A 72,089-nucleotide genomic window follows, 5' to 3' on the forward strand; every position below is an offset into this window, starting at 1 on the left:
CGGCAAGTCCTTGTGATAGGCTAGCACCAACCGAGTCCCCCGCGGGTTGTCTCGGGCGCAGGTGATGGCCTTGATATTGGAGCCCACCTCCATCTTGGTGAGATCTTCAGGATGCACCCGAGTGGAGTCACCCGGCCCCTCGTGCAGCCACATGGGGTGAGCCCTGGCCTGTAGTGGTTGGATGCGCCGACTGAAGAAAGTCTCTAGCAAGTCCATGCCATTCACCCTAGCATTCACAACTCCGATTAACGCGCTGGACAGGATGTCGATGCCCACCTTCTCCTCCTTCTCCATGGTGAGTGTCGAAGGAGCTCATACCCTCTCGGTCAAGTACGGCGGGAGGCCCGACTGGCCGTTTGCGCTGGGGATTTCTTTGCGGTAGAACCAGGTCCCCTTCCACCCCTTAATGGAGACGGGAAAGCTCATCTTGGGGAAAGACCCCCCCCCTCCCCCCCTCCCCGAACTTGGATGCCCAGACCCCCGCATAGCCGGGTGACATGGGTTTTCTCACCAGTCGGTGAGTCCTTCTTCACTGACATCGACCGACGGGTGAAGATGTATTTGAAGAGGCCCCAGTGGGGGTGGCAACCCAAGAAGTTCACACAGAGAGAGATAAAGACCGAAAGATAAATAATGGAGTTGGGAGGAAGGTGGTGGAGTTGAGCACCAAAGAAGTCGAGGAACACCTGGAAGAAAGAGTGGGGAGGCATTGAGAAACCTCGCTCAATGTGAGTGACGAGCAGGACGCGCTCGTCCGCCTCAGGCGCCGGCTCGATCTCCCCCGCGCCTGCGCGACGCCATCCTTCGTGTGGAATCAGTCCCTCCTCTGCCAACTCTTCCAGTCGCCGAGCGGAAACGCGCGACAGGAGCCAATCCCCCGACACGCCGCCGGCCGCCGCGCTCGAACCAGAAGAGGTGGCCTTCCACGCCTTCTTAACCCCCTCCGCCTTCGCCGTGGAACCTTTAGCCATCGCCGCACACTCGGGTGGAAGAGAGAAGCGGGGGAGTCGGGAGGAGAGAAAGGGGATCTAAGACCTAGAGCTCTGCCCTCGAACCTTTTATACCATCGGATAAAATCTCTGGCTGGATCACTCACCGCAAATCCTCGGATCGACGGCCCGCGCGGCAAGGCTTTGCATAGGACAGGCGCGACATGTGGCGGTGATCGTGCGCCCAAATCGAGGAGCCGCGCTCCCACTTTCCCACTAACGCACGACGTTGCCGCTTCAGCGCGCGAACACGCGAATTCAAATCCCAAGATTTCTGGGACTGATCAATCTGATTGATTACCATCGATTCCTTTCCTAAAGGACACACGTCAGTCCGACTAACCACCCTCTGCAGGGACCCATGCACTCGGCCATGTTAAACACCCGACTGAAGTCTTCTTCAGGATCGTTATGTGACGAGCTTGACGCCCCTCTGCGGGTTCACTTGGCCCTCTCGATAGGCTCCAAGGCGCATGACTCGTAAACCTAGACTCGTAGGAGGCCTGAGCTGGCGTTCCCCTGGGATAAGGAGTGGTATCTCCCTGGAGAGTCAGACCACGCGCCGGCGTCACCACTCGAGTTGTCATGGCATGCCCTCACTCGGGCCCCTAGTCCATCTCCTCTGGGAGAGAAAAGGAATGCCACCGGGTTTTTTCTCGACGATCAACAGCACCCGGTCATCTGGGTAGAATTAAGGTCCAGAATCCGTTGCATTTCTGTCCAAGGAACAACAAATCACGACTCGGAAACATATTTCGAGTGGCCCTGCAGCACCCGGACTTAACTGAAGGAACAATTTGTTTGTTCTACGAAATCCCAATCGATTCGGGGGCGAATGATGTGGTCACCTATTATAGGTAGGGTAAAGGACCCATCATTTGGGACCCATATAGGGCCCATCATGATCATTGGTAGGTCCCTTGACCATGTCAGCATTCAGATGCATACATCAGGAGGATCACTCGGACGGCTCTATAGCACTTGGGCAACCACACGTCACTCGGCGCCAGGAACAACCACTCGGACGTATAGGATAAGGAGGCGTCGTGGAGCTACAACGTTCGAGGGATCCTAAGTCATCCAGTAAATAGAATTAAGGCTACCATTACCTGTAACTACTGTAGTAGATGCTCACTACATTAGTAACTACGGCGTGGGAGACATGGGGCTGCGGCGCACTCTATATAAGACGCACTCCTCCCCATAGTCGGGCACATTCAACCCTTGTAACCATATTCATCAGATCAAACCAAGTCTCAGGACACGAGACGTAGGGCTTTGCCTCCACCGAGTGAGGGGCCTGAACTCGTTAAACACCGAGTGTTACACCTACACCGTAGCTAGTCTCTGCCCCTTATTCATACCCTAGTACTCATTGTCATAACCCCGACACCAGGCGCGCCCAGGGGGGTTGTGCCCCCCTCGATGACCTCCCGCACTGCCTCTTCGCCCTATAAATACCCAAATATTCCAGAAACCCTAGGGGAGTCGATGAAACACAATTCCAGCCGCCGCAAGTTCCAGAACCACGAGATCCAATCTAGACACCATCACAGAGGGGTTCATCATCCTCATTGGTGCCTCTCCAATGATGTGTGAGTAGTTCATCATATACCTACGGTTCCGTAGGCAGTAGCTATATGGCTTCCTCTCTCTCTTTTGATTCTCAATACATTGGTCTCTTGGAGATCTATTTGATGTAATTCTTTTTGCGCTGTGTCTGTTGGGATCCAATGAACTTTGAGTTTATGATCAGATCTATATCCATAAATATTATTTGAGTCTTCTTTTGATCTCTTATATGCATGATTATTTATAGTCTCGTATTTCTTCTTCAAATCTTTGGTTTAGTTAGGCTAACTAGATCGATTTTCCTGTCATGGGAAGAGGTGCTTTGTGATGGTTTGATCTTGCGGTGTTCTTTCCCAGTGACAGAAGGGGCAGCAAGATACGCATGTATCATTGCTATTAAGGATAACAAGATGGGGGTTATTCCTACATGAATAGATCTCGTCTACATTATGTCATCGTTCTTATTGCATTACTCCATTTTTCCATGAACTTAATACACTAGATGCATGCTGGCCGATAGCGGTCGATGCTGGAGTAATAGAAGTAGATGCAGGAAGGAGTCGGTCTACTAATCTTGGACGTGATGCCTATATATTGATCATTGCCTTAGATATCGTCATAACTATTTCATTTTCTATCAATTGCCCAACAGTAATTTGTTTACCCACCGTGTGCTATTTCTTGAGAGAAGGCACTAGTGAAATCTACGTCCCCGGGGTCTATTCTTTATCATATTTGCTTTCTGATCTATTATTTGCCTTTGAGATCTATTTTTGTTCGTTTTTATTTTCAGATCTATTATTCTAAAAACCCCAAAATACTTTGCTGCACTTTTTATTTGCATCTTTCATTTCGCGTTTTATCGAGATCTAGTTACCCAATCCACACAATTTCTATCCCGTCAACTTGACAATTTCTGGCGCCATTACCCGTAGAGGGATTGACAACCCCTCATAAGTGTCGGGTTGCAAGTATTTGTTCTTTGTGTGCAGGTACCATTACATAGTGTTGCTTGGTTCTCCTACTCGATTGATACCTTGGTTTCATAACTGAGGGAAATACCTACTGTAGTTGTGCTGCACCATCCCTTCCTCTTTGGGAAATACCGACGTAGTTCAAGCAACATCAAGGCGGCAGGGTTTTTTGGGTGGGTTAGGGATGCAGATGTGGCCGCGGTCTGGATGCAACCCCCCTCCCCCACCACCACTTTGTCTTGGTTTTGCGGGAAAACACGTCCAAACCGCTCAACAGACCGATACAAGCCCATGTTGGATGACAAAACACGTCTGGACACGGGCGGTTTGAGAGGCGACATTGGAGATGCCCATAAGATTACTGCAGGACTCCTACAAAGTTATCTTTTTAGGGGATCCTCCAAAGTTATCTGAAATGATGGAGTGCAGTGTTTCGGTGCCCAGGCTCATCTGCACCCGGTCAGTAAACAAATCAAAATAAATACTAGAAAATTTTAGAAAATTCCACATTTTTTTGCGTGGTAGATAATTTGATGCATGAGGTTCGATCCAATTTTTTGATTATTTGGGCATCTGAGCAGCTCTCAGCAAAAAAGATAAACCGGGTCAGAACAGTGCGTGAACAGTAAACATTTTTGCATACCCCGGATTTGTCTTTTTTGCCGAGAGCTGCTCAGATGTCCAAATAATTTGAAAATTGGGGTGAATCTCATGCATCAAAATATCTACCACACAAAAAACATTTGGAATTTTTTGAATTTTTCTAGTATTGTTTTTAAAAAAAAAATTGTCGGGGTGGGTGCAGCTGAGCCCGGGCTCATAAATGGATTACCGGAAATGATGCTCATATAGCGAAGAATAGCCGGATGGGCTTCCGTGATGCCGGACCCAGCCGAGTGATTTTTTTTTTGCGAAGTAAAGGGAGTTTATTAAAATGTCATAGTGTTACAGTCGAGAGGCCACAAACCCTCAATACAAGGTGGAACCGAACGCAACCACACCGCTGTAGCTCGCTCGGAGCGACTATAATTGGCAACTCTATTCTGAGAGCGACAGATCTTCAGAGGTACAAACTCCCTAATACTCATCAACTCCTTAATCTCTAGGACCAAGTGACCATAAGCCGAGCGAGTTGAAGCATTGCTCGAGAGGCTAGCTAAGGCTTCAGAAGAATCTGACTGGACGATGACTGGGAGATCCGAGTGTTGGATAGCCAAGGCCATACCTTCCATGAGCGCATGCATTTCACCTTCCAGGGCGTCGTTACAGTGGAATAGGACCCGGTATGCTGCAAAAATGATCTGTCCTTCATGATCTCGCAACACCATTCCGACGGCCGCCGAGCTATCTGCTGCTTGGAATGAACCATCGACAGTCAGTGCAACATAAACCGGACTCGGCGCCGGCCAAGGCAGGGGTATAGTCCTGGAAAGAACTATTGGAATCGCCGAAGATGGCATTTTTCCTTTAAGAATTTCATCCACCGAAAACTGACCAGCTAACTTAATGGACTTATAATAACTATCAAGGAAGTCCACCATAGCAGAAACTGGCGGTACCTCCTTGCAATGAGTTTGGTCGTTCCTTAGCTGCCAAATGTGCCATACTAACATGATAATCATGTCCCGTACCTCATCAGAGCATCTTCATAATAGGTACATAAGCCATTCCCTTCCATTATCAATTAGGAGATCATCCGGTGGGAGTGGCCATCTTGCATGCATATGCAGCCAGATTTCTCTCACATGCTCGCATGCGATCAGGGCGTGGAACATGCCTTCCTCCTCCAGCCCACATAGCCGACAAGTGGAGCTTGTGGGTATATGACGCAACACCTTACACTGCTGCGTGGGTAATACTCCCGAGATAATTTGCCACGCAGTTATCTTCATCTTCTGCGGAACCAAGGATTTCCACACACAATTCCAAAGAGAACAGGAGCCATTTGACACTGCACTTGATTCCCCTCCAGAGAAGGCTGTGTCGTGATCGCATGTGGCTAATTTGTATGCACTTTTAAGTGAAAAAACTCCACTCTTCTCTGGATACCATGAAAGAAAGTCGGAACGCTGCCTTGGAGAAGTGCGTATCTTGAGAATATGTTGAACATCCATCTCCCAAAAATATTCACGAAGACGATCAGCCCTCCATGCCCCATTAGCATCCAGAAACGCTGAAACACGGTTGAGCCGGCAGGTTCCCTTCGGGGTGATCGGACGGAAGGAGGATGCCGTGGGATCCAAGGGTCTCGCCACGTCCGGATGTGCTCCCTGTCCCCCACCCGCCATATAACACCTTGTTTCAATAGCTCCAACCCATGCAATATACCTTTCCACACTGCAGAACCAGTGATTGAAAACACTGTATCTAACAACTGACCTTGAGGGTAGTACTTTGCCTTCATTAGTCTCGCACATAGGATGTCCGGGGAGTCAAGAAGTCTCCAAGCTTGCTTGGCCAGCAACGCTTGGTTGAAAGCTCTCATATCCCTGAAGCCCATGCCCCCATTCATTTAGGGAGTCCAAGAGTTTTTTAACATAGGGCATATGCCGGAGGGTGTAAATGATACTTCTACTGTGTTAATTCCTAAAGTTCCCCATCCCAAGGAACTGAAGGATTTTCATCCAATAAGTTTGTGCAATGTGGTATACAAGATTGTGTCGAAGTGCATGGTGAACAGATTGCGCCAGCTGCTTACTGAACTTATTTCAGAGAACCAGAGTGCTTTCATTCTAGGGAGACTCATCTCTGATAACTCTATTATTGCGTTCGAGTGTATACACCCTATTCGATCCATGAAGGAGAATTCACCGGCCTTGTGCGCTTATAAGTTGGATCTCTCGAAGGCCTATGATTGTGTGGATTGGGATTTTCTAGAGAAGACCCTTTTGAAATGGGGATTCTCGCAGACCTAGACTTCGTGAGTAATGGCTTGTGTTACTTCTGTCAGATATTCAGTTAAGTTTAATGGCAAGTTACTGGAATCATTTTCCCCCTCGAGGGGGCTTCGACAAGGTGACCCATTGTCCCCCTTTCTTTTCTTATTTGTGGTTGATGCCCTCTCCGCTTTGATCAGTAAATCTATGAGGGAGGATGGACTGCAAGGGGTGAAAGTTTGCCGTGGGGCTCCTGAGATTTCTCATCTACTTTTTGCGGATGATTCACTCTTATTCTTCCATGCAACCGAGTAGCAAGCGGTACTGGTGAAAGGTTTGTTGAACACCTTCGCGGCGGCCATAGGCCAGTTGATAAACCCCTCGAAGTGTTCCATTCTTTTCTCAGACCATTGCTTGCCATCTATTGTGACTGCTATCAAGAGTGTGTTGGAGATTACTCGGGAAGTTTTTGAGCCAAAATACCTGGGCCTTCCAGTGCCGGAAGGAAGAATGCACAAAGGCAAGTTTGAAACAGTTCAAGAACGTCTAAGGAAGAGACTAATTGATTGGAGTGAGAAATATATGTCGTCAGGTAACAAAGAAGTCTTAATGAAATCCGTGGTTCAAGCTATTCCTGCATATGTTATGAGTGTGTTCAAGCTTCCTGCATCGGTTTGTGATGAGCTCACCCGTATGATGCGCCAATACTAGTGGGGAGTAGAGAATGGGAAGAAGAAAATAGCGTGGATGAGTTGGGACAAAATGAGACTCCCTAAATGAATGGGGGGCATGGGCTTCAGGGATATGAGAGCTTTCAACCAAGCGTTGCTGGCCAAGCAAGCTTGGAGACTTCTTGACTCCCCGGACAGCCTATGTGCGAGACTAATGAAGGCAAAGTACTACCCTCAAGGTCAGTTGTTAGATATAGTGTTTTCAATCACTGGTTCTGCAGTGTGGAAAGGTATATTGCATGGGTTGGAGCTGTTGAAACGAGGTGTTATATGGCGGGTGGGGGACGGGGAGCACATCCGGACGTGGCGAGACCCTTGGATCCCACGGCCATCCTCCTTCCGTCCGATCACCCCGAAGGGAACCTGCCGGCTCAATCGTGTTTCAGCATTTCTGGATGCTAATGGGGCATGGAGGGCTAATCGTCTTCGTGAATATTTTTGGGAGATGGATGTTCAACATATTCTCAAGATACGCACTTCTCCAAGGCAGCCTTCCGACTTTCTTTCATGGTATCCAGAGAAGAGTGGAGTTTTTTCAGTTAAAAGTGCATACAAATTAGCCACATGCGATCATGACACATCCTTTAGGAATTAAGCACAGACCAATTACGTTGATAAAAATGAGCAGAGAAGCCATCACATCCAGGAGCCTTCAAGGGGCCAATTTGGAAGAGGGCATCAGATATTTCTTGCTCGGAAAACGCCTTGCATAGAGCCTCATTCATCTCCAAAGTCACTTTTGGTGTTATGCAATCAAGAACCTCACCAGCCACCAAGGTAGGGTCCTTGGTATAAACCTCCTTAAAATAGGAGGACGCCATCCTCTCCATCTCCATGGGAACGGAGCACCAGGAGCCATCCGCTTTCATCAGGCGCTGGATATGGTTACGCCGAGCTCTCCACACAGCCCGGCGGTGTAAGTACTGGGTATTGTGTTCCCCCTCCTTCAACCATGTGATACATGATCGCTGCAGCCACAACATTTCCTCCCTGTATAACAGCTCATCTAGCTGATTCATTTTGGCCTGAAGTTGAACTCGATCCGCACCAGAAAGCTGCAGGTCTGCAAGCTGAGAACGGAGTAGCTCAATCTCCTCCAGTACATTACCGAAGTTTGCCACACTCCATTGCCTTAAATCTGTCATTAGTTTCTTTAGGGTTGCCGCCACCGAGTTCAGGTTCCCATTTGGTTTACTAGCAGCCCATGACTTTGCAATTACCTCCGGAAGCACATGATGCCTCTCCCACATGATCTCATACCTTGGGCTTGCACACCTCCTTCGGTTTCATGTACTCCTTCTAGCTGCACAGGAGCGGACTATGATCAGAACAAGACGAGGCAAGGTGCAACACCCTAGCCGCTGGAAACAACTCTCTCCACAATTCATCCGCACATGCACGGTCAAGGCGTACTTGCACATTGTGATTGCCATCCTGCCCATTATTGTATGTGTAGGGAATACCACTGAAGCCAAGGTCATCGAGCTCACAAAGCATTAGGCAGTCTCTAAAGGCTGCCATCTGAGGCTCTGATCGCATCGTCCTTGACAGGTGCTTGTGTTGCCACAACGCCTCATTGAAATCTCCGCATACAAACCAAGGTTCCGGGGATGTAGCATGTAATGTGGTTAGATGATCCCACATATCATGCCTGCTCTCAACTCGTGGTTCCCCGTAAACAAAAGTACTCCTCCACACTGTACCAGCCCCATTATCTGTCACTGAAACATCAATGTATCTCTGACATGAATCTAAGACGGTGACTGAGAGAGATTCGTCCCAAAAGAGCGCCAAAACTCCACTCCGACCATCACTGCACACACCATGGAAACCCTTCAAACCAAGTCTCCATCTCAACTTGATCTCCACTTTATTTGACGCTTGCCTGGTTTCACAGAGGAAAACAAGCTTGGGGTTATTGGCTTTTGAGAGGGCCACAACCTCACGAACTGTCTGGCGGTCCCCTCCCCCCCCCCCCGGCAGTTCCATGCTAGGATATTCATTGCGTCCGGTGGTCCTCCTCGAAGGAGGCCGCCGATTTCTCTTCAGACACATCTTGTGAACTAATTCTTGCTCTCTTACTGTTTGAGTTGTTTGTAGGAGAGGTATTCTCCCCACCATCCTCCCCTAGACCTTGAGTTAACGCCAGCGTTGCAGGCATGACACCCTTCTGTTTCTCCACAGCTTCCAGTTCCATAGCCAACCGTTTCTGTGCCACAGGATCCACCTGCATATCCCTGGACACATGCTTGGACGGTCTAGTGGCCGTGTCAGCGAGCTCAGGGTCCTAGGCTTTCCGCCCTTCCTTCTCCTTCGTTGGTGTATACTGTTGTGCTTCTGCTTGTCATTGCCACGACTGAAATCATCCGATCTTTCTTTGTTCGGCCCATCTGCATAAAGCCAGGGCCCGAACATCTTCTCCTTCTCCTCATGAACGCCGGAGCCGCACTCCTTATAATCATGTCCAATCAGGCCACATATGCTGCAGAATCGAGCTAGCTCTTCATAACGAACTAGAAACACTTGCCTTTCCTCTCCTCTGACAATGCTTACAAACTTTGTGAGGGGTTTTCGGATGTCATGGCGAACCCTAACCCTCACATAATCACCACGGGTATTCCCGTTTAACCTCATCTCCAGGATTTCACCGGATTTCCTCAACAAAGATTCTACTATATTCTTCTTGCCAAACCTATCGGGCCGCTTGTGAATTTGAATCCATATCGGCATAAACAGCATGGGCATGTCCTCCGCCTTCGTGAAACCATCGTACAGGGACATAAGCACCACCCAATTCCTGAAGATTTGTCACGACCGGTTTTCCAATAAAAATATTTATTGAGAGACCGATCCCTTTTACGGACCAGTAAAGAAGAATTCCTTCTTACTGGTAGACAAAATCTTGATCACAGAAGAAAAATACCAGGAGTACTGAATATAATACAAAGTTGAGCAGAGACTGCTCAACAATTTATTACAAATACGCCAATAATACATAGAGGCGGATAGGGTGGCAAATCTACTGACTCACGATAATAGCGGTGATGGAAATATCACAGCGAAGTGGGTGATATGACTCCTGAAAACTAACAGCTCTTCGAGCGTCGGAGTGAGGCTCGACGAGACTTATTGCGGGTGGCGGAAGCGTATATGATACAAGTGACCAATATCCAGGATCGCACGGGACTGACTGGGATTCCTCTAGGCGTCGGACTCACTATCAAACTCTTCATCCATGAGATCGCCTTCGTCAACATCTAGCCAAATCAACAAGCCAGGTGAGTACTATGAAAGTACTCGCAAGACAGTTCGGACATAAGATATAACAAATGTAGACATGATGCATATGAACAGAATAACAAGTGCACTCAGACAACGGAATAATCGTGCACGGGAAGAATAAAGAGAAGTCGGGCGGTAGTCCTCCCAAAATCCTAAAATAAATACTGAGGGCCAAACGAGTGTCTGAAAGACTCCTCGAGAGGAAAATACAAGAATAACAATGCCGCAGTCGGGCGTCAAGGCGACACCACATAAAGGGCTTATAATAGAATATAAAAGACAGTGCGTGCCACAGTCGGACGTCTGAGTGACATCACATAAAGGGCTTATATCAAAAGAATAAATAACAGTGCATGCCACAGTCGGACGTCGGAGCGACATCACATAAAGGGCTTATATCAAAAGAATAAATAACAGTGCATGCCACAATCGGACGTCTGAGCGACATCACATAAAGGGCTTATATCAAAAGAATAAATAACAGTGCATGCCACAGTCGGACGTCTGAGCGACATCACATAAAGGGCTTCATAACTTAATATCTCAGTAGCTCAAGATTTTAAATCATATCAAGGGAATAATCAGGCATGAGATAACAATAGGGGTTAGTCCATCCACAGGAATAACGTTCAACCAAGTCTACCACTAAAGTTTGTTCTCCGGGGATTTTACAACGAGGATTGACATAGATATGGGTATACTGGCCATGGTCCTTGACCATAGATACGATGACTCGGAAGGATTTGACTCTGCAGAGGTTGTACTTTAACCACAGCCAAGGGATTTCAGTAGTCACGGGGGACTAGTTCCGTTTACGGTGTTTTGGAAGAAACACATCTAACCAGTACACACCCATTCAACATTCTGAAACCAGGAATCACTCTCGGCAACGTTCAAGATAAACTTTGAGACGGGGAGGCTACAACCTCGCGTAGCATGGGATCAAATTTATATACGCGCGCTCTAAGGGGTGCCCCCTCTCGGTCCCAACCGGAAACACCCATGCCCCCTGACCGGATGACTGGCTTTAATCCAGGGCCATGGAACCCTCATCCCGGCCCCTCTATTTGGTGTGTACATGGAAAGAGGTTACCAACTTACTAAACCGTATTCTTGGCAGAAAACATGTGGCGGCACGGAAAAGGGAAGAACGATAACGTGACTCAGTCCACGTTAACGTCGGAGTTTATCGGATATCGTAAGGCTGGCATGCTACAACAATACCACCTTACTGCCTTTCATGTCACCACATGACTAGGCCATCTCTCATCAGAGATCACAGTAACTTTGGAGCACACGGATAGTTGCCTTACACGCAACGAGATACTCACCGATGCTCATATGCCATGCACAAACTATTCAAGCAAACATGCAAAACACCCGTCATATCAAAGATTCAAACATGCTTGCCTGGTTCGGAGAAGTCGGAGTCTAGCTCGGCGAAGTTCGCGGCTCCGTCACCTCTTCCGGAACCTACGGTATAGCGAAAACGTATACTAACGTGAAAATCAACGCGTGTATAAAATTTGTCCCAAAAATTTTCCAAATAAATCCTATAAAAAACTAGACAAAAATATAAGACTGTTAGAAAAATAATCACTCAAAAATCACTTTTTATTAAAAAGTTATAAGTGTTTTAGTCCAGGGACTAATCTGTGATGAAATAGAAAAGATCCAGGGACTTAACTGAGAAAACAGAAAACGCTTCGGAAAGAAACGCGCCAGCTCAAAGGGAAAATGTATTTGCCCGAAGGCGCCAACAGAAAACATTTCCAGGGAGAAAAGAATAGAGGCTGACAGGGGGGTCCACATGTCAGGTTTAAAAAAAGGTCGCCGGCGCCCGAAGACTGCGGTGGTCGCCGGCGTCGAACCACGGCGAGGCAGGGAGATCGGAGTGTACCAAGAGCTTCAGCGTGTCTTTCCGCGTCGGTGGGTGGTGGACTCGACCGACGGAGAGCACCACGTCGACGGCGACACTTTCTCCGGCGGACGGCGCCTTGGGCGATGGTGGAGAACTCTGGTGGGTGCTGCAAACTTCGAATTGAAGCGTGGGTTAGGAGAGTGGATGCAATAGAGAGCTACTGGCAGGAGTTGGGGGTTAGAGGTGCACGCACGGGAGCGAATCAAGTTGGATCCCGTGGCGGGTCGCGGCGGCCGGAGTTGGGGAAGGAAGCTCTCCCGTGGCTCTACCAGAGGCTTGGTGTGGTCTAGGTGGAGTGCAGAGATGGTGTGGGTTCGAGTTGAAGCTCGGGGCCTCTATTTATAGGCGGATCGAGGGGGTGGCCGTGAACGGGATCGCTCCGGCGAGCAATTACGGCGAGGCAGTGGCTTGGCAGGGAGCTTAAGTGGCCCGGCAGCATCAGTGAGGTGTACTGGTGCCGTTCCCCCGCTAATCTTGGTCGGTCTTGGCGTAATGGCGCTGGTCCTCGACGGGGTGGCCGTACGGGCACGGCGGCGGCAGAGAGCGTGCTCCGCGCCTAGCGGTTCACGACGAGGGTGGCAGCGCGCACTGGGGAGTGGGTGGCCACGCGGCGGCCTCCGGTGGCTTGGGCGGCGCTGGGTGGCGCCGTCTACACTGCGCTCCTCTCTGGCAGCCGCAAAGCCGCCGCTGCCGTCGCTCACGGGGAGGCGCACCACCTCCTGCTCGTCGCCGACGTCCGCAAGGCTCCAGGGGATCGTGCGGCGCAGGAACAAGGGGGAGGGGACGGGGAGCAAGGCGACGTCGGGGCACTGGCGAGATCGACAACGGACACTGAAGAAACGACAGTAGTTTCAGACACTGTTAACTGAAATTGACTGAACATTATAGAAACAGTGTCCAGCAAGTGCTCGATGAAATGATTTGGTAAGCAGAAAAAGTTTCTGGAGCTGGGACTTGGTGAGGTGACCTCTCAATGCACCCAGAGGCTGCCTGATTTTTCTTAGATTTTTAGGAGAAGGATTTGAATGAATTTCATCAAATTTGGCAAAACTGGTCCAAACTTGCAGCAAGTGTAGTTTGAAAAATTTGAACTGGAGACCAGTGGATCTTCATGGATCTTGGTTGAGGGTTCAAAAGACTAGCTAGGGAAATTGGTTTGGAGACAAAACTCAAAGCAAAAAGGGTAGCTCCTTTGTAAATCTCCAAGGATCAAGATAGAAGGCAGAAATTGTTTTTGATGGGAGTTAAATGGAAAAGAAAATTTGGGGAGGTTCAAACTGCTGGATTTGATGTGTATCATGATCCAAAGATGGGAAAGGGTTATGGTAGTGGATTTCCACTTGGGTCATGGCAAGAGGAATATTTGAAAAGAGGAGAAGATCACTTCAAAATGCCATAGGGCTATTTAAATTATTTTCCAAAAGGAAATTTTTTTCCAAGTGAAAGGCATTTGGTTTTGAGTCCAAATAAAAAGGAAAAACTTCCAAGACCAAGATCAAGCCTTGGGTGAATCCAAATAAAACACTTGCCATAAAAGAAAGTTTTTGAGAGGGTGTGTTCTTTAAAAGAAAGATTTTAAATACCCTCCTCAAATAAAAATAAAAGTTTGAAAAATCCAATTAAAATTTTCGGGTGTCACAACACCTACCCCCTTAGGAAAAATCCCGTCCTCGAGATTTCTGCTGATCCTCAAATAGATATGGGTACTCTGCCTGAAGAAAATCTTCCCTTTCCCATGTAGCTTCATCCTCGGTGTGGTTGCTCCACTGAACTTTGAAAAAATTAGTTGTTTTCTGTTGGGTCCTCCGTTCAGACTCTTCCAATAACTTTACTGGCCATTCTCTGTAGGTGAGATCTGGTTGCACATCAATGCTCTCATGAGACACATGCTTTTCCGGGTTACTCATGCATTTTCTCAATTGCGAGACGTGGAATACGTCATGGACGTCTGACAGTTCCTTGGGTAGGTCTAGTTGGTAGGCTACTGTGCCTCTTCGTGCAGTCACACAGAATGGTCCAATAAATCTCGGGGCTAGCTTCCCTTTAATTTTGAACCGTTGCAGGCCGCTCATAGGAGACACTCGCAGGTACACGAAATCACCGGGTTCAAAGCTGACCTCATGATGTTTCTGATCGTAATAGCTCTTCTGCCGGCTTTGGGCTGTCTTGAGTCTGTCCCTGATCTGCTTAACTTTCTCCTCGGCCTCCTTGAGCATGTCTGGGCCGAAGATACGATTGTCACCTGTCTCTGACCAATTCAGTGGGGTACGACACCTCCGCCCGTACAATGCTTCAAAGGGTGCCATTTGCAGGCTGGCCTGGTAACTGTTGTTGTAAGCAAACTCGGCATACGGCAAACTTTCTTCCCAACTGGATCCATAGGTGAGCACACAGGCTCTCAGCATGTCCTCTAAGATTTGGTTTACGCGTTCCGTTTGTCCATCAGTCTGAGGGTGGTACGCTGTACTGAATGCTAGTTGCGTGCCCAGAGCTTGTTGTAAGTGATCCCAAAATTTAGAGACAAATTGAGTGCCTCAGTCGGATATTATAGTCTTTGGGACTCCATGCAGACAAACTATACGAGAGAGGTAAAGCTTGGCTAGCCTTTGTGTGGAGTAGGTCGTCTTTACGGGAATGAAATGGGCTACCTTGGTTAGCCTATCTGTTATGACCCATATGGCATCATTTCCGCGTTGAGATCGAGGTAGTCCGACGATGAAGTCCATCCCAATCTCATCCCACTTCCACTCAGGTATCCTGTTTGGCTGGAGTAGCCCTGCTAGCTTTTGATGCTCGGCTTTGATGCGTTGACATGAATCGCAACAAGCAATAAATGCGGCTATATCCCTTTTCATACCGTGCCACCAAAATCTTTCCTGAATGTCTTTGTACATTTTGGTTCCTCCAGGGTGGATCGAGTATGGGGCGGTGTGGCTCTCGGTTAGGATTTGTTGCTTGATTTCCTCAATGTTCGGGACGCAAAGTCTGTCCCCGTACCATAATATTCCTTCACTGTCTGTGACGAACTCTGAAGCCTTGCCAAGGCTCATTTTCCTCTTTATTCCTTCGATGCTGGGGTGCCCTTGCTGAGCCTTCTTGATTTGTTCCATTAGGGTGGGATGTATCTCCAGATTCGATACAGTGCCTTCAGAGACCAACACCATGCTGAGTTTAACGAACTCCTGCTGAAACTCAGGCCTCAAGTTTTGCGGACTGCTGTTGTCTGGGCTGGGGTTCCGACTAAGGGCATCTGCCACTACATTTGCTTTTCCTGGATGGTAGTGAATGCCGACATCATAGTCCTTGACCAATTCCAACCAGCGTCGTTGGCGTAAATTTAGCTCTGGCTGCGAGAAAATATATTTAAGGCTCTTATGGTCCGTATATATTTCACAACGATTTCCCAACAGAAAGTGTCTCCACTCCTTGAGTGCATGAATGACTGCGGCTAGCTCCAAGTCATGAGTTGGATAATTTTACTCATGCTTCCGTAGTTGCCTGGAAGCATACGCGACAACTTTGCCATCCTGCATTAGCACACATCCGAGGCCTTTCCGAGATGCGTCACAATATACTTCAAAACTCTTGTGTATGTCTGGCACAGTTAAGACCGGTGCGGTCGTTAGTTTCTTCTTGAGTTCTTGGAAGCTTTTCTCACATGCTTCCGTCCATACAAACTTCTTGTCCTTCTTGAGCAATTGTGTTATTGGTTTTGCCACAGTGGAGAATCCTTCTATAAATCTTCTGTAATATCCGGCCATTCCAAGGAAACTTCGCACATCTGTCACGTTGGCTGGTGGTTTCCAGTCCAGTATGGCTTTGACTTTTTCTGGGTCTACGGCCACGCCTTCTTGGGTTAATATATGGCCTAGGAAACCAACTTGCCTTAGCCAAAATTCACACTTGCTAAATTTGGCGTACAATTGATGTTTCCTTAATTCTCCCAGAACAATTCTGAGATGCTCAGCATGCTCTTCTGGTGTCCTTGAGTAAACCAGAATATCGTCAATGAACACCACTACAAATTTGTCCATGAATTTCATAAACACTTTGTTCATGAGGTGGACAAAATAGGCGGGGGCGTTCGTCGGTCCAAAAGGCATCACGGTGAACTCATATAATCCATATCTGGAAGTGAATGCTGTCTTAGGGATATCTTCTGTCCGTACTTTCAATTGATGATATCCCGATCTTAAATCAATTTTTGAGAACACCTTGGCTTGAGCGAGCTGGTCAAACAAGTCATTTATCCGTGGCATCGGATATTTGTTTTTGATGGTGACCATATTGAGAGCTCGGTAGTCTATACACAATCTCAGTGTCCCATCCTTTTTCTTGGCGAACAGCACTGGTGAACCCCATGGTGAGGAGCTGGCTCGAATAAAACCTTTGTCTAATAATTCCTTTATCTGTTTCTTCAACTCTACCAATTCTGAGGGTGCCATTCTATAAGGTTTCTTATAGATGGGAGTGGTTCCAGGTGCTAGCTCAATGCAGAACTCTATCTCTCGGTCTGGTGGCATGCCTGGTAGTTCTTCAGGAAATACGTCAGGAAACTCGCACGCCACTGGAACTTTTCTCAGTTCTGAAATGTCCACTTTGTTCAATTTTGGTTGCCGTGACCATGGTATTTCTTGAGCTGTAACCTTAATCGTCTTGCCGTGATGGTGAGTGAGAATCACGGTCCGATTGAAACAGTTAATAAATCCTTTGTTGGTGGTCAACCAGTCCATCCCTAGGATGACATCCAGTCCTTTATTTTCCAACACGATGAGGTTAGCATGAAACTGTAGTCCTTCGAACTCGTGATTGCTCCTTTGCAGTAACTCTGAGCGATCTGCTTATTCCCGGGGGACTTTATGATCATAGATTTTTCCAAGGGAAGTATCGGAAAACCATGTCGCAAAACAAAATTCTTCGAAACGAACGAATGGGAAGCTCCAGAATCAAACAAAACCATGGCAGGTACTGTGTTGACAGGGAACGTACCGAGCACGATGTCTGGGGCATTCTGCGCTTCTTCCCTGGTCACATGGTTCAGGTGACCCTACCTGTGGTTGTTGCTGGGGTTGAAGTTGTTTCGCTTGGGGGCTGGATTGTTCCCACCATTGTTTGGCTTGGGGGCCGAGTTCCTTGGCTTTGGGCACTGTTTGGCATAGTGCCCCTCTTCACCACAAGCGTAGCAAGTGACCCCTGGACGGTACGTGAAGTCCTTGTCCCTTGAATGGAACTGCCTGGTTGGCTTTAGATCAGTAGCCGTGGATTTCCTTGCTTCAGTCCTCGGGACCTCAGTCCTGCTTCGGTTGTTGCGAGCAAGAGTCGTCTTGTCCCTCTTTCGCTTACGGATATCCTCCAGGCTGCGGCGCTCATTCTCCAAGGTAATGGCCTTGTCAACCAGCGTTTTAAAATCCGGGAAAGTGTGCACGACTAGTTGGAATCTTAACGCCGGTGCCAGGCCGTCCAAGAATTTCTCCATCCTCTTGTTCTCAGTCATATGCTCGTCGTAGGCATAACGAGATAGCTGGGTAAACTGACCATTGTATTCTGTCACTGACATGCCTCTCTGCTTGAGGTCATCAAATTCTCTCTTCTTGATTTTTATGATGCTCCTGGGGATGTGTGCCCCACGAAAGCCTTCCTTGAACTCCTCCCAGGTGATGTTGTGTTCACTGGGATGCATGTGTAGGAAGTTCTCCCATCATGCTGCAGCTGCTCCAGTAAGGTAGTGGGGTGCATAAAGCACCTTCTCATGATCTGAACACTGCACAATAATTAGCTTCCTTTCGATATCACGAAGCCAATCATCGGCTTCAAGTGGCCTATCGGTATGAGCAAATGTTGGAGGGCGAGTTTTCTGTAATTCAGACAACTTGGAGTGTGGTTGATACGGCTCACGGTGGTTCCCCATATTGATGACGTGATTCATCATCTCTTGGTGCTGTTGCTGGCTCTGTTCGAAAAGACGGCATACTTGAGATAAGGCCGCTTCGCTGTCCTGTTGACTAGACTGTCCCTGAGTGAAATTGTTGCTGGTTTGTGTTCCATAAACTCCTTCTGGCTGATTGGGCATGGAACGAGTCCACGGACGAGACATTTTCCACTCTGGGGTATTATTTAGCAAAACTCATAAGAAGAACTGTGTCGCACAAGGAAAATCTTGCAAAGGCAAAAAAATTAAAAGACCTCAAGATTTTTCAAGAAAACATAAACGATTTTGCTCGGAGAAATGACTGCTTGAACACAAATCTTACACGCGAAACGCAAACGTACGATACAGCACTCAGGATGTGCGTACACATTCCTGACATGTTATTAAAGCTAGCACAGCTCTCCGGAAAGCAGCGTACACAACTACTACAAGCATAAGCACATGAAACACAACACACATGCAGACATAACGCGCGGCTACTCGGCGCACTCAGTCGGAGATGGTGACGATGTCCTTTCCCTTGCCGAGGGCAAGACTCAGCGGTGCAGGATAATCAACCTCCACCTCCTCTCTAGCAGGCTCCAGGCGCGTAGCACTGCGCTGCGGTGATGGCATGGGAGCGACAGGCGGCAGTGCGGGTGCGGCAGGCGGTGCAGCTCTGACTGGAGTAGGAGCGATGACTCGGTCGAACTCCTCAGTGGTAGGCAGACGGCGAGCAGTGGCCAAAATGGCCGGTGCATAAGATGCTGAGGATGAGACGAATGTTAGAGGCGGTGTCGTGTGGAGAAGCTCCTTCCTGCTGGCAGGACCGCCCCGGACTAAGTCCATGCGGGCAGCCACAAGATCGTCCACGAGGTTGTCGAAAGATTCTTCCAGAGCCTTGAGGTACTCCACAACCATCGCGATGGCTTCATCTCGCTCTCCCCTATGGCAGGCGAATGCATAGTGACAAGTATATGGCACATGGCATGGGAGGTAGCGGTAGCGACGAGTCTTCATCATAGGAAGAATGTCCCGAAGGCGAGCTATCGCCTCACGGGCAGCCATCTTCATGGCATGCCTCTCCGTAGGCATGGCCCTTCCCACAAAACGGAAGTGGCGAGACGCAGAACGTCCTCCCTTGAATTGCACCACGGCCTGGTGCATAGACACGTCGTCGCTGAGCTTGTGCTGATAAAGCGTGAACTCCGGACGAGTTGCTAGCCCGATCGCGAGCTTGGTGATGGAGACGAGGAGTTTGACAAACCCCTCGGGCACGTTAGTGAACACCCGAGTCTCGCAGTTGCTGCCAGCCATCTACAAAAGTAGGCAAAAATTCTGAGTAGTCATGTCATAAATTTATGATGACCAACAGAAAATAGCTACATTTGCAAAATGCTGAAAAAGCACAAAAGACGCTAATAACCGATTAGCGATCGCACCTAATGGCTTCCTACAGTCAGCCTGGCTCTGGTACCAAGCTTGTCACGGCCGGTTTTCCAATAAAAATATTTATTGAGAGACCGATCCCTTTTACGGACCAGTAAAGAAGAATTCCTTCTTACTGGTAGACAAAATCTTGATCACAGAAGAAAAATACCAGGAGTACTGAATATAATACAAAGTTGAGCGGAGACTGCTCAACAATTTATTACAAATACGCCAATAATACATAGAGGCGGATAGGGTGGCAAATCTACTGACTCACGATAATAGCGGTGATGGAAATATCACAGCAAAGTGGGTGATATGACTCCTGAAAACTAACAGCTCTTCGAGCGTCGGAGTGAGGCTCGAGGAGACTTATTGCGGGTGGCGGAAGCGTATATGATACAAGTGACCAATATCCAGGATCGCACGGGACTGACTGGGATTCCTCTAGGCGTCGGACTCACTATCATACTCTTCATCCATGAGATCGCCTTCGTCAACATCTGGCCAAATCAACAAGCCAGGTGAGTACTATGAAAGTACTCGCAAGACAGTTCGGACATAAGATATAACAAATGTAGACATGATGCATATGAACAGAATAACAAGTGCACTCAGGCAACGGAATAATCATGCACGGGAAGAATAAAGAGAAGTCGGGCGGTAGTCCTCCCGAAATCCTAAAATAAATACTGAGGGCCAAACGAGTGTCTGAAAGACTCCTCGAGAGGAAAATACAAGAATAATAATGCCGCAGTCGGGCGTCAAGGCGACACCACATAAAGGGCTTATAATAGAATATAAAAGACAGTGCGTGCCACAGTCGGACGTCTGAGCGACATCACATAAAGGGCTTATATCAAAAGAATAAATAACAGTGCATGCCACAGTCGGACGTCTGAGCGACATCACATAAAGGGCTTATATCAAAAGAATAAATAACAGTGCATGCCACAGTCGGACGTCTGAGCGACATCACATAAAGGGCTTATATCAAAAGAATAAATAACAGTGCATGCCACAGTCGGACATCTGAGCGACATCACATAAAGGGCTTCATAACTTAATATCTCAGTAGCTCAAGAATTTAAATCATATCAAGGGAATAATCAGGCATGAGATAACAATAGGGGTTAGTCCATCCACAGGAATAACGTTCAACCAAGTCTACCACTCAAGTTTGTTCTCCGGGGATTTTACCACGAGGATTGACATAGATATGGGTATACTGGCCATGGTCCTTGACCATAGATACGATGACTCGGAAGGATTTGACTCTGCAGAGGTTGTACTTTAACCACAGCCAACGGATTTCAGTAGTCACGGGGGACTAGTTCCGTTTACGGTGTTTTGGAAGAAACACATCAAACCAGTACACACCCATTCAACATTCCGAAGCCAGGAATCACCCTCGGCAACGTTCAAGATAAACTTTAAGACGGGGAGGCTACAACCTCGCGTAGCATGGGATCAAATTTATATACGCACGCTCTAAGGGGTGCCCCCCTCTCGGTCCCAACCGGAAACACCCATGCCCCCTGACCGGATGACTGGCTTTAATCCAGGGCCATGGAACCCTCATCCCGGCCCCTCTATTTGGTGTGTACACGGAAAGAGGTTACCAACTTACTAAACCGTATTCTTGGCAGAAAACATGTGGCGGCACGGAAAAGGGAAGAACGATAACGTGACTCTGTCCACGTTAACGTCGGAGTTTATTGGATATCGTAAGGCTGGCATGCTACAACAATACCACCTTACTGCCTTTCATGTCACCACATGACTAGGCCATCTCTCATTAGAGATCACAGTAACTTTGGAGCACACGGATAGTTGCCTTACACGCAACGAGATACTCACCGATGCTCATATGCCATGCACAAACTATTCAAGCAAACATGCAAAACACCCGTCATATCAAAGGTTCAAACATGCTTGCCTGGTTCGGAGAAGTTGGAGTCTAGCTCGGCGAAGTTCGCGGCTCCGTCACCTCTTCCGGAACCTACGGTATAGCGAAAACGTATACTAACGTGAAAATCAACGCGTGTATAAAAGTTGTCCCAAATTTTTTCCAAATAAATCCTATAAAAAACTAGACAAAAATATAAGACTGTCAGAAAAAGAATCACTCAAAAATCACTTTTTATTAAAAAGTTATAAGTGTTTTAGTCCAGGGACTAATCTGTGATGAAACAGAAAAGATCCAGGGACTTAACTGAGAAAACAGAAAACGCTTCGGAAAGAAACGCGCCAGCTCAAAGGGAAAACGTATTTGCCCGAAGGCGCCAACAGAAAACGTTTCGAGGGAGAAAAGAATAGAGGCTGACAGGGGGGGTCCACATGTCAGGTTTAAAAAAAGGTCGCCGGCGCCCGAAGACTGCGGTGGCCGCCGGCGTCGAACCACGGCGAGGCAGGGAGATCGGAGTGTACCAAGAGCTTCAGCGTGTCTTTCCGCATCGGTGGGTGGTGGACTCGACCGACGGAGAGCACCGCGTCGACGGCGACACTTTCTCCGGCGGACGGCGGCTCGGGCGATGGTGGAGAACTCCGGTGGGTGCTGCAAACTTCGAATTGAAGCGCGGGTTAGGAGAGTGGATGCAATAGAGAGCTACTGGCAGGAGTTGGGGGTTAGAGGTGCACGCACGGGAGCGAATCGAGCTGGATCCCGTGGCGGGTCGCGGCGGCCGGAGTTGGGGAAGGAAGCTCTCCCGTGGCTCTACCAGAGGCTTGGTGTGGTCTAGGCGGAGTGCAGAGATGGTGTGGGTTCGAGTTGAAGCTCGGGGCCTCTATTTATAGGCGGATCAAGGGGGTGGCCGTGAACGGGATCGCTCCGGCGAGCAATTACGGCGAGGCAGTGGCTTGGCAGGGAGCATAAGTGGCCCGGCAGCATCAGTGAGGTGTACTGGTGCCGTTCCCCCGCTAATCTTCGTCGGTCTTGGCGTAATGGCGCCGGTCCTCGACGGGGTGACCGTACGGGCACGGCGGCGGCAGAGAGCGCGCTCCGTGCCTAGCGGTTCACGACGAGGGTGGCAGCGCGCACTGGGGAGTGGGTGGCCACGCGGCGGCCTCCGGTGGCTTGGGCGGCGCTGGGTGGCGCCGTCTACGCTGCGCTCCTCTCTGGCGGCCGCAAAGCCGCCGCTGTCGTCGCTCACGGGGAGGCGCACCACCTCCTGCTCGTCGCCGACGTCCGCAAGGCTCCAGGGGATCGTGCGGCGCAGGAACAAGGGGGAGGGGACGGGGAGCAAGGCGACGTCGGGGCACTGGCGAGATCGACAACGGACACTGAAGAAACGACAGTAGTTTCAGACACTGTTAACTGAAATTGACTGAACATTATAGAAACAATGTCCAGCAAGTGCTCGATGAAATGATTTGGTAAGCAGAAAAAAATTTCTGGAGCTGGGACTTGGTGAGGTGACCTCTCAATGCACCCAGAGGCTGCCTGATTTTTCTCAGATTTTTAGGAGAAGGATTTGAATGAATTTCATCAAATTTGGCAAAACTGGTCCAAATTTGCAGCAAGTGTAGTTTGAAAAATTTGAACTGGAGACCAGTGGATCTTCATGGATCTTGGTTGAGGGTTCAAAAGACTAGCTAGGGAAATTGGTTTGGAGACAAAACTCAAAGCAAAAAGGGTAGCTCCTTTGTAAATCTCCAAGGATCAAGATAGAAGGCAGAAATTGTTTTTGATGGGAGTTAAATGGAAAAGAAAATTTGGGGAGGTTCAAACTGCTGGATTTGATGTGTATCATGATCCAAAGATGGGGAATGGGTTATGGTAGTGGATTTCCACTTGGGTCATGGCAAGAGGAATATTTGAAAAGAGGAGAAGATCACTTCAAAATGCCATAGGGCTATTTAAATTATTTTCCAAAAGGAAATTTTTTTCCAAGTGAAAGGCATTTGGTTTTGAGTCCAAATAAAAAGGAAAAACCTCCAAGACCAAGATCAAGCCTTGGGTGAATCCAAATAAAACACTTGCCATAAAAGAAAGTTTTTGAGAGGGTGGGTTCTTTAAAAGAAAGATTTTAATACCCTCCTCAAATAAAAATAAAAGTTTGAAAAATCCAATTAAAATTTTTGGGTGTCACAACACCTACCCCCTTAGGAAAAATCTCGTCCTCGAGATTTCTGCTGATCCTCAAATAGATATGGGTACTCTGCCTGAAGAAAATCTTCCCTTTCCCATGTAGCTTCATCCTCGGTGTGGTTGCTCCACTGAACTTTGAAAAATCAAAGCCACTTCATTCATCCGGCTTTGATTCGATGGTTCACATCTTCATCAATACCCCCATCCCCCTGCAGCATTAACCCCAAATACCGAAAGTTGTCCTTCTAGGGAACCACCTGGCCATCAAGGCTAACCTCCTCCTCCTCACACCTAGTAGTACTGAAACCGCACATCATGTACTCGGTTTTAGTTCTACTAAGCCTAAGCCCTTTCGATTCCAAGGTTTGTCTCCATAACTCTAACTTCCTATTTACCCTTGTCCGACTATCGTCAACTTGCACCACATCATTCGCAAAGAGCATACACCATGGTATATCTCCTTGTATATCCCTTGTGACCTCATCCATCACCAATGCAAAGTTGTCGACACACCACTATATGCATGAAATTAAAGATGAACTGCAAAGTGAAAGTTAGCTCCCACACACCTGTTAATTTGTCACTAACATAGGGGGTGTTTGGTTCAGAAGTCCTAGGACTTTTTCTAGTCACAGGGACTAATCAAAAAAGACTCTCTAGTAGAGTCTTTTTCTAGTCCCTGTAGAAAAAGTCCCTCCCGTTTGGTTCCTAGGGACTTTTCAAGGACTTTTTCTAGTTTCTGGGACTAAAAAATCCCTGAACCAAACACCCCCATAATTTTCTACTGGTTCTATCATGTTCCATTCACTATAATTAATATCACAATGACAAACATGGTCGTCAACTAAACAACAACAACAACAACAACAACAACAACAAAGCCTTTAGTCCCAAACAAGTTGGGGTAGGCTAGAAGTGAAACCCATAAGATCTCGCAACCATGGTCGCCAACTGAATGTTATAATAATTTATATGAAGTCTACAGAAAAAGCACATGAAAAATACATTGCAGGTTCTTATGAATGATTTTCTACATATTTGCTGGATCAACTGTACAGAATAAATTATTTAATGAACCCAACGATCTCAAGTAGTATTTGATATTAATTTACGCTGATCTCTCAGTAATGTAGTCACACCCTTGTTTTCGTAAACAAATGCCCCAAAACAAGCTAGGTCATCACCCCACCAAAAAAATATCGCTGTTAACGGAGATTCCAACCCAACTAGGTCATCATGCCATTAATGGGGAGTGATTAGTTGACATCACCATCCAAACATGCTAATCAACACACCTCGATCGCACGCCGCGCGACCTGCTTCATGGAGATTGTCCTCACGGCTAAGCATCACACCATCTCTATAAATAAAAATAAATAAATCGCTTCATATAGTTAATCACACACCACGCGTGCCATCGCGAATTCCGCAAAACCGAATACAATATCGCCTAGTGCAGTACGAATATAATCTTACAAAATCGATTAAGAATTCCAGCTGGCACCGCGTGCGGTCGGTCGAGCTCCACCGCGCAGACAGCCGGGCCCACATGTCAGCTGAGAAACCGCTGCGGCTTTGACGAATTTAGTTTTGTTTGCACATATTCCCAAGCCTCTAAAAATATAAGGTGGTGCCTTTCAAACGGTCGGAACTGAAGTTCTTAGAAGCATGGTCACATATGGCCTCGTGTAATTTTTGTACTACTATTCTGCTCTTCACTGATCAGTTGATTATTAAGGAAAATACACCAGTTGCTGCTATCTAGGAGTATTTAACTAGTCACTGTGATTAGTAGCTTAATTTGACTTTACCAACTGATTCTATAATATCTAAGCACAATATTTTTTAGTTTGGGTAAGATGCACGAAGCTGCGTTATCAGTTTATTTAGAACCGCAAATCCGGCCGTGTCGGCGGCGAAACCGTACCATGAATTTCGGGAAAGAGCAAGAGGAACAAGATCACGATCATGGAGCCCTTTTAGCTTTGGGTGATTAGTGTGGAGCAAAGCCAATTAGTGCTGCCACCTTAACCTTAATAAAGCTAGCTAAAGCACGCTTTGAATGTAATCTAAGCAAGTAGGATTAGGAGTGGCTACACGGTCCATCCGGGGTAGGGTATGGTATGCCTGCGATGCGTGCCACGTGAGCACAGTACACACGTAACGGCAGGCTGGCTCGTTGTCCGTTTTCCCAAACCTGCGAAGCTTCGCGCCATGACGGCGTGCCATGGGCTCACGTGGGGACCATGTGTCAGCGATGGACAGTGCCAGTGGATGCGCTCACCTCGCCAGCGAGTAGTAGTAGGTGAAGCATTTTTCTCCTCCTCGCAAAGGAAAAAAAAAGCTTTCCCTTTTTCTTTCCTTGTTTTTCCTTTTAGGTTTTTTCAATTATGCATAGCATAAGAATTGTTGCTGTTGCTATATGAGGAAAAGGAAATGTGAATCCAATATTGCATCACTTTCTATGAATGAAAAGGAAGAGTGAGAGGTAATCTGTGTGTCCTTTGTATGGCACTGGCTCTTTGTACACACTATGGTCTATGGCGATGCACATTGAGAACCCAACCACATCTTCTGAATTAGGTGCTTACAATAAAAAACATTGTTCTTATCATATTATGATTTTTGTTTCCATTTACTTTTTATATGAAAAGAGACGTGACTCATACAACTTAAGTTGTGGTGTACGACCGGTTATTACGGCTTTAAGTTGCTACGAAAACGTATGCAGACAAACATGCGGAATAAACTCCAACTTGTAAAGCACGCTAATGGTCTAGCTTACACGACATGCATTCAATTAAACAAAGCAACAACATTTCAAAAGAAAAAAAAAAGCAACAGAGCGGCTCTTGCAAACACCATTACAGAAAACATCAAAATAAAATTAGATCTACTAAAGAAAAATCCTGATGTATCACTCAAAAATATTACAGTACAAAGAAAATCCCTGAAGTTTTACTTAAAAATCAGAATTTCTGAACATTCCAACATGGCACAGAGAGAGTAGCGGAGGGTAAGCTCACCATGGCGGTAACCCTAGCCAGCCGCCCAGTGTGATAACCGCCCCGCGCAGTCCAGTCCTAGTCGCTCAGGAGGTCACACACTCGGCGCTGCGCCTCCAGTCTGCTCCCAGCCTTTTTCCGGCCCAGCCCCCTCGCGTTCGTTTATATTCGCACCCCACCCCACTACTCCCTCTCTTTGTCGCCAACACAAGCTACACACTGGCCTGAGGCTTTGTCTCGCGAAGGCGCTCGTGGTCTCGGGTAATCGCGACAACGTCCCTGCCACCGGCCATGGACAAGAAGCAGGGCTTCTTCTCGGCGCTGCGGGAGGAGGTGGCCCGCGGGCTGTCGCCGGCGCGGGCGCGGCGGAGGGCCGAGGAGGTGGCGGCGGCGAAGGCGGCACTGCGGTACGCGGGGGGCGGCGGCGGGGAGGCGCTCGCGCCGCTCATGGAGGGCCCGGATCCGGAGGAGGCCGGCGGCGGCGAGGGCGCCGGGCGCGCGCGGAGGGACGGGTGGGGCCGCTGGGTCCGCGGCCAGCTCGCGCGCGCGCCGTCGTCCGGGCCGGTGGCCTCCGCAGGAGGCGCCGGCGCGGCGAGGCGGAACGACTTGAGGATGCTGCTCGGGGTCATGGGCGCGGCGCTCGCGCCCGTGCATGTCTGCGCCGCCGAGCCGCTCCCGCACCTCAGCATCAAGGACACCCCCATTGTAAGCGCTCGCTGGTGCTCCCTTCTCTCTGCTTGCTTCTTCTTGCTCTAGATTGAGTTCGCTCCAGTGCTCTCGTGAGTACAAATCTTTCTGTCCATTAGAAGATTTGATTTATTGATTGCTACAGCCAACTCCTTTTGGCTGGAATTAGTAGTACTTTTTTGTTCTCTTATATAAGTTCTTATTAAATTGGAGAAACTGTTCTTTGACGTTTTCCCTGAAATGTGTTCCAGAAACTTGTTGGTTTGTTAGGGGAAACACTGTATAAAAATGAGTTGCTGATGTGATGTGTTCAGCAAGGGTTCATATTATTTGCTCCAAAATTGGCATCTGAACATATTGCCACTCTAAAAGGGAAAAATGGCTTTCCTTGTATGATACAGTAGACCCCTTTAACAGATAATGTGTATTTGCTGTAAAAAGAAAGATTAACCTTAAAGCTGAATGAGCTACTTGCAGTGAAAAATGGCTCTTTACCATAGCTTTATAGCTGTTTAACAGCGAGGTATTGATCTGGTCTATGCAGGAGACTTCGTCGGCGCAGTACATTCTGCAGCAGTATCTGGCTGCCTCCGGCGGGCAGAAGCTCCTCTCCTCAATCCGCAACTCGTATGCCATGGGGAAGGTGCGCATGGTGGCTACTGAGTGCGAGACAGCAGGCCGTGTCGTGAGGAACCGCATGGCGGCGCGCTGTGCTGAGCCTGGCCGCTTCGTGCTGTGGCAGATGGCTCCCGAGATGTGGTACATTGAGCTGGCTGTTGGTGGGAGCAAGGTGCACGCCGGATGCAACGGCAAGCTCGTCTGGCGCCACACCCCATGGCTTGGTGCACATTCTGCCAAGGGGCCTGTCCGCCCTCTCCGCCGCTCGCTTCAGGTACAACGCCAGCACCATTTTCACCATCTTTAGGTGGTCTTTTCTCAGTTCGTCTACACACTACAGTGCACGAAAACGGAGTCTGAAGATTATTTTTCCTTTTCTCTCCAGGGTCTGGATCCTTTGACCACAGCAAGCATGTTTGCTGGTGCACGCTGCATTGGAGAGAGGAAGGTGAATGGGGACGATTGCTTCATTCTGAAGCTGTGTGCTGATCCTGAGACGCTAAGAGCACGCAGCGAGGGGCTCGCGGAGATCATCCGGCATGTCCTCTTTGGGTACTTCAGCCAGAAGACCGGGCTTCTTGTCCACCTCGAAGATTCCCACCTCACTCGAATTCAGTCCACAACCGGAGGTGATGCGGTTTACTGGGAGACTACCATCAATTCATTCATCGAGGACTACCGGCCAGTGGAGGGGATAATGATTGCACATGCTGGGCGCTCGGCCGTGACCCTCTTCCGTTTCGGAGAGGTTGCCATGAGCCACACCAAGACTCGCATGGAGGAGGCATGGAGCATCGAGGAGGTCGCGTTCAATGTTCCCGGTCTCTCCATGGACTGCTTCATCCCACCCACCGATATCAAGTCTGGATCCATCAGTGAGACCGTGGAGCTTCCGCAGAGTGGGAAGAGCAAGGCCGGTGGTCTTCTCCCGTGCCATGGTGCCAAGGTTGCTGCTCTAGAGAAGGCCGATGATAATGTTGCGTGGAGCGGAGCCCTGCAGCGAGATTGCAAGTGATTTCCTGGTCTGTTCATACTGCTGCTTGCAGTGCTACTGACTCATTTTGATGAATGTAGGGTAGAAAAAGAAGGGCTAAAGGAGGATTTGGATCTTTGAAATTCCAAATGTCCCCTGTAAATAGGGAAGGTCAAGCAGTCACATGGTCTCCCTCTTCCATATCCCTGACCCTGAGGAGAGGCCCTGTGTGAAGAATCCTTTCTGATCTCATTCAGAGATAATGGTGTAGTAGGTAGTCTTTCTTGGTTTTTTTTTGCCAGTGCCTGTGGAAGAAGAACCAGGGGTGTTCTCCTCCATCCATCCAACCACATGATTAACCATCATGGTGGTGGTGCTGCTCTTTCCGTGGTAGCAATACTAATTATCAGAGGCCAGCGAGGAAGAAGGACTTCTTCGTCGGCAGCCGAGAGTGATTTCGTCGTTCCTAATTAGCGGTCCAGTGTGCTTTGGTTTGTGATAGTCTCTGGTCAAACTAACTTTTAGGGGAGACTGGAAGGTCCAGAGTGGTTGTTGCTCTTATTTTAATAGTGTTCCATATCATGGGTCCGTCGGTCTAGCTGTTTTTTTTCCTCCCTTTCTCCTTCACACATCTCTCTTTATTTAGTATGAGATGGTGATTGTATTTTACAGGAGCTGCTGATGTATGCCAAAAACTTCTATGAATGGATTGAGGTGTTTTTCCGTTTGTGCACCCCTTCAACCCCACTTTTACTATACATGCTGAAGTGCTGGTGACATTTAGCTTTGTGATGTGCCATATTGTTAGTACCATAATGCAGCATCAGTGTGGCTTTTGCCCCCTTCCTGCACTCCGCTTTAGCTTGCAGCATGTTGGGGGCCATGATTCGTTAACATGATGGTATTGGTGCCCATGTGCTTCGCCTCAGCTTCTGTACTGTATACAAGTATTATTTCTTTCTTTTTAAGGTGGAATTAGCTTTGCCTCTTGTGTTATCTCTTGCTTTCTCCTCCACTCCATAGATGCTTCAGCATCATGCTACTACGCCTCATCATGGCATGGCCATTGATTATTTGGTCGTCCTCCATCGTCTTGCTTCCTGTACAATAGGGCTATCGGGGCTTTGTTTTCTCCTTGGGAAGATGGGACCAATACTCTAGCCAAGACCAAAGGACAAAGGAAGAGGTTAAATTGCTCATGTGGTGTATATTCCAACGTGTATGGCCCACTTGTCAACCTCACATGCAACGGCATTCTCCGATTCGTAAATCTTGCGGTGGTCCCGAGCTAATTTTCTTGAGAGAGAAGGTTGAAAACTTGACCCGTTGCTCTCTATTCTATAGCATCCCCAACGGCTCGTCTGGAGGGTTGTCTGCATGAGGCAAAAAACACGCTCCAACAGATTGTCTATAAAAAAATACAGCTTGATGTTCTCTCAATATCAGTTGTCATTCTTTAAAAGCATCTCCAACAGATGATGTAAAATTGCTAACATGCCCAAAAGACTGCAATTTAGGACACTATGAGCAGAAAACTTTGTTCCAACAGATGTCTTATTTACAAACGGTGATGAAATTTTTTGGGCGGTCCAAATTTTTTAGCCTAAAGTGCTATAAATTGCAGCACTTCTTGCGGCTAGGAACCCAACTGCCACGCTAAAACTTCCACCCACCCGATTCCGGCTGATTCTCGCCGTCGGTCGCCACCGCCACACTTTGGCGACGCCTCCTAGCCACCCTGCAACTCGTTCCCGTCAGCCGTGACAACCGCCGCGACCCCCTCCGCCGAAGCGGAAGCTCGAAACACTACCACCGATTTCGGTCGTTCCTCTGCCCCTCCAATGCCCGAGAGGGTCGCCCCACCCACCATCGTCAACCCCGTTCGGAACTCTTGGCAGGGCTGGCGTGCCGCAACGCCTCTGTCGAAGTAGGTCGCACCCTCAGCTCTTGGTCCCTTTTGACTCCTGCCCTAGGCGGCCCAGCGACCGTCTCAGCCCCGACAACCCCTGTCGGCTGAATCGAGCTTGGCTCCCAGATCCGCCTCCTAACCTTCCCACTGTTGGATCTCATGTTTCAATTACTTTCTAATTTTTTAGGCACTAGTTTCTGGGTATCTGAAAAAGCCAACAAATCTTGATTCCCAAAAACCTCTCTCCTACCCTATAATCACTCTTACGTCACCAAATATATAACTGCCGGAAAATTGAAAGATTTTAAGAGGAAAAGAGACCACTGTCTATATGAAAATTTAGACAACCAGATTTAGACCATCTGCTGCTGGAGATGCTCTTAACCATCGGCTCAAATTGTTTGCAAAAACCAGTTGCATCCTGTTCAGACCCGAAGAAAAAACAATTATATCTCCCAATCTGAAGTGATGCAGGCATGACGGAAGAGGATCAAAGACGCATGGATCCAGCAGCTTTTGGCGTGTTGTTGCGGTCGAAGGACCACACACCCCCGTCCGTCCGTAGGAGCACTCGAAGGTTAGTTGGTTGGTTGTTTGGGACAGAGACCGCTTTTAGACTTGACTTTGAACAGCGAACCCCAATCACTCACACAATGGGTGGCGGTAGGGCACCCCAAACGCATTACACATGCAAATGCAAACGCAAATGCAGTGCACTGCTCTACCACCTCTCTCTCTTTTTTGACCTGGTGGATAAAGCCTAAAGGCATGCCATGCAGGGTTGTTTTGATCAGGAAAGACTAGGAGAAAAAGTTGTTGCCACCTTTACCCCTCTAGTGCAATTGCAGGGTGCTTTGTTCAGTAACATATTCCGTTCCATTCCATCCGTCCATGGCATCTTTCTTCCTCACCGTACTGCATGCACATGCATGCTGCATTGCGCATTGCTGGTGAGAGGATAGAGAGAGATAAAGAGGGGATAGAAATTACCCTGTGGTACTTGAACCGGTTGGTCAGAGAACTTAGGCCCAGATCAAGAAATGCCCTGAGGTTAAAGGGCATTGATGGTTAAAATTAATTTTTAACTGGTAAAGCTGAATTATGCAGGCGTTTTGCTGTAAAGCGCAGGGGATGGCTGAATGAGTGACGAGCCCACGCAGAAAGTTGGGCCTGATCTTTGCAGGCCTGGGAGCGCCTCAGAGATATCATCGGAGACCGTGAGAGAAGACGTTGAATGAAGAAAAAAAGATTAGCTTGAGCGCTTGTATGATCTGGTCATGCATGAAACTCAACGTTGTGTAAGTGTCGATGTATCAGTACAAGAGAAGTCTGAGGGTTTGGAATCGGTACCAACTTTTTAGGGGGGATGATTGGTGAGTGGTGCGTGCATGAAGATCAACCGGCGGATCAAAACACGAATGAATTCGGTGCAAAACGAGGACCCGGAGGCTCTTTTGCAAACTGGATAGCACTAGCGTTGTGGAGGAGTAGCAAGCAGTATCCTATGCAAATGCAATGCAACCACCACTGTTGTAGGCATTGGATACTGCTAGGCCAGATCAACAGAATCCTTTTCGCCAATGCTCTTGCGCAAGGTACTTGTTTGGAATTGGATCCTCTTTAGGTTCGTATATGAGCGATAGCACTGGTCTACCATGCATCTCCTTTGCTGTGGTCGTATGTACAGGAGAAGATCATGGCGATGAGAAGATGAAACAGACAGGAGCGTTTGTTTTTTCTTGGGTGCGGTTTGGACAATGAAGCCATAAAGATTTAGCTTAGTGAAACTGGGCCGGCTAAAATGTAAGATCTTTGTCCGGCAGACGGTACAACACCGCATATGGACGTCTGACAGGAAAGCGAAACACGGTCTGCAAGATCTTCCCTCGCCTTGCTACACTTGCCTCCAAGATGAAGACAACGTCAAACACATCTTGGTCCAGTGTGTGTACGCGCGGGAAGTGTGGCACAACATCTTTAACATCCTCGGTTTGGATGTGAGAATTCCGGAGACGTACGATATCTTTTTGGACTGGTGGTTGCATGCGAGGGCACCCTTTACCAGGGCGAGTAAGCGTGGTCTTGACACTCTTGTCATCGTGGTCAGCTGGGCTTTATGGAAGCAGCGAAACGCGCGGGTGTTCTACAGGACTAGTCAGCAAAAACAACGCTCTTGAGCTGGTGCAGGCCATCCTAGGTGATATGAGGGAGTGGAGGTTGGCAGGTCTTGGAGCTAGAGGTTTTAGCGCGTTTTGTGAGAGTGTAGGCATAGGGTAGTGTGTGGGTTGTTTTTGGGGGTGTGCCTCCGGTGCATGTTCACATTCACCGTTAGGCGTCTTATACAATGTCTTTGCTCCCTTCTATAAAAATATGGTACGCCGTTGACGTATTCTCAAAAATAAAAAAACTGGGCCGGCTAACAGAGGTACATGAGCCGTCGTAAGATCAAACGACACCGTCTCTTGGGCCCATAAAGGCCTGCTTGTTGATTTTGTTTTGTTAAGACACCTAACCACTCATTCCGATCGGTTAAAAGAATGCTTCATCATTTTTTGCATGGTATATGTGTCTCGTTTATATCATAAAGGTCATAGTGTAAGCCACGTAAACACTGACCTGACAAAACTGAAAAGACAGTAGAACGTTAGCCTTTGACAAAGAAAAACCAGCCAAGAAGGAAATTTAAAATTAAGACCAAAGAATCCTCTAAGCTTGACACCAACGCCCGACACGTGCCTCTAGCATCACCACAGTAGCCACCAAAGGAGAAAAAAATGACGGATCAAACTCCTCACTCGAGCTCGACGCAACTCCATCACTGATATCCAGCTTTGCGGACCTACAAGGTGGCTCATCAAAAGTGAAACCATTACCGTTGAATGAATCAGGTTGATGCAACACCCCAGACACGTCATCGAACTCTAAATCTGGCACCCCGCATGACTAATGTGATTGAGTACGAAAGCATACCTTCCATCCATGAACCACGAATCTAGAACATGATACACCATCTTTCAGATGCCGCCAATACAGACCACATTCTGCATCCGCTCCTGGTCTACCCCCCAAGCTCTACGCCGGCGCCGGAGCAAACGTTGTTGCAACAACAGAATCCGAGGATACAATTCCACCACGAGGATGACGTACGCCGCCCCTACGCCATCCTTATTTGAACAGAGTGGTTTTTAAATCCATCCCCAACCATAGGACCAATCGCCTCGTCGGGGAAGGATTTGGAAATTCTTTATTCAGCGCCGCCATCACCGTCGGCAAAGTCAGAACGATGAACAGACTGAAAACCTAAACTACTAGGGTCTAAAAAATGATCCACACACGTGGATCCGGCGATCCCCTCATCACCGACGGCTCCCCCGGAGGCCGGCAACAGAGGAGACTCTCCGGACGAGAAGTTGAGATCGCCTTTCCTTTCTTCGAGAGCAAGAAAGAAAAGTATCGGTTCATGTATGCATGTTCCATCTTCCATGTCATCTTTGCACCGTGGCTTCATCTACACCTTGGTTTCCTTTTCTTTAAAAAATTTTTGCGGGACCTTTTCTTTAAAAATAGATCATCTGCATCTTAGTATTCCTTCCTTGCCACTTAAGACAAGCAAAGATTTGGGGAAACGCCAAAGGCGTAGTTCGCTCTTTTTAGATAAATAAAACCACAAGGCCATCTTGCGCTAATCATACGTCACCATCATGCATGCGTACCGCACATATCTATAGCTCTGCGAATAGCAAGATTGAGAAATACAAAAATAAGATAGACACAATAATCTAAGGTCCGTGTTTGGAATAAAGGAAAATATGTTTGGTTGAGAGCCCGAGAGACCCAAGCGGAACTCCTCTTCTCTTCTCCCCGTGAAATGTTGTGTTGCTGCTGGTGTGCTTCTTGCGAGCCTTATAAGTTGTTCTCCTCTTCTCCATGCAAAAGATGCAAAATTGTGGATATTTGTTATAAAAAGCCCTATAGAAAATTTTCATTTCATACCGTTTAGAATGAAGAACTAGTCGCTCTACGTTTGGTATTAAGCTTTCCACAGAAATTCGGAAGGAATGGCTATTACATGCCCCACAAAAAAGAGAGGCTGTCAGATAAGATTTTTCGGAGGAAACCAAACATGAGATCCTCTTGTGTTTTCTTCTCTCTATATGAATGATAGCGCTAGTCTACATGGCATCTTCTTTGCTGTGGTCTTATGTTACAGAGTGCTGGCCTGATGGATACACGTGTATATAGTAAGTACATTTTTGTAACGAAAATATGCATACATGAGTGATGGGCCGGCTGGGGAAAAAGAAAGTATAAGCGAGTGGTGATGCTATGCACAATAAGTTGATCTGCAAAAAGTTGTACTGGCATGCTTACATGGTCTTTTTCATATTATTGAAGCCGTGTCATAGCTAAGTACTTCCACCGTTCCTAAATATAAGTCTTTTTAGAGATTTCAATATGGACTACATACGGATGTACATAGACATATTTTAGAGTGCAGATTCACTCACTTTGCTTCGTATGTAGCTCATATTAAAATCTCTAAAAAAGACTTATATTTAAGAAGGATCTGACTATGCATAACAAATGTCTACTCATGAAATATCTCCACAAATTCTACAATTCACATGATTTGCCATGGGTAAAACTTATCTCGGAAACTTACTTCCAAGACAAGCCACTGACCAAAAGCAAGGTTGGCTCGTTTTGGTGGAGAGATATTGCAAAATCAATTCCCCTTTATAAAGGCATTACCAGATGCACTATTGGCAAGGGTAATACCATCATGTTGTGGGGTGATCTTTGGTCTGAAAACATGTTGAGAGATCAGTTTCCCCATCTTTTCTCTTTTGCAAGACAACCAGGCATCGCTCTTAATGCCTCACTTCAGGAAAGCAATTTGGTGAATCTTTTCCACACACCCCTCGCAAATCAAGCATTTGATCGGCTGATACAACTCCAAACACTGTTACAAGCTACACACTGCAATGATCAGAATGATACTTGGACTTATAAATGGAATTCCTCCACTTTTTCATCGATAAAAACATATAATTTCATCAGGCAAGCCCCGTCTGCGCACCACATCTTCAAGGACATACTCCCTCCATCCTTGAAGAGTGCACTTCCAACTTTGTTGGAAAGTCAAACCTTTTTATGATTGACCATAGTTATACAATAATACACCAACATTTATGCCATCAAATTAATAGCATTAGATTCATGATACAATAAATTTTCATCATATACCTATTTGGTTTCTCAAGCATTGATATATTTTTGCATAAACTCGGCCAAACTTTGAGATCCAACAAAGTTGGAAGTACACTCTTCTAAGGACGGAGGGAGTATGGAGCAGTACTGTCATGCCAAGATATACGATCTTCTTCTGGCTTTTATTACATGACAAAATCCACACAAGAAGTTTGTTGCACTCAAAGGTTCTTCATCTGCAATGTTATAGCTGTGCAATCTGCACTACTCCATCGGATGAGACAATCTTACATCTCTTCTGGGATTGCCCTTTTGCACAAGACTGTTGAAGCTCAACTCACCTAATTCATAACAGAGGAATATCTGTCATAGATGAAATCACCCAAAGTGCACAAGCTCCTGAAGGAAATATGCCCTAGAGGCAATAATAAAGTTGTTATTTATATTTCCTTATATCATGATAAATGTTTATTATTCATGCTAGAATTGTATTAACCAGAAACTTAGTACATGTGTGAATACATAGACAAACAGAGTGTCACTAGTATGCCTCTACTTGACTAGCTCGTTAATCAAAGATGGTTAAGTTTCCTAGCCATAGACATGAGTTGTCATTTGATTAACGGGATCACATCATTAGTGAATGATGTGATTGACAAGACCCATCCGTTAGCTTAGCACGATGATCGTTTAGTTTGTTGCTATTGCTTTCTTCATGACTTATACATGTTCCTATGACTATCAGATTATGCAACTCCCGAATACCGGAGGAACACTTAGTGTGCTATCAAACGTCACAACGTAATTGGGTGATTATAAAGATGCTCTACAGGTGTCTCCGATGGTGTTTGTTGAGTTGGCATAGATCAAGATTAGGATCTATCACTCTAATTGTCGGAGAGGTATCTCTGGGCCCTCTCGGTGCACATCACTATAAGCCTTGCAAGCAATGTGACTAATGAATTAGTTATGGGATGATGCATTACGGAATGAGTAAAGAGACTTGCGGGTAACGAGATTGAACTAGGTATTGAGATACCGACGATCGAATCTCGGGCAAGTAACATACCGATGACAAAGGGAACAACGTATGTTGTTATGCGGTTTGACCGATAAAGATCTTTGTAGAATATGTGGGAGCCAATATGAGCATCCAGGTTCCGCTATTGGTTATTGACCGGAGATGAGTCTCGGTCATGCCTACATAGTTCTCGAACCCGTAGGGTCCGCACGCTTAACGTTCGATGACGATCGGTATTATGAGTTTATGTGTTTTGATGTACCGAAGGTTGTTCGGAGTCCCGGATGTGATCACAGACATGATGAGGAGTCTCGAAATGGTCGAGACATAAAGATTGATATATTGGATGATGTTATTCGGACACCCGATGAGTTCCGGGGGTCACCGGATAAATATCAGAGTGCCGGAAGGGTTACCGGAACCACCGGAGAAGTAATGGCCCTTATTGGGCCTAAGGGAGAGAGAGAGGGGCTGCCAAGGCCTGGCCGCGCGCCCCCCATGGGCCTAGTCCGAATTGGACTAGGGGGAGGGGCAGCGCCCCCTCCTTCCTTCTCTTTCCCCTCCTTCCTTCTTCTCCTAGTAGGACTAGGAAAGGGGGGAGTCCTACTCCTACTAGGAGGAGGATTCCTCCCCCCTTGGCGCGCCTATGAGGGCCGGCCGGCCTCCCCCTTGCTCCTTTATATACGGGGGCAGGGGGCACCCTAGGACACAAGTTGACAGTTGTCTTAGCTGTGTGCGGTGCCCCCCTCCACAGATTTCCACCTCGGTCATATCATTGTAGTGCTTAGGTGAAGCCCTGCGTCAGTAACTTCATCAACACCGTCACCACGCCGTCGTGCTGACGAAACTCTCCCTCGGCCTCAGCTGGATCAAGAGTACGAGGGACGTCACCGAGCTGAACGTGTGCAGATCGCGGAGGTGCCGTGCGTTCGGTACTTGATCGGTTGGATCGCGAAGATGTTCGACTACATCAACCGCGTTACTTAACGCTTCCGCTTTCGGTCTACGAGGGTACATGGACACACTCTCCCGCTCGTTGTTGTGCACCACGTAGATAGATCTTGCATGTTCGTAGGTAAATTTTTTGAAATACTGCGTTCCCCAACATCTCCGCCCACGAAGTTTGCTCTCACCATTATAATCATGGGATGCTGGCACATTTGGATGCAACGAAATGCATCGATCTTTCAACATCGGGTGCCAACTATTCTATCCTGGAGATTTGCAATGAGAAAAGACCTTCTGCTTCTGACACACAAGATCAAGGCGCAACATGCACACAGTTTCAAAAATTGGTCAGACACTCATCTTAGCTAAACCCCATTAGTTTCATGATGCTGGATAGAACTGGATTTGGATAGACGGTGAGCCATATTTTTTTATTTATGCTTGTACATATTTACTTTATTTTTATAAAATTCATACCGTAGAACAATTGTTCTATGATCTTTGGTTCAAAAGAACTTATATTTAGGAAAGGAAGGAGTAGAAAATTGATTCCTCTCACAAAAAACTAGAAAATTGATTCCCAAGAAATAACTAAGTAATAAATTTGTGTTTATTTAAGGACCGTATGACTCAGAACTGAGAAGATCATGGTGATTTTTTTTGAATGAGCACATCGGGTTGATCACAAGATGAAACAGACAGGAGTAAAATTTTGTTTTCCCGGGAACAGTTTGGACGATTATCGGGGGTGTCGTGCGACATATGCCAAAGGATGGCTTATCATGGAGGGGGCTAATAATACGTCACCGGTGCCTGGAAACGGGATAAGGAGCAAACATGCCCGCCCGCGGATCTTACCCAGGTTCGGGGCTCTCCTAGGAGATAACACCCCTAGTCCTGCTCTGCGGGGTCTCCGCATGATCACTCAAGCAACAATGGTGGCTACAAGCTTGCTCCTTGAGCTGTTTCTCTAGAGGGGGAAGAAAAGAAAGGCTAGCCCTAGTTTCCTCTCTCTCTATACGTGGGTGTAGATGGACTAAAGTCTGAACCCTTTGCATGGGTGCCCTGGGGGTTTTATATAGGCCTACCCCCAAGGGTACAAAGGTAATCTGGCCGGGTGTAGGACCCAGCTGTCAGTGTCTCTGGTCGCTGGCTTCTCCGCTGGCTGATGGGGCCTGCCGCCTGGTGGGCCCCGCCGGCTGTCTCGTACTTGGCCGACAGGCCGTGCCCGCCGCTTGTGGGTCTTGCCGGCTGCTCGGTACTGTAGCCGTGCTGCTAATGATGCATGCTTTGTCGGGGGAGGCGTGTCTACAGTACCGCCACCTGGTGGGCGTTCACTATAGCCACTCCCCGTCTCTTCTGGTTAATGACACACAAATCCCAAGGAGGGGGTGGTCCGCCTGGTCATCAGCCGGCCCCCCTTGAGCCAACTGGCCAGGGATGGCCGCTCTCTAGCTTCTCACAGACAGGTGGGGCCCGCCGCCTGCGGGCCGTACCGACAGCCCGTCGTGGGAGCATGGCTCCCTTTGACAGGGGTGATGTCATGGCAGCGTGGCAACAGTGCCGCACCGGGCGGGGGATCTCCGTCAGGTACGGCGCACTGTGGCCACACCTGACCCTAGATTTGGGGGTGGCAGGGCGTGTTGTAGCCACGCCCCGTCTCATCGTATTTATGTGGGTGCAGACTTTGAGGACGCCTAGGGCCGCCTGCTAGGAGCCGGCCTCACTGGAGGCCGCCTGCTAGGAGCTGGCCCCCCTCGTGGCCGCCTGCTGGGTTTTGCCGTCTCCTGGCAGCCGGCCGCTTGGACCAGCCGGCCGCAAGGAGGCGGCGCTTGGCTCTTTGAATCTTGAGGGGAGCAGCCGGCCCCGATGTCTTGAAGCGCCATGGGGGGCCGATTAGGCTACCCGTGGCCGATTACTCCGACAGTAGTCCCCAAAGTTGGTGTGGCTCCGTGGCTGAAGAAAGGAAGGAGCCTCGGCAGCTTCATATTCCGAGTGCTTCATTGATCTTGCTCCGTCCGTCTTCTGAAGTGCCGACTGCTTGGAGTCGGATACGACTAGGCAGGCCGCCTGGTAGTTTTTGAAACGTCTCGGCAGGAGCTGGGTGGCGCGCCAGCCTGGCGCCAGTCTTGTCGCCTGTCAGCTGCACGCCACCTGTCGCCAGTCGGCCTGGCCGCTTGCCAACCCACGCGCGTGACGGGACGTCGCCGCAGGCTGGGGCCCACCACTACCGGGCCTCGGCACGCGCGCAGATCCGTTGCGGCCGAGGCGAACGGTTGGGATTCCGTGGCATGATTGCTCTGTGTCGTTACTGCGCGGTTAATGCGGGGTCGTGGGGTCGTGGGCACAGTTAATCCCACGATCCCCACGCCCCGTCCCCTTGGCTTCGCAGCCCAGGGCTATAAGTAGGGGGAGGAGGGGGCGGCTCTAGCACACGCGCCCTCCTCTCCCTTTGCTTTACTCTTCCTCTTCTCTCTTTCTGCCGCCGCCGCACTCCCGCAACTTGCCAAAGTGCTACCGCGGCCCATCGTCACCAAGCCCAGTCTCTTCGTCGCGCCATCGCCCCGTCGAGCATGAGCTTCCATGGCGCGAGAGCGAGCCGACGACTGGGATGGCTCGAATGTCATCGAAGAACACATCACCTTCCTCCGCAACACGCGGCGGCTGCCCGACGAGGGCTACGTCCAGACGCGCGTCATGCCTGCGAAGGAGATCTCGCCGGCGCCGGAGGAAGGCGAGCGCGTCATCGTCCGCTCGCACTTCCTCCGGGGCTTCGGCCTGCCGGCGAGCGGCTTCCTCTGCTCCTTCCTCCAGTTTTACCACCTCCAGCCGCACCACCTCACACCAAACACGGTGGTGCTGTTGTCGGCCTCCGTCATGCTGTGCGAGGGCTACCTCGGCATTCTTCCCACTCTCGAACTGTGGCGAGTGTTCTTCTACACAAAACTCGGTGTCTCCGCCAAGAACGAGGCGGCTCAGTGCGGCGCCCGGGAGCCGGGAACCCCTTCCCGTCCATCAGCTTGACGCAGTCGGTCAAGCTGTGGCAAAAGTCATATTTCTACGTCAAGAACGTCAATCCGGCGCTGGACTTCGTCAACCTGCCGGCTTACGAAGCCGGCCCACCGGCTGAGCCGCGCACCAACTGGACCTTCAAGCCGAAGCATCTTTCGGCCGCCTCCACCGCCGCCGTCGCCAGGCTTAAGGTGATGACGGACTCGGAGGGCCTCAAGGCCTCCGACTTGTCGACCGCCTTCGTGGAGCGCCGGGTTCTCCATCTCCAGGGTCGGCCTCATTTGATCAGTCAGATGAGTGGGCACCGAGACCTGTGTCGGCTGTCCACCCGAGAGATGCCAGCCACGGAGGCGGCCCGCCTGGTGAACGAGATCTCGAACTGCAAACTCTCGGAGTCAGAGTGGCAGTTCGGCAAGTGGCCATATTCACGCGCACTCCCGCCGCCTGCGGTGAGCTTCTTAACTCTCTTTTCTTGTCTTGTCTGTTGTGCTATGCTTCGCCGACTGATCAGTCGGACGTGTCGCAGCTCCTCACGACCCAGCCGGCAGCCGACGCCCTGGCGCAAGGCCAGGAGTACCTGCCGGACCGAGCAGTGAGCGACGCGGACGACCCCGACTTGGGGGAGGCCGCTTTGGAGGAAGACGACGCCACAGGCGGTGGCGACGGGGCAGGCGGCTCCGGTGGAGGAGGCGGCCTCGAGACGTGGCCGGATGACGACGAGGAGGAGGCCGAGCCGCGCCGCCCGCCAGTCGCCAACAAGGCGGGGGAGAGCTCCTTAGCGGCGCCACCCGCACCAGGCGGCGCACCGAAGTGTCGAGCCGGCACGCAGCTGCAAGGCGGCCGACCAAAGAAGCCCAAGGGCTCGGCCGCAGCGACCAGGCGGGAGGAGGCCGCCGCGAAGGCAGCCCGGTTCCAGAGGGCCCCGAAGTAGCCGCCGACGGTGTCCGCGTAAGAGCATATCTTTTCTTGTGTCTTCCTTTGTCCTTTCTATGTCTTTTTCGCAAACCCTTTCTGAATTCTTCTTGTCTTGCGTGAGCAGAGCTTCGCTCTCACTTGAGCGGTCGGCCTCCGCCTCCATCATCGGGGGGATGGAGGGCTCCACCAACACCCGCCGCATAGACCCACTCGCCGACCTCCGGGAGGCGACGGAGAAGAACGCGCAGGAGGCGCGCGAGGAGAAGGAGAGGGCGGAGCAGGCGAAGGCGGACGCGACCAAGGCGGCGCAGGAGGCGGACGTGGCGGCCAAGGCCCGTGAGGAGGAGGCGATCAAGGCCCAGGCAGACATGGCCACCAAGGCACAAGCAGGGGCAGCCGAGGGTGGCCAGGCTCCACAGCTGGTCGTCTCACTGCGCTCCATGCCACCGGCGCCAGAGATCCTGGCGCCGATTGGAGCAGCTGGCAACGACCAGCCAGTCATGGAGAGGGAGGGGGGCGACACCGTCATCCCAAGGACGGAGGTGCCCCAGCAGACGCCGGTTGTCGAGACCCAGGGCAGTCGGCCTAACGCGCCGCCGGCGCCTCAAGTCGGTGGCGAGCTGGTGGTGGGGGCGACCCCCGTGGCCCGCACTCCATCGCGTCGGCGTGCGGCGAAGGCGACTTCGGCGCCGCGGCCTCAGGAGATCGGTGCCTCGAGCTCGTCGGCCCCGGAGGCGGAGGCCACTAGTGTCGTCCGGCGGGAGTGGACGTCTGGGGGCGGGACAGGCGTCCTGAACAAGGCTGCATAGGAAGTCCGGTCCCGGCTTCAAGCCCAGGGTGACGCCCTCCAGAACTACACGCAGATGTCCCTGGCGTCGCGAGCCGCCGTCCGGGTATGCTCCTTATGCTTTTGCTTTCAATCTTTGCAATCTTCCGTGGGGGTGCGCCAGCGCACCCACTGGGTGTAGCCCCCGAGTTCCGGGCCGGCTGCTGAGCAGGCGGCTCGGAACTTAAAGGTAAGTTCCAAGTGCTGACCCTTTCTTTTCTTCTGGTGATTCTGTTGTAGGATTACCACAACATTCGTGCGGCCGCCTACAACTCCCAAGTCCAGGAGCTAGCCAAGCGGACCGCCGAGCTGACCGACAGCCGGAGTAAGCACTCCGCTCTTCGTTCCTGCGGGGGCGCGCCAGCACACCCGCGGGGTGTAGCCCCCAAGATTCGGGCCGACTGCTGAGCAGTCGGGTCGGATCTTCCGGCAACTACTTCTTTCCTTGTTAATTTGATGATCGTCTTTTCTCTTTTTTCTTCTGCAGGAGCAAATGCTACCTTGCGGCAAGAGTTGGGCGAAGCTCAAACCACGCTGCGCACCAAGGAGGAGGAGCGCAGCAGGGTGGAACAGGAGCGCGACCGCCTGGCCAAGCAACTGGCTGACCAGGCGGACAAGTGTTGGAGAACGTAGCAGAAATTCAAAATTTTCTACGCATCACCAAGATCAATCTATGGAGTTTACTAGCAACGAGAGGGAAGGAGTGCATCTACATACCCTTGTAGATCGCGAGCGGAAGCGTTCAAGAGAACGGGGTTGATGGAGTCGTACTCGTCGTGATCCAAATCACCGATGATCCTAGCGCCGAACGGACGGCACCTCCGCGTTCAACACACGTACGGAGCAGCGACGTCTCCTCCTTCTTGATCCAGCAAGGGGGGAGGAGAGGTTGATGGAGATCCAGCAGCACGACGGCGTGGTGGTGGAAGTAGCGGGATCCCGGCAGGGCTTCGCCAAGCGCAAGCGGGGAGGAAGAGGTGTCACGGGAGGGAGAGGGAGGCGCCAGGGCTTGGATTGCTGCTGCCCTCCCTCCCCCCCACTATATATAGGGCCAAGGGAGAGGGGGGGCGCAGCCTTGGCCCTTCCTCCAAGGAAGGGTGCGGCCAGGGAGGAGTCCATCCTCCCCAAGGCACCTCGGAGGTGCCTTCCCCCTTTAGGACTCTCCCTTTATCTTATCTCTTGGCGCATGGGCCTCTTGGGGCTGGTTCCCTTGGCCCATATAGGCCAAGGCGCACCCCCCACAGCCCATGTGGCCCCCCCGGGGCTGGTGGACCCCTTGGTGGACCCCCGGACCCCTTTCGGCACTCCCGGTACAATATGGATAAAGTGCGAAACTTTTCCGGCGACCAAAATAAGACTTCTCATATATAAATCTTTACCTCCGGACCATTCCGGAACTCCTCGTGACGTCCGGGATCTCATCCGGGACTCCGAACAACTTTCGGGTTACCGCATACTAATATCTCTACAACCCTAGCGTCACCGAACCTTAAGTGTGTAGACCCTACGGGTTCGGGAACCATGCAGACATGACCGAGACGTTCTCCGGTCAATAACCAACAGCGGGATCTGGATACCCATGTTGGCTCCCATATGTTCCACGATGATCTCATCGGATGAACCACGATGTCGGGGATTCAATCAATCCCGTATATAATTCCCTTTGTCTACCGGTATGTTACTTGCCCGAGATTCAATCGTCGGTATCCCTATACCTTGTTCAATCTCGTTACCGGCAAGTCTCTTTACTCGTTCCGTAACTCACATCATCCCGTGATCAACTCCTTGGTCACATTGTGCACATTATGATGATGTCCTACCGAGTGGGCCCAGAGATACCTCTCCGTTTACACGGAGTGACAAATCCCAGTCTCGATTCGTGCCAACCCAACAGACACTTTCGGAGATACCTGTAGTGCACCTTTATAGCCACCCAGTTACGTTGTGACGTTTGGTACACCCAAAGCATTCCTACGGTATCCGGGAGTTGCACAATCTCATGGTCTAAGGAAATGATACTTGACATTAGAAAAGCTCTTAGCAAACGAACTACACGATCTTGTGCTAGGCTTAGGATTGGGTCTTGTCCATCACATCATTCTCCTAATGATGTGATCCCATTATCAACGACATCCAATGTCCATGGTCAGGAAACCATAACCATCTATTGATCAACGAGCTAGTCAACTAGAGGCTTACTAGGGACATGGTGTTGTCTATGTATCCACACATGTATCTGAGTTTCCTATCAATACAATTCTAGCATGGATAATAAACGATTATCATGAACAAGGAAATATAATAATAACCAATTTATTATTGCCTCTAGGGCATATTTCCAACAGTCTCCCACTTGCACTAGAGTCAATAATCTAGTTCACATCACCATGTGATTAACACTCACCGGTCACATCACCATGTGACCAACATCCAAAGAGTTTACTAGAGTCAACAATCTAGTTCACATCTCTATGTGATTAACACTCAATGAGTTCTGATTTGATCATGTTATGCTTGTGAGAGAGGTTATTAGTCAACGGGTCTGAACCTTTCAGATCCGTGTGTGCTTTACGAATATCTATGTCATCTTGTGGATGCTACCACGCGCTATTTGGAGCCATTTCAAATGATTGCTCTACTATACGAATCCGGTTTACTACTCAGAGTCATCCGGATTAGTGTCAAAGTTCGCATCGACGTAACCCTTTACGACGAACTCCTTTTCACCTCCATCATCGAGAAAATTCCTTAGTCCACTACATACTAAGGATAAATTCGACTGCTGTCATGTGATCCATTCCCGGATCACTATTGTACCCCTTGACCAACTCATGGCAAGGCACACTTCATGTGCGGTACACAGCATAGCATACTGTAGAGCCTACGTCTGAAGCATAGGGGACGACCTTCGTCCTTTCTCTCTTTTTTGCTGTGGTCAGGTCTTGAGTCTTACTCAATACTCACACCTTGTAACACAGCCAAGAACTCCTTCTTTGCTGATCCATTTTGAACTCTTTCAAAATCATGTCAAGGTGTGCGTTCTTTGAAAGTATCATCAGGCGTCTTGATCTATCTCTATAGATCTTGATGCCCTATATGTAAGCAGCTTTATCCAGGTCTTCCTTTGAAAAACTCCTTTCAAACAACCCTTTATGCTTTTCAGAAATTTTACATCATTTCGGATCAACAATATGTCATTCACATATACTTATCAGAAATGTTGCAGCGCTCCCACTCACTTTATTGTAAATACAAGTTTCTAACAAACTTTGTATAAACCCAAAAACTTTGATCACTCAATCAAAGTGTATATTCTAACTCCGAGATGCTTGCTCTAGTCCATGGAAGGATCGCTGGAGCTAGCATACCTTTTAGCATCCTTAGGATCAACAAAACCTTTCTGATTGTATCACATACAACCTTTCCTTACGAAAACTGGTAAGGAAACTTGTTTTGACATCCATCTGCCAGATTGCAGCTAATGCTAACATGATTCCGACGGACTTAAGCATCGCTACGGATGGGAAAATCTCATCGTAGTCAACTCCTTGAACTTGTGGAAATACTCTTTGCCACAAGTCGAGCTTCATAGACGGTAACATTACCGTCCACGTCCGTCTTCTTCTCAAAGATCCATTTATCTCGGATTTCATGGCTTCTAACCATTTGTCGGAATATGGGCCCACCATCGCTTCTCCATAGCTCGTAGGTTCAGTATTGTCCAACAACATGATATCCCAGACAGGATCACGTACCACTCTGAAGTAGCACGCATCCTCGTCGTCCTACGAGGTTTGGTGGTGACTTGATCCGAAGTTTCATGATCACTATCATAAGCTTCCACTTCAATTGGTATAGGTGCCACAGGAACAACTTCCTGTGCCTTGCTACACACTAGTTGAAGTGACAGTTCAATAACCTTATCAAGTCTCCACCATCCTCCCACTCAATTCTTTCGAGAGAAACTTTTCCTCGAGAAAGGACCTGTTTCTAGAAGCAATTACTTTTGCTTCCAGATCTGAAATAGGAGGTATACCCAACTGTTTTGGGTATTCTATGAAGACGCATTTATCCGCTTTGGGTTCGAGCTTATCAGCCTGAAACTTTTTCACATAAGCATCGTAGCCCCAAACTTTTAAGAAACGACAACTTAGGTTTCTCTAAACGGTGTCGTCTCAACGGAATTGCGTGGTGCCCCTTTTAAAGTGAATGCGGTTGTCTCTAATGCCTAACCCATAAACGATAGTGGTAATTCGATAAGAGACATCATGGTATGCACCATATCCAATAGGGTGCAGTTATGATGTTCGGACACACCATTACACTATGATGTTCCGGGCGGTATTAATTGTGAAACACTTTCCACAATGTCTTAATTGTGGGCCAAACTCGTAACTCAGATACTCATCTCTATGATCATATCACAGACATTTTATCCTCTTGTCACGACGATCTTCAACTTCACTCTGAAATTACTTGAACATTTCAATAATTCAGACTTGTGTTTCATCAAGTAAATACACTCAGCATCCACTCAAATCATCTGTGAAGTAAGAACATAACGATATCCACTGCATGCCTCAGCACTCATTGGACTGCATACATTAAAATGTATTACTTCCAATAAGTTGCTTTCTTGTTCCATCTTACTGAAAACGAGGCCTTTCAGTCATCTTGCCCATGTGGTATGATTTGCATGTCTCAAGTGATTCAAAATCAAGCGAGTCCAAACGATCCATCTGCATGGAGTTTCTTCATGCATATATACCAATAGACATGGTTCGCATGTCTCAATCTTTTCAAAAACGACTGAGTCCAAAGATCCATCTACATGGAGCTTCTTCATGCGTTCTATACCAATATGACTCAAATGTCAGTGCCACAAGTATGTGGAACTATCATTACTATTTTATATCTTTTGGCATGAACATGTGTATCACTACGATCGAGATTCATTTTAGGTGCAAGACCATTGAAGGTATTATTCAAATAAACAGAGTAACCATTATTCTCCTTAGATGAATAACCGTATTGCGATAAACATAATCCAATCATGCTCAACACAAACACCAAATCTCGATGGTAGAGGGAGCATGCGATGCTTGATCACATCAACCTTGGAAACACTTCCAACACATATCGTCATCTCACCTTTAGCTAGTCTCCGTTTATTCCGCAGCTTTTATTTCGAGTTACTAACACTTAGCAACCGAACCGGTATCTAATACCCTAGTGCTGCTAGGAGTACTAGTAAAGTACACATTCATATAACGTATATCCAATATACTTCTGTCGACCTTGCCCGCCTTCTCATCTACCAAGTATCTAGGGTAGTACTGCTTCAGTGATCGTTCCCCTCATTACAGAAGCACTCAGTGTCGGGTTTGGGTTCAACCTTGGGATTCTTCACTAGAGCAGCAAACGATTTGCTATTTCATGAAGTATCCCTTTTGCCTTTTCCCTTCTAGAAACTAGTGGTTTTACTAACCATCAACAATTGATGCTCCTTCTTGATTTCTACTTTCGCGGTGTCAAACATCGCGAATAGCTCAAGGATCATCATAACTATCCCTGATATGTTATAGTTCATCACGAAGCTCTACTAGCTTGGTGGCAGTGACTATGGAGAACTATCACTATCTCATTTGGGAGATTAACTCCCACTCGATTCAAGCGATTTGTGGTACTCAGACAATCTGAGCACATGCTCAACGATTGAGCTTTTTCTCCCTTAGTTTGCAGGCTTAAGAAACTTGTCAGAGGTCTCATACCTCTTGACGTGGGCACTAGTCTGAAATCCCAATTTCAGTCTTCGGAACATCTCATATGTTCTGCGACGTTTCAAAAACGTCTCTTGTGCCACAATTCTAAACCTTTAGCATTACGCACTGAACTATCACGTAGTCATCAAAACGTGTATGTCAGATGTTCCGCAACATCTACAGACGACGCTGAGGTTCAGCACACCGAGCGGTGCATTAAGGACATAAGCCTTCCGTGCAGCAATGAGGACAATCCTCAGTTTACGGACCCAGTCCGCATAATTGCTACTACCAACTTTCAACTAAATTTTCTCTAGGAACATATCTTAAACAGTAGAACTAAAGCGTATGACATAATTTGCAAAGACCTTTTGACTATGTTCATGATAATGAAGTTCATCTGATTAATGAACTCCCACTCAGATAGACATCCCTCTAGTCATCTAAGTGATACATGATCCGAGTCAAACTAGGCCGTGTCCGATCATCACGTGAGACGGACTAGTCATCATCGGTGAACATCTCCATGTTGATCGTATCTGCTATACGACTCATGTTCGACCTTTCGGTCTCTTGTGTTCCAAGGCCATGTCTGTACATGCTAGGCTCGTCAAGTCAACCTAAGTGTTTTGCATGTGTTCCGAGGCCATGTCTGTACATGCTAGCCTCGTCAACACCCGTTGTATTCGAACGTTAGAATCTATCACACCCGATCATCACGTGGTGCTTCGAAACAACGAACCTTCGCAACGGTGCACAGTTAGGGGGAACACGTCTCTTGAAATTTTAGTGAGGGATCATCTTATTTAAGCTACCGTCGTTCTAAGCAAATAAGATGCATAACATGATAAACATCACATGCAATCAAATAGTGACATGATATGGCCAATATCATTTTGCTCCTTTGATCTCCATCTTCGGGGCACCATGATCATCTTTGTCACCGGCATGACACCATGATCTCCATCATCATGATCTCCATCATTGTGTCTTCATGAAGTTGTCACGCCAACGATTACTTCTACTTCTATGGCTAACGCGCTTAGCAATAAAGTAAAGTAATTTACATGGCGTTATTCAATGACACGCAGGTCATACAAAAAATAAAGACAACTCCTATGGCTCCTGCCGGTTGTCATACTCATCGACATGCAAGTCGTGATTCCTATTACAAGAATATGATCAATCTCATACATCACATATATCATTCATCACATCTTCTGGCCATATCACATCACATAGCACATGCTGCAAAAACAAGTTAGACGTCCTCTAATTGTTGTTGCAAGTTTTTACGTGGCTTGTATAGGTTTCTAGCAAGAACGTTTCTTACCTACGTAAAACCACAACGTGATATGCCAATTTCTATTTACCCTTCATAAGGACCCTTTTCATCGAATCCGTTCCGAATAAACTGGGAGACACAGACACCCGCTAGCCACCTTATGCAACTAGTGCATGTCAGTCAGTGGAACCTGTCTCACGTAAGCGTACGTGTAAGGTCGGTCCGGGCCGCTTCATCCCACAATGCCGCCGAAACAAGATAAGACTAGTAGCGGCAAGAAGAATTGACAAAATCGACGCCCACAACTACTTTGTGTTCTACTCGTGCATAGAAACTACGCATAGACCTAGCTCATGATGCCACTGTTGGAGAACGTAGCAGAAATTCAAAATTTTCTACGCATCACCAAGATCAATCTATGGAGTTTACTAGCAACGAGAGGGAAGGAGTGCATCTACATACCCTTGTAGATCGCGAGCGGAAGCGTTCAAGAGAACGGGGTTGATGGAGTCGTACTCGTCGTGATCCAAATCACCGATGATCCTAGCGCCGAACGGACGGCACCTCCGCGTTCAACACACGTACGGAGCAGCGATGTCTCCTCCTTCTTGATCCAGCAAGGGGGGAGGAGAGGTTGATGGAGATCCAGCAGCACGACGGCGTGGTGGTGGAAGTAGCGGGATCCCGACAGGGCTTCGCCAAGCGCAAGCGGGGAGGAAGAGGTGTCACGGGAGGGAGAGGGAGGCGCCAGGGCTTGGATTGCTGCTGCCCTCCCTCCCCCCACTATATATAGGGCCAAGGGAGAGGGGGGGCGCAGCCTTGGCCCTTCCTCCAAGGAAGGGTGCGGCCAGGGAGGAGTCCATCCTCCCCAAGGCACCTCGGAGGTGCCTTCCCCCTTTAGGACTCTCCCTTTATCTTATCTCTTGGCGCATGGGCCTCTTGGGGCTGGTTCCCTTGGCCCATATAGGCCAAGGCGCACCCCCCACAGCCCATGTGCCCCCCCGGGGCTGGTGGACCCCTTGGTGGACCCCCGGACCCCTTTCGGCACTCCCGGTACAATACCGATAAAGTGCGAAACTTTTCCGGCGACCAAAATAAGACTTCCCATATATAAATCTTTACCTCCGGACCATTCCGGAACTCCTCGTGACGTCCGGGATCTCATCCGGGACTCCGAACAACTTTCGGGTTACCGCATACTAATATCTCTACAACCCTAGCGTCACCGAACCTTAAGTGTGTAGACCCTACGGGTTCGGGAACCATGCAGACATGACCGAGACGTTCTCCGGTCAATAACCAACAGCGGGATCTGGATACCCATGTTGGCTCCCACATGTTCCACGATGATCTCATCAGATGAACCATGATGTCGAGGATTCAATCAATCCCGTATACAATTCCCTTTGTATACCGGTATGTTACTTGCCCGAGATTCGATCGTCGGTATCCCTATACCTTGTTCAATCTCGTTACCGGCAAGTCTCTTTACTCGTTCCATAACTCACATCATCCCGTGATCAACTCCTTGGTCACATTGTGCACATTATGATGATGTCCTACCGAGTGGGCCCAGAGATACCTCTCCGTTTACACGGAGTGACAAATCCCAGTCTCGATTCGTGCCAACCCAACAGACACTTTCGGAGATACCTGTAGTGCACCTTTATAGCCACCCAGTTACGTTGTGACGTTTGGTACACCCAAAGCATTCCTACGGTATCCGGGAGTTGCACAATCTCATGGTCTAAGGAAATGATACTTGACATTAGAACAACTCTTAGCAAACGAACTACACGATCTTGTGCTAGGCTTAGGATTGGGTCTTGTCCATCACATCATTCTCCTAATGATGTGATCCCGTTATCAACGACATCCAATGTCCATGGTCAGGAAACCATAACCATCTATTGATCAACGAGCTAGTCAACTAGAGGCTTACTAGGGACATGGTGTTGTCTATGTATCCACACATGTATCTGAGTTTCCTATCAATACAATTCTAGCATGGATAATAAACGATTATCATGAACAAGGAAATATAATAATAACCAATTTATTATTGCATCTAGGGCATATTTCCAACAATAAGCACCAGGCGGAGCTGCAGAAGTTCAAGGACGCGGAGGAGGCCCTTCAGGCCGAGTTCGAGACTCAGCGCTCGAACTGGATCGAGAAGGAGAAGGCCTTGTCAGACGGCTATGGCGAGATCGAGGACCTGCTCGATGGTGAGTTGTCCTTCTCTTTCTTTTGCCTGCCGGTTGGTCATATGAGTCGGCTTCCGGCTTCATACTTCTTTTTTCTTCTTATGCAGAGTATTTCCCTGGTTACTCGTGCGCCGCCAGCCAAGCCGTCGAGGCTCGCCGTGAAGAGTGGAGGCTGGCTGGTGCCACGATCGCGCCCAACGCCCCACGGACCCTCGCCGAGCAGATGCTCGCCATCCAGGCTCATCTCCAGCCGGCGCATCGGGCTCTCCGCCGTCTTCAGCGTGCCGGAGCCCAGGTGGTCTCCGCCCTCTGGCCAGGTACTCCCATTTTGCGCACTGTCAATCGGACCTCCGACTGGTTGGAGGTGGCCATCAGCCGCATCGAGGCATGGAAGGGCTCCTCCGCCCGGGCGGGTGATAACCCACAAGTATAGGGGATCAATTGTAGCCTCTTTCGATAAGTAAGAGTGTCGAACCCAACGAGGTGCTAAAGGTAGAACAAATATTCCCTCAAGTTCTGTCGACCACCGATACAACTCTACGCACGCTTAACGTTCGCTTTACCTAGAACAACTATGAAACTAGAAGTACTTTGTAGGTGTTTTTGGATAGGTTTGCAAGGTAATCAAGAGCACGTAAATAAATTCTAGGGGCTGAATTTTGGACACAATCTCTATCCGGAAATTAGCTTTCTTGCGGCGAAAGAAGGGCTCCAACCGCCTTACAGGGTGGCCACGAGGGTCCAGGGTGCGCCTGACCCCCTGGGGCGCGCCCCCTTGCCTCGTGGCCCCCTCAGGCATCGTATCGCGTTGATTCTTCTTCCCAAAAATCACAAATATTCCAAAAAAATCTCCGTCAGTTTTTATCCCGTTTGGACTCTGTTTGATATGGATTTTCTGCGAAACAAGAAACATGCAACAAACAGGAACTGGCACTGGGCACTGGATCAATATGTTAGTCCCAAAAATAGTATAAAAAGTTGCCAAAAGTATATGAAAGTTGTAGAATATTGGCATGGGACAATCAAAAATTATAGAGACGACGGAGACGTATCAGCATCCCCATGCTTAATTCCTACTCGTCCTCGAGTAGGTAAATGATAAAAAAGATAATTTTTGATGTGGAATGCTACCTAGCATAATCTTGATCACATAATCTAATCATGGCATGAATATTAAGACACAAGTGATTCAAAGCAATAGTCTATCTTTTGACATTAAGACAATAATACTTCAAGCACACTAATAAAGCAATCATGTCTTTTCAAAATAACATGGCCAAAGAAAGTTATCCCTACAAAATCATATAGTCTGGCTATGCTCCATCTTCACCACACAAAATATTCACATCATGCACAACCCCGATGACAAGCCAAGCAATTGTTTCATACTTTTGACGTTCTCAAACCTTTTCAACTTTCACGCAATACATGAGCGTGAGCCATGGACATAGCACTATAGGTGGAATAGAATATGATGGTGGAGGTTATGTGGAGAAGACAAAAAGAAGAAAGTCTCACATCGACGCGGCTAATCAACGGGCTATGGAGATGCCCATCAATTGATGTCAATGTGAGGAGTAGGGATTGCCATGCAACGGATGCACTAAGATCTATAAGTGTATGAAAGCTCAAACTGGAAACTAAGTGGGTGTGCATCCAACTTGCTTGCTCATGAAGACCTAGGGCATTTGAGGAAGCCCATCGTTGGAATATACAAGCCAAGTTCTATAATGAAAATTCCCACTAGTATATGAAAGTGATAACTCAAGAGACTCTCTATATGAAGAACATGGTGCTACTTTGAAGCACAAGTGTCGTAAAAGGATAGTAACATTGCCCCTTCTCTCTTTTTCTCTTTTTTTATTTTCCTTTTTTATTATTTTTTATTATTTTTTTGGTGGGCTTCTTTGGCCTCTTTTTTTATTTGGGCTTCTTTGGCCTCTTTTATTTTTTTGATAAAGTCCAGAGTCTCATCCCGACTTGTGGGGGAATCATAGTCTCCATCATCCTTTCCTCACTGGGATAATGCTCTAATAATGATGATCATCACACTTTTATTTACTTACAACTCAATATTACAACTTGATATCTAGAACAAAGATATGACTATATGAATGCCTCTGGCGGTGTACCAGGATGTGCAATGATCTAGCGTAGCAATGACATCAAAAAACGGACAAGCCGTGAAAACATCATGCTAGCTATCTTACGATCATGCAAAGCAATATGACAATGAATGCTGAAGTCATGTATATGATGATGATGGAAGTTGGATGGAAATATATCTCGGAATGGCTATGGAAATGCCATAATAGGTAGGTATGGTGGCTGTTTTGAGGAAGATATAATAAGGCTTATGTGTGACAGAGCGTCTCATATCACGGGGTTTGGATGCACCGGCGAAGTTTGCACCAACTCTCGAGGTGAGAAAGGGCAATGCACGGTACTGAAGAGGCTAGCCATGATGGAAGGGTGAGAGTGCGTATAATCCATGGACTCAACATTAGTCATAAATAACTCACATACTTATTGCAAAAATCTATTAGTCATCGAAACAAAGTACTACGCGCATGCTCCTAGGGGGATAGATTGGTAGGAAAAGACCATCGCTCGTCCCTGACCGCCACTCATAAGGAAGACAATCAATAAATAAATCATGCTCCGAATTCATCACATAACGGTTCACCATACGTGCATGCTACGGGAATCACAAACTTCCACACAAGTATTTCTACAATCCACAACTGCCCACTAGCATGACTCTAATATCACCATCTTTATATCGCAAAACTATTGCAAGGAATCAAACATATCATATTCAGTGATGTACAAGTTTTATGTAGGATTTTATGACTAACCATGTGAATGACCAGTTCCTGTCAACTCTCTAAATAGATATAAGTGAAGCAAGGGAGTTTAATTCTTTATACAAAAGATATGCTCACGCTCTAACAAATATAAGTGAATCAAAAGAGCATTCTACAAATTGCGGTTTTCTATGTGAAGAGAAACAGGCAATCCAAACTTCAAATGATATAAGTGAAGCACATGAAGCATTCTATAAAGCCATACTCAAAAGATATAAGTGAAGTGCAAAGAGCATTCTATAAATCAACCATGGAATATCTCATACCAGCATGGTGCATAAAATAAAAGTGAAAACTAAATGCAAAAGACTCTCCAAGATTTGCACATATCGCATGAACGAAACAAATCCGAAAACATACCGATACTTGTTAAGAAAGAGGGGATGCCTTCCGGGGCATCCCCAAGCATAGACGCTTGAGTCTCCTTGAATATTTACTTGGGGTGCCTTGGGCATCCCCAAGCTTGAGCTCTTGCCTCTCCTCCTTCTCCTCACATCGAGACCTTCTCGATCATCGAACACTTCATCCACACAAAACTTCAATAGAAAACTCGGTAAGATCTGTTAGTATAATAAAGCAAATCACTACTCTAAGTACTGTTGCAAACCAATTCATATTTTGTTTTGGCATTGTAGCTACTGTAATATAACTTTTTCATGGCTTAATCCACTGATATAAATCGATAGTTTCATCAAAACAAGCAAACTATGCATCAAAAAACAGAATCTGTCTAAAACAGAACAGTCTGTAATAATCTATAACATTCACCATACTTATGATACTTGAAAGGTTCTGCCAAAATTATGAAAAATAAACAATTTTTATAGAAAGACAGTGAAAAAAGTTTCAGAACCATTTGACGTTCCAGTAAAAAAAAATGTAAAATCGCGCACTACAGCCAATGTTTCTGTCCTGCACCGCACAAACCAACAAGTATTGTAAACATCCTAAAGGCAAACCTTGGCACATTATTTTTATAATACAATGGAATTGTACAAGGGGATAATTATTTTTGTTGAAAAGTTTCTATAATCAAGATTCACAAAGTTTTCGTGAGCATGAACAAAGTTCAAGGCTAGCTCTCACTTCAACAATGCTCGTCTTTCTCACTTTCGCTTTATTTTGTGAAAAAGTTTTAGGTTCCCCTCTTTATTTTTTTGTTTTTAAACTATATAAAAGCACTCAATAGAAATAAATGACTCTCTAAAACTTTCGGGTTGTCTCCCTGGCAGCGCTTTCTTTAAAGTCATTAAGCTAGGCATATAGTGCTCAAGTAATGGATCCACCCGGATCCCAAGGTATATCAAAGCCAATTTTAATTAGCATTGATTTGTAATTTAGTAGTGAGCACAAAGTAACATATATAATATAATGACGAAGTCTAACTCTCTTCCTATGCATCGGCATGTCATAAAAGAACAATTCATGCACACATAGTAAAGGCCAATGCATAGTATAAACGGTTTCTTGCAATTTTATCATGTTGGAAACATAGAGAGGCGGAGATGTAGTTCCTCTCTCATAATAATTGCAAGTAGGAGCAAGCACATGCATATTATATTCATCAAAATCATCATGTGCAACGATAAAAGGCAACCCATCAATATAATCCTTCATAAGTGCAAACTTCTCCGATATAGTGTAGTCGGGAGAACTCAAAAAGATAATAGTACTATCATGCGTGGGTGCAATAGCAACAATTTCATGTTTAACATAAGGAACTATAGCAAGTTCATCTCCATAAGCATAATTATTGGCATCTTGGCCACAAGCATAGCAAGCATCATCAAAAAGGGATATTTCAAGAGAATCAAAGGGATCATAACAGTCATCATAGCAATTATCCTTCAGTAGGCACGAAGGGAAATTAAACAATGTATGAGTTGAAGAGTTACTCTCAATAGAAGGTGGGCATGGGTGATCAATCTGCTCTTCCTCCTTTTGTTCTTCGCTCTCCTCCTCATCTTTTTCATCCAATGAGCTCATAGTTTCAGTAATTTCTTCTTCCATAGATTCCTGCAAAATATTAGTCTCTTCTTGGACAGCGGAGACTTTCTCAATAAATGCATCAATATCAGAATTGAATTCATAATTGGCATAGCAATATTTATGTAACATCCCAAAATTCTAAATTTTGGAATGTTATAATTAAATAGATAGTTATGATTGATTGTGTGAAGTTTAGCGAAATTCGAAACTTTTTGAAAGTTAAATGAGAGGGAATAAAATGACTTTCCCAAACTTTCATTTTTGCTTTTATGATCTCCGTGAATTCAAATTCTTTTCACCACAAAACCCTGGAGAGAAGATGACATGACTTCTTCCATTTATTTAAATGACAAGGGGTGTTGAAAATATTTGAATTTCATTTGAGAATATTTCCAATTCTGAAACTTTATGCAACTCAATGATTTTCACGAGCGAAGATAAAATGACTTCTTCAAACATATGAAATATGAGTTGGGAGTTTCAAAGGATCAAATTCAAAGTCCTTTTGGAAATTATTTTTAATTTGGAGTTATTTGGGTTTTTTTCAAATTATTTTTCTCCAAAAATAAAATACATGGAAAATAGGGTAACATGATTCCCTATAATAGAAAATTGGAGATAAATAAATTTGAAATTATTTTTGTATTTTTAAAATGATTTTTTATTGGATTTTAGTAGGGCAGTAGCACTCTTTGAATTATTTAAAATTGTGTGGATTTTATTTGACTCTAGAAAAATGTCCATCTTGTAGAAAATCTTTTTTCTGAAAATTTTGATATATTATATGCCTATAGTATTTTTATTTATTTAAGGTTTTCTTTATTTTCTTTGCGCTGTTTTAAAAAAAACTTCTTCCCCGACTGGGCCGGCCCAGCCAACCGGGCCAGGCCACGGCCCAGCCCAACCGCGTCGTCTCCCTCCCGAGCGGGAGACCGGCTGCCGCACACCAGCGCCGCCGTGCCGCCTCCTGACTCCGCGCCCGCCGCCTTTGCCTTGCCCCGCCTCCACGCCTCGCCTCCCCCTTAAATACCGGGCCCCTCGAGCCCCGCGACGCCTTGAGCCGCCGCCGCCCTCGCATCTCGCGCCGCCGCCGCAGATCCCGCCGCCGCTGCTGCGAAGCCGCGCCGCCTTGCTGCGCCTCGCCGCCGCCTCCACCGCCCCGCGTAGCCACCGCCTGCGCCGCTAGCTGCTGCTGTCGTCGCCGCCCGACGTCGCTGTCGCTGCAGTCGCCGGAGCTCGCCTCCGGCGCCGCCACCGATGACCCGCCGGCCGACCCGCCCGAACCGGTATAACCCGCCGACCTGATCCGGTTATTTTTTTAGGGTTTCGGTTTTCGTTTAAAAAAACCGTTTTTTTAATTTGGTTAGTTAAATAGTGCGCGTTCGCTAGTTTAGGTTCTGGAGCAAACGAATTCATTAGATTAGGTTCTGTTAGCGAGCGTTCGCTCGATAGATTTTTCTTTTCTTTTTAATTTCGGCCAGGGACCTATCTGTGATGATTTTATTTATAGATCAGCCCCTGATTTTCAAACGATCACTACTTTGTACTCGTTTATCCAAATCCAACGAAACTAATGCCCACTTCTTCGTTATGATCCCCTCTTTTCAGTAAAACAACTTAAACATGTTTTTGAAAGTTTTAAAATTTGATTTCAAACAGATTTGTATTTGAACTTCTTTTGTTCATAGCTTGAGTTTTATAACTCCGTTTGAGTTGATTCTTTTTGCAAATTAAAGCTCTTGACCTAAAATTTTTGATAAGGCTAAATTCACCCAATTTTGGTACTGTTAGAATTTTTTTTCTGTTGCAAGAGTTATTTGCTTGTGTTTTGAAGTTTTCCGAATTGTTTTCTTCGTTCTTTCCGATCTTTTGAGTGATTGTGTATGTGTGGTTACTATTGCTTGCTTACGATAGATTGACTGGAGTGTGAAGAGTAGAACTATCAAGAGTGTTGAGTGCGAATCATCTTCATCAGCAGTACAGGCAAGTTCACACTTTGCTCATATCCCTTTCATACCCAGTTTTATGCATTAGTTTCACCCTCAAACATTGCATGAGTAGGATTGATAACATGTGGGTATTGGGAAGTAGTTGATGAGGTAGGAACCTATTGCCCTGCATTCAAACTTGGGAGTTACTGTTACGTTATGCTTATGCTGCTATGCTATGCTCGTAGACGTGGATTGGGTTTGAGAGTATTCATGACAGATGTGAGATTGTTAATTAATGGTTCAACTTAAGGTGGCAACTTGAATACACATCTGGGTGGATTGAGGCACCTGGGGTACCCAGTGATTGCCTGTATTTTTTGGAAATCCCGGGGTACCGTGTGATTCTCCCATGGACCGCCACCCAGGCTCAAAGGGATCATGAGATTATTCATGCTAGAAACTTCCGTGTGCAGCCACAAGCTATTATGGGCTCTAGCATAGTTGATTAAGTCGTGTGAACTCTTACAGTGGTAGACTAGCAGATGTAGGGGAAAGTAGGTGTAACTGTCTACCCATCGTAATGTGCTAACGCTTCTGAAAGACCGTGTCTCGGTCATCCGTTTCTCAAACATCATGAAGTGTGAGAAATCCAACGGAGGAGATTGAGTCTTGTGGGGAAAAGTGCTGTAACACCCACGATGCGGCTATATCTCCCACGTGTCGAGGCACGACTTAGAGGCATAACCGCATTGTGGTTTTGTCGCAAGAAGGGCCATCTTCACACAATCCCATGTAATGAACAAGAATGGGATAAAGAGTTGGCTTACAATCGCCACTTCACACAATACATAAATGAATCATACATCATTCAGAGTACACACATAGGTCCGGCTACGGAACCCAAAATAAAAGAAGACAACCCAACTGCTAGATCCCTGATCGACCCAACTGGGCACCACTATTGATGAACATGAAAAGAAACAACACAACGAACAAGATCTTCATCGAGCTCCCACTTGAGCTCGGTTGCGTCACCTGCACTGGTATCCCTGGCACCTGCAACTGTTTTGAAAGTATCTGTGAGTCACGAGGACTCAGCAATCTCACACCCGCGAGATCAAGACTATTTAAGCTTATAGGAAAGGATGGTGTAATGAGGTGGAGCTGCAGCAAGCACTAGCATATATGGTGGCTAACATATGCAAATAAGAGCGAGAAGAGAAGCAACGGAACGGTCGTGGAGCTAGCAATGATCAAGAAGTGATCCTGAACTCCTACTTACGTCAAACATAACCCGAAAGCTGTGTTCACTTCCCGGACTCCGCCAAGAGGAGACCATCACGGCTACACACGCGGTTGATGCGTTTTAATTAAGGTCAAGTGTCAAATTCTCTACAACCGGATATTAACAAATTCCCATCTGCCACATAACCGCGGGCACGGCTCTCGAAAGTTTATACCCTGCAGGGGTGTCCCAACTTAGCCCATTATAAGCTCTCACGGTCAACGAAGGATAAACCTTCTCCCAGGAAGACCCGATCAGTCTCGGAATCCCGGTTTGCAGGACATTTCGACAATGGTAAAACAAGACCAGCAAAACCGCCCGATGTGCCGACAAATCCTTATAGGAGCTGCACATATCTCGTTCTTAGGGCAACACCGGATGAGACATCCTACGAGTAAAACCAGACCTCGAGTTTCCACGAGGGGGCCCCACAGTCTACTCAGTTCGGACCAACACTCGAAGGAGCACTGGCCCGGGGGGGTTAAAATAAGATGACCCTTGAGTCTGTAGAACCCAAGGGAAAAAGGGATAGGTGGTAGCAAATGGTAAAACCAAGGTTGGGCCTTGCTGGAGGAGTTTTATTCAAAGCGAACTATCAAGGGGATCCCATAAATCACCCAACCGCGTAAGGAACGCAAAATCAAGGAACATAACACCGGTATGACAGAAACTAGGGCGGCAAGAGTGGAACAAAACACCAGGCAAAAGGCCGAGCCTTCCACCCTTTACCAAGTATATAGATGCATTAATTAAGATAAGAGATATTGTGATATCCCAACAGAGTTCATAAAATCCCATGTTCCAACAAGGAACAAACTTAAACTTCACCTGCAACTAGCAACGCTATAAGAGGGGCTGAGAAAAAGCGGTAACATAGCCAAACAATGGTTTGCTAGGAAGGGTGACAACGGTTAGAGGTTCCTGGCAATTTGGGAGGCTTGATAAGCAAGTGGTAGGTAGCGCGACATAGCAATAGAGCGAACAACTAGCAAGCAAAGATAGAAGTGATTTCGAGGGTATGGTCATCTTGCCTGAAATCCCGCAAGGAAGAAGAACGAGTCCATGAAGAAGACAAGCGGACGTAGTCGAACGAATCCTCACAACTCCTGAACGAAACCGAAGGTAACGAGAGAAGCAACCCGGAAAGAAACAAACAACATAGTAAACAACCATCACATAAACATGGCATGATGCACAATCAAGTATGATGCATGTCCGATTTAATGAGCATGGCATGGCAAAATGCACAAACAATACTACAAATTAAGTGGAGCGCAATATGCAACGAGTTGCATATTGACGAAACACCACAACAATTATTTAGTTCTCTCTCGTTTATGTACCCAACAATGTTAAATGTTGATTAACATGGCAAGAGGTGAGACATAAGTAAACTACACATTTTAGGCAATTTAAATGAGGCCGGAATGACAAACAACAATTCCGGAAAATCCCCATATGCATATTTTGAATTTGCTACTGTTCTGCCATAAACACAATTTTAATGTTGTTAAACAGCAAAATAAAGTGCACCATGTTAAACTAGGCATTTTTCTACCCCATTTACATATAAAGTTTATTAAATTCCGAGTTACGGTTAATTAGTTATGAAATAAATCATTTTAACATGGCATTTAAGCAAATTTAAACAAACAACACTTTAAACATTTTAAACATGGATGAGAGTGACATATTATTAAACTACACAAATTTCTGAGCATTTTACATGTATAAATTATTTTAATCCGATGCACGGTTGTGAAGTTATTATATGCATGAAGTGCAAGGGGTTTTCTGTAAAACTGGCAGTCTCTGGATAATTAGGAAATTTGCAGCAGCGGATAAAAAACACTGCGGGCCTAAACTGGCTGGCCCACTGGTGCACAGGAGCGGGCACTGGGCGCTGCTCACCATGGGCTGAGGCCCGGTCGATGGAGGAGGCCGGGCAGGGAGCGCTGGGTCTTGGAGGCAGCAGGCCGGCTGGCTTGGGGGCGCTGGGCCGAAGCCAGGCTGGGCCGGAGACGTGGCTGGTCCACGCAGGCGACGGAAGGGTGCGGTCAACGCAGTCGACGCAGGGGAAGGAGCGGTGCGGCTGCAACTTGGCGTTCGATCTGAAGCAGGGAAGACAGGAGGCGGTGCGATGCAGAGGACGCAGGGGAGTCGGGGCGAGAGGAGCCGGGGCGGCCACCGACGAGCACGCGATGGCGGATCCGGCCATGGGGCGCCGGACTTGGCCGGAGAAGGGGCGGAGGCGCGCCGGGTTGGGGCGGCAGTGGCTCTGCTCGTTGCAGGGGAAGCAGATGGCAGCGGCAGGGAGTCGGCGGCGGCGAACGAGCGCGAGGCAGAGGAGGCAGGCCTGGCGCGCGCTCTGTTGAAGCAAGGGAAACGAGCGGGCGACGCGGTTGGCCTGCAGGTGGCCGAAGGCTGGCCAGGGTGGCCTGGTTCGTCGAGGTCGCCGGCAATGGTGCTAGGAGGTGGTGGCACCCTCGGGCTCCAAGGCGACGGGGAGGAGGCCGTGGGTGAGGGAGGCGAGGCAGGAGGCGAGGCAGGCAGCGGCGACGAACGAGGTGAGGAGGCGCTCGGGCACCTGCCGCTGGATCGAGGGATCGAGGAGCTCCTCTCCTTTGGTGCTGGACACGCACGGGAGCCGGGAGGGGAGGCGGCTGGAGGACGAGGAGAGACGAGGGCGACGCCTGGAGCAGCCGCTGGAAGGGCTCCGACGAGACGAGCCAGGGGAGTCCTTGGGCGCCATGGCTTTGTTCCTGGGAGGAGGATGAAGAGAGATGCCGAGAGGATTTGGATCATGGGTGCGGGCTCTGTTGGTGGGGAAACGAGGGAGGCAGGGGTCGATGGATTGGATGGATCAGGTGGAGAGGTAGTTGGCTCGGGATGGATCCCGAGGAAGATGGTGGCGGCGGAGTGGGAAGGATGGGACAAGCTTCCTAAAGTTTAAGGTTGGACTATTTATATAGGTAGGGGATTAGGGTAGGGGTTTAACGCGATCCGTCCGATCGTAATCGGGCGGTCGATAATGAGTAGGCTAGAGCGTCCAACAAAGAAAACGAAGATGTTTTGTAGATGTTTGGGGATGATCCGGACCCAATGGTGATGACTGAGCGGGTCAGGTTCGGGCCAGTTTCAGACACGGGCAAGAGGTCGATGCACCATACAGAGAGACTCCGGGTTTTGGTAAGAGGGCAAACGAATAACAAGGTTTGACTCGGAACGGTCACCGAAAGCAAGGGGGGAACGCGGCAACTACGAGCGAATGCAAGTTTGAAAACAATGACGGCAACAGAGTGCCGATGCAATGCGAATGATGCGATGAAGAATGCAACAACAAAATAAATAACAGAGCTGACACGCAAAACAAGGAACGCATCTGGAGCATCGGTCTCGGGGCGTTACAAGTGCGCAAACCTCTGCAAAGTGTACAAACTAATCATGATTAGCCGTGTCCCCGGTTATGGACAATCTTGAGTATCTGGTTCTTGGATTATCCTGTTGATCTCATCACGTTACTTAAATAATTTTTTGGGTTGTTAACTTTTTAATTGGGATTGAGAGGGGGTTTACCTTCTCAATGTTTTCAACAAACTTTGTAGTTAAATAAAATATATTCCTTTGCAGTAGGGAAAAATTGGCTTTTCGCAAAAACATTATAACCATAGAGCTTTTCCACCAGCCATATATGCATGTAGTGATAGCCATTATTCATCATTGCTCTACAGTGTGAATTTGCCAGTACATTCAATGTACTGACCCTTTGTGGCTGCAACGTCTCATGTTGCAAGACTTCTTACGACGAGTAAGTGATACATTAGGGTTACGATTTCTACACTCAACTTTTCCGTTGGTGTTGATGGGAATCCACAACCTTGTTGTTACTTCCGCTTTATGGATTGAGGTAATAGTATTTACGTTACTTTATACATGTGATTTACCTCTGTTATAAATCCTCGAGTACTGTGTGTGTCAGCATACCGATCCACGGATGACACTTAAGCACAGAGACTTGACCGCCTGAGGTCGGGTCGCTACAATTTTAGGATAGCTAAATTTTCAGGTCTATAAACATCATCATAAAGATTTTCAAACTCTTTGAACATAGATTCAATTTCATAAGCACCCATAAAAGCAACAAATTCTTCTATTTGTTCCACATCATAGTAATCATATATAACTCTAGCATAAGAAGCCAAGGTTTCATCATCGTTAAATTTGCATGAAAAGGGAAGGTGTGGAGCCTTCATCCTAGAGCAACAAGTATAATCATATCTCAAGCATAGTTGCCTAGCATACCACTTCAACATATGAATTTGATCCCATAATAGTTTCCCTTTTTGAGTCAAGCGATAATCCCTAAAGTATTCACGTTGATCCAACGTGTCTCCCATTACATAATTGAATGGGGTTTTCTCTGGATTATCAAAGTAGTACATAATATCTGTCACATAACGAGCATCAAGGGTTTTAGGAGGCTCCCCATCTCCATGAGTAGCAAGTAAACCTAATTTTTTTGGTATTTCGTGTTCCATATCCATAACTAAAGATAGAGAACAACTAAGAACAGCAAATAAAAATTACTTAGTGATAAAGAAAACAAGCACACATGAGAATATTCACCCTGCTACCTCTTGAGCACTGCGTTGGTTTTCCCTTGAAGAGGAAAGGGTGATGCAGCAAAGTAGCGTAAGTATTTCCCTCAGTTTTTGAGAACCAAGGTATCAATCCAGTAGGAGGCTACGCGCGAGTCCCTCGCACCTACACAATCAAATAAATCCTCGCAACCAACGCGATAAGGGGTTGTGAATCCCTACACGGTCACTTACGAGAGTGAGATCTGATAGATATGATAGGATAATATTTTTGGTATTTTTATGATAAAGATGCAAAGTAAAATAAAAGAAACGGAAATAACTAAGTGTTGGAAGATTAATATGATGGAAAATAGACCCAGGGGCCATAGGTTTCACTAGTGGCTTCTCTCAAGAGCATAAGTATTTTACAGTGGGTGAACAAATTATTGTTGAGCAATTGACAGAATTGAGCATAGTTATGAGAATATCTAGGTATGATCATGTATATAGGCATCACGTCCGAGACAAGTAGACCGACTCCTGCCTGCATCTACTACTATTACTCCACACACTGAGCGCTATCCAGCATGCATCTAGAGTATTAAGTTCATAAGAACAGAGTAACACTTTAAGCAGATGACATGATGTAGAGGGATAAATTCATGAAATATGATAAAAACCCCATCTTGTTATCCTCGATGGCGACAATACAATACGTGCCTTGCTGCCCCTACTGTCACTGGGAAAGGACACCGCAAGATTGAAACCAAAGCTAAGCACTTCTCCCATTGCAAGAAAGATCAATCTAGTAGGCCAAACCAAACTGATAATTCGAAGAGACTTGCAAAGATAACCAATCATACATAAAAGAATTCAGAAGATTCAAATATTGTTCATAGATAAACTTGATCATAAACCCACAATTCATCGGTCTCAAAAAACACACCGCAAAAGAAGATTACATCGAATAGATCTCCACAAGAGAGGGGGAGAACATTGTATTGAGATCCAAAAAGAGAGAGGAAGCCATCTAGCTAATAACTATGGACCCGAAGGTCTGAGGTAAACTACTCACACTTCATCAGAGAGGCTATGGTGTTGATGTAGAAGCCCTCCGTGATCGATGCCCCCTCCGGCGGAGCTCCGGAACAGGCCCCAAGATGGGATCTCGTGGGTACAGAAGGTTGCGGCGGTGGAATTAGGTTTTTGGCTCCGTATCTGATCGTTTGGGGGTACGTAGGTATATATAGGAGGAAGGAGTACGTCGGTGGAGCAACATGGGGCCCACGAGGGTGGAGGGCGCGCCCAGGGGGTAGGCGCGCCCCCTACCTCGTGGCTTCCTGGTAGCTATCTTGACGTAGGGTCCAAGTCCTCTGGATCATGTTCATTCCGAAAATCACGTTCCCGAAGGTTTCATTCCGTTTGGACTCCGTTTGATATTCTTTTTCTGCAAAACTCTGAAATAGGCAAAAAACAGCAATTCTGGGCTGGGCCTCCGGTTAATAGGTTAGTCCCAAAAATAATATAAAAGTGAATAATAAAGCCCAATAATGTCCAAAACAGAATATAATATAGCATGGAGCAATCAAAAATTATAGATACGTTGGAGACGTATCAAGCATCCCCAAGCTTAATTCCTGCTCGTCCTCGAGTAGCTAAATGATAAAAACAGAATTTTTGATGTGGAATGCTACTTGGCATAATTTCAATGTAATTCTTCTTAATTGTGGTATGAATATTCAGATCCGAAAGATTTAAGATAAAATTTCAATATTGACATAAAAATAATAATACTTCAAACATACTAACTAAGCAATTATGTCCTCTCAAAATAACATGGCCAAAGAAAGTTTATCCCTACAAAATCATATAGTTTAGTCATGCTCCATTTTTGTCACACAAGAATGCTCTCATCATGCACAACCCCGATGACAAGCCAAGCAATTGTTTCATACTTTAGTATTCTCAAACTTTTTCAACCTTCACGCAATGCATGAGCGTGAGCCATGGATATAGCACTATGGGTGGAATAGAATATGATGATGGGGGTTATGTGGAGAAGACAAAAAAGGAGAAAGTCTCACATCAACGAGGCTAATCAATGAGCTATGGAGATGCCCTTCGATTGATGTTAATGCAAGGAGTAGGGATTGCCATGCAACGGCTGCACTAGAGCTATAAATATATGAAAGCTCAACAAAAGAAACTAAGTGGGTGTGCATCCAACTTGCTTGCTCATGAAGACCTAGGGCACTTGAGGAGGCCCATTGTTGGAATATACAAGCCAAGTTCTATAATGAAAAATTCCCACTAGTATATGAAAGTGACAAAACAAGAGACTCTCTATCATGAAGATTATGGTGCTACTTTGAAGCACAAGTGTGGTAAAAGGATAGTAACATTGTCCCTTCTCTCTTTTTCTCTCATTTTTTGAGCCTTCTATTTTTTATGGCCTTTCTCTCCTTTTTTTATTCCTCACTTGGGACAATGCTCTAGAAAATGATGATCATCACACTTCTATTTATTTACAACCCAATGATTACAACTCGATACTAGAACAAAGTATGACTCTATATGAATGCCTCCGGCGGTGTACCGGGATATGCAATGAACCAAGAGTGACATGTATGAAAGAATTATGAACGGTGGCTTTGCCACAAATACTATGTCAACTACATGATCATGCAAAGCAATATGACAATGATGAACGTGTCATGATAAACGGAATGGTGGAAAGTTGCATGGCAATATATCTCGGAATGGCTATGGAAATGCCATAATAGGTAGGTATGGTGGCTCTTTTGAGGAAGATATAAGGAGGTTTATGTGTGAAATAGCGTATCATATCACGGGGTCTGGATGCACCGGCGAAGTTTGCACCAACTCTCAATGTGAGAAAGGGCAATGCACAGTACCGAAGAGGCTAGCAATGATGGAAAGGTGAGAGTGCGTATAATCCATGGACTCAACATTAGTCATAAAGAACCCACATACTTATTGCAAAAATCTACAAGTCATCAAAAACCAAGCACTACGCTGTCGGTGTCAAAATTGGCGGATCTCGGGTAGGGGGTCCCGAACTGTGCGTCTAAGGCGGATGGTAACAGAAGGCGAGGGACACAATGTTTACCCAGGTTTGGGCCCTCTCGATGGAGGTAATACCCTACTTCCTGCTTGATTGATCTTGATGATATGAGTATTACAAGAGTTGATCTACCACGGGATCGTAGAGGCTAAACCCTAGAAGCTAGCCTATGGTATGATTGTTGTTGTCCTATGGACTAAACCCTCCGGTTTATATAGACACCGGAGGGGACTAGGGTTACACACAGTCGGTTACAAGGGAGGAGATCTACATATCCGTATTGCCAAGCTTGCCTTCCACGCCAAGGAGAGTCCCATCCAGACACGGGACGAACTCTTCAATCTTGTATCTTCATAGTCCAACAGTCCGGCCAAAGTATATAGTCCGGCTGTCCGAGGACCCCCTAATCCAGGACTCCCTCAGTAGCCCCCGAACCAGGCTTCCATGGCGATGAGTCCGGTGCGTAGATTGTCATCGGCATTGCAAGGAGGGTTCTTCTCCAAATTCTGAATACTTGTTTGAGTAGTGTCCGGCTTCCATAAATGTTGCGCTCCTTGGCTTTCGCGCCTAATAATGGATATCCTCCACGCATCGAGCGAATGCGAGAAGTCGGGGCATTTTTACATTTGTCACCCTAGCCATGTGGGTAAATCGCCTATTAAAGAGACAGGGATTCTCAGATCCAGATCACACCATCCTCCCATAGCGAGTATCCAACGGAGCGCGCCTAGAAAAAATCCATTCCAACATGGCCGGCCATCGCACCTCCTCCTCTCGCTCACGTAGCCCTAAGCCCGACAATTGGAAGAAGTGTTCCGTCCCGCACAGCCAATTAGTAGAGTTACAGACCCAGGGATTTCTCCCTCCAGCGTATATGGTCCCCGTTTTAGCCGGGCTCGCTACCTATAATGGTGGGGAGCAAGCGGAGAGCTTTCCCAACCCATCCATGGGGGAGCGAGTATGCCTTGTCCCTTACTTATTAAGAGGGCTTGGATTTCCAATTCATCCGTTCCTCCGCGGGCTCCTGGAGTTCTATGGCCTCCAGCTGCATAATTTCACTCCCGCCTCCATATTACACATTGCTGGCTATATCGCCCTTTGCGAGTTGTTTCTGGGCTGCGAAGCTCATTTCGAGCTATGGAAGAGGCTATTCTGCCTCGTACCCCGTACACAGGAGGGGTCGATATATCAAGTGGGTGGAGCCGAGATATGGCGCATCGCCGGGACCGGATATATGTCCGGTACTCTGAAGAGGACGTCCGAAGATTGGCCGTCGGAGTGGTTTTATATGGATGACGTCCCCCTTTCGGACCCTATTCGGATGGGTCTTCCTGAGTTCGACAATGCTCCCCTGAAGAAACGCCGCAGCTGGCGCCTTCGGAGCCCCCAGGAGGAAGATAACAGAGAAGTTCTTTACCTGATGGGCCGGATAAAAATGCTGGCTCAATCAGGACTGACAATAATCGAGGTTATGTCAATATGTATAATGCGGGGGGTACAGCCACTTCAATATCGGGGGCATCCCATGTGGCACTTTAACGGAGAAGATGATGCCACCCACTGTGGTCATAAGGGATCGGACTCAGTCGCTGCTCTAGCAAAAATCCTGTCCGATTTGTACAAGGGAGAGGAAGAGGAGTTCATCCGCATTAAGCCAGGGGATGGATTCTCCATGTACAACCCTCCAAGCTGGGTGAGCTGTCACTTTTTACTCCCAACCTTCCCGCATTCTTCGTCATAAGTATTTACCTTGCCGTTTCATGGCAGGAACTGCGAAAAGCTGTAAGGGAGGTCCACAGCCCGCCTCCACAACCGGAGGACCCTGACCGGGCCCTCGATCCCGGACTCGATGAGGATCCGGACATATTTGTGGAGCTGATCGATAGGACATTCTATCAATTGAGCTGCGATGATGCCATGGTGGCCATCATAGTCGACTATCCTGGACTACTCCCTGCATCGCATGTAAGTAAAACCGGAGTCCCAACTTCCGAGAAGGATCCCCTTTTCTACACTTCACCTACCGTACACATATGGTGTCTTACAGGGAAGGCCCTCGGGACGCCATGCCGAACCCGCGGTGACTCACCAACAAGGGGCACCGAAGCCGGGTAGGCTAAAAAGGAAAGCGGTCAGGACTGAGACGTCGTCGTAGAGGTATGATACAGAACCTCGCTCCGTGGTTGTCATCTTTTAAAATATAATAACGTCCATGTTTCCTGGTAGGAAAAACGCTTGCCGGACTATATCCGGAGAGGTTGCCGATCACGCCTCCACCTGTCGGGCTTCAGGGCCGGACATAGAGGCGGAAGCTAACATGGGGCGAACGCCGGATGTTCCTCCTACAGAGGATGCGGATAGGCTATCCGCTACAAATTCCGAAGTGGAGAGCGCTATGAATCACAGGCGTCGCCGGGCCGTACTCCGTGATGCTTGTTTCTCCTAAGAGGCGTTTGATGCCTTCAACTCAGGAGACGCGTACATCCGTGCTGCTCAAAATGATCTTGCAGAGCCACGAACCAGTATGTAAAGGATATACGGGTAAGAAAATCTGATAATTATATATATCAGTAGCCCCTGAGACTTGAAACAGTTGACACAACTGATTTAAGGATCATTATTTGTGCAGGTTCTTATAGAGAAGAATACCCAATTGTCTCAAGAGCTGGAAGAGTGCAAAGCCCAGCTACGGGCCCCAGTTGCCGCGTTGAAGGAGTCCGAGAAGGCCCCCCTCTGGTAACACTTGTCTCTATTGCAAAGAATGACAGGTACCAGATAGTATGCGGCATGCATGCAAATCTAACAATAGATTCTGCAGATGACTCCGGAGTGAATCCAGAGGTCGTGATAGGGAACGAGCCGCATGCCCAACGATAGCTAAAGGCTGGTGAGCGCGTGCTTAAAAAGGTTAGGCAGGAGAAAAACAATCTCCAAGATGCCAATATCCAGCTGGGCGTGGAGCTGAAGGATGTTCGGGCCCAGCTTGCTGACTCCGTAAAGGAGAATAAGAGGGTTCGACGCGGCATTTTTAGTAAGTGCTTGAACGAACTTTTAAAGAGTTCGGCGAAGAAACCGACTGATAGACTTATATCTGCAGGTATGCTGACGGGTCGTCCCGAGGAGGAGATGCCCGGGTCCGCGGGTGATCTTCTGCCAGAGCTCTCACAACTGCACGAACAAGTTCGGCAGGTGATGCAGGGCATTGCCCAAGCCTTGTGGCCATCCATCTCCCTGCCAGGAGGCATGGGGGAGCTTGTAGAGAAGCTCAAGGGAGCGCAGCGGCGCTTCCGATTATGGAAGATATCAGCCTGCCGACAAGGTGCGAGGGAAGCCTGGGCCATGGTGAAGACGCGGTATACCAAGGTTGACCCTAACCACATGGCCGAGGTCGGACCTGTGGGGCCTGGCGGGAAGGAGATCCCCGTCAGTTTGGTGTATGACCAAGTATAATTAGCCGCAAAGTATTCCCAACAGGATTGTAGGCTAAACAGCCTGTTGGATGGTATAGAAGAAGAATTTAGTCAGTCTAAGTGACTCTGTACTTCAAGTGACATATATTGTCCCTAGCCGGATTCTAAATCATTTGTCATGGCGGACCCTTTCGCTTCGACCTCTAGACCCGATTGTCCGGAGTGTATCCGAATACCCGCTCAGTTATGTAAAAACCGGGGTACGTGTGGAAACCAGGCGTAGGGGTCATATGTGCTTGAACAGACAAGTACCCAACTAGCTATGTTATATTACATGGATAGTAAGAAACATCTTCCAGGGAGAATAGTTCCGTTAAGGGTTCCTTTCCCTGGGTACGCATGCCCTAATGTGCATGTCTGAACTGCGAAAAGAGACGCAGGCTATAAACATCTAGGGGCATGTATTAAAATAAATAAAAGTCATCTTTTGTTCACCGACCGAGTATTCCCTTAAGAATGCTAGCTTTCGGCTTCACCCAGTCTGAGGTACACATCCGGCTGACCCGGCAGTAACAATCGCAGAGGTGCTCCCCTTATGCCCTAGCCGAATTAACGGGAACGTAGGGCATAAGCACAAGAGCCAGGCAACCCAGCTTGGCCAAAACTTAATTCATATCGATGCATATAATGGCGAAAAAGGTACATGTGGAAGAATAACACATGTGTGGGGCATAGAGCCCGGAAAATAGTTATATTAAGCTTCTGTATAAGAAGCCCCCAGGTATAATG

At 47.5% G+C, this 72,089-nt stretch overlaps 2 protein-coding genes across 2 annotated transcripts; one reads left to right on the forward strand and one right to left on the reverse strand.

The window, feature by feature from the left end:
- Nucleotides 1-26,870: 26,870 nt before the first annotated feature.
- Nucleotides 26,871-29,784, forward strand: LOC109783775 (uncharacterized). Its single transcript, XM_020342372.4, has 3 exons — nucleotides 26,871-27,484; nucleotides 28,011-28,358; nucleotides 28,470-29,784. Exons 1-3 carry the CDS (start codon nucleotides 27,071-27,073, stop codon nucleotides 29,097-29,099), a joined length of 1,392 nt encoding a protein of 463 aa, XP_020197961.1. The 5' UTR covers nucleotides 26,871-27,070; the 3' UTR covers nucleotides 29,100-29,784.
- A 29,933-nt stretch (nucleotides 29,785-59,717) lies between these two features.
- Nucleotides 59,718-63,154, reverse strand: LOC141023303 (uncharacterized). Its single transcript, XM_073499916.1, has 3 exons — nucleotides 62,137-63,154; nucleotides 61,257-61,331; nucleotides 59,718-60,002 (listed from the first exon to the last, which is right to left on the reverse strand). Exons 1-2 carry the CDS (start codon nucleotides 63,028-63,030, stop codon nucleotides 61,323-61,325), a joined length of 903 nt encoding a protein of 300 aa, XP_073356017.1. The 5' UTR covers nucleotides 63,031-63,154; the 3' UTR covers nucleotides 59,718-60,002; nucleotides 61,257-61,322.
- Between the last annotated feature and the right edge of the window lie 8,935 nt (nucleotides 63,155-72,089).

This window comes from Aegilops tauschii, chromosome 5 (assembly GCF_002575655.3).
Source record: "Aegilops tauschii subsp. strangulata cultivar AL8/78 chromosome 5, Aet v6.0, whole genome shotgun sequence".
Lineage (NCBI taxonomy): Eukaryota > Viridiplantae > Streptophyta > Magnoliopsida > Poales > Poaceae > Aegilops > Aegilops tauschii.

Coding starts and splice junctions, on each gene's coding strand:
- LOC109783775 (XM_020342372.4), top strand. CDS start 27,071: ATGGACAAGAAGCAGGGCTTCTTCTCGGCGCTGCGGGAGGAGGTGGCC. Junction 27,485..28,010: donor GCATCAAGGACACCCCCATT/GTAAGCGCTCGC, acceptor TGGTCTATGCAG/GAGACTTCGTCGGCGCAGTA. Junction 28,359..28,469: donor CTCTCCGCCGCTCGCTTCAG/GTACAACGCCAG, acceptor TTTTCTCTCCAG/GGTCTGGATCCTTTGACCAC.
- LOC141023303 (XM_073499916.1), bottom strand. CDS start 63,030: ATGATCCAAATCCTCTCGGCATCTCTCTTCATCCTCCTCCCAGGAACA.